The 71336-nt window shown below is 38.1% G+C and overlaps 3 protein-coding genes and 4 long non-coding RNA genes across 7 annotated transcripts; 2 read left to right on the forward strand and 5 right to left on the reverse strand.

The window, feature by feature from the left end:
• Window positions 1-29197: 29197 nt before the first annotated feature.
• On the reverse strand, window positions 29198-29592 carry LOC129755937 (uncharacterized). Its single transcript, XR_008739355.1, has 2 exons — window positions 29483-29592; window positions 29198-29411 (listed from the first exon to the last, which is right to left on the reverse strand). It is a non-coding gene; the product is annotated as an uncharacterized LOC129755937 (long non-coding RNA).
• Window positions 29593-29821: 229 nt separating this feature from the next.
• Window positions 29822-31384, forward strand: LOC129740362 (uncharacterized). The gene is made up of 3 exons (XR_008736212.1): window positions 29822-30799; window positions 30857-30974; window positions 31045-31384. It is a non-coding gene; the product is annotated as an uncharacterized LOC129740362 (long non-coding RNA).
• Window positions 31385-33683: 2299 nt separating this feature from the next.
• On the reverse strand, window positions 33684-34561 carry LOC129740112 (uncharacterized). The gene is made up of 3 exons (XR_008736112.1): window positions 34253-34561; window positions 33865-34107; window positions 33684-33771 (listed from the first exon to the last, which is right to left on the reverse strand). It is a non-coding gene; the product is annotated as an uncharacterized LOC129740112 (long non-coding RNA).
• Window positions 34562-35652: 1091 nt separating this feature from the next.
• LOC129737967 (uncharacterized) lies at window positions 35653-36432 on the reverse strand. Its single transcript, XM_055729140.1, has 3 exons — window positions 36160-36432; window positions 35864-36101; window positions 35653-35801 (listed from the first exon to the last, which is right to left on the reverse strand). The coding sequence occupies exons 2-3, from the start codon at window positions 36042-36044 to the stop codon at window positions 35653-35655; spliced, it is 330 nt and encodes a 109-aa protein (XP_055585115.1). The 5' UTR covers window positions 36045-36101; window positions 36160-36432.
• A 10799-nt stretch (window positions 36433-47231) lies between these two features.
• On the reverse strand, window positions 47232-49769 carry LOC129756756 (hydroxylysine kinase). Its single transcript, XM_055753753.1, has 2 exons — window positions 49136-49769; window positions 47232-48425 (listed from the first exon to the last, which is right to left on the reverse strand). Exons 1-2 carry the CDS (start codon window positions 49375-49377, stop codon window positions 47477-47479), a joined length of 1191 nt encoding a protein of 396 aa, XP_055609728.1. The 5' UTR covers window positions 49378-49769; the 3' UTR covers window positions 47232-47476.
• A 4340-nt stretch (window positions 49770-54109) lies between these two features.
• LOC129756769 (uncharacterized) lies at window positions 54110-55048 on the reverse strand. Its single transcript, XR_008739530.1, has 3 exons — window positions 54854-55048; window positions 54568-54771; window positions 54110-54506 (listed from the first exon to the last, which is right to left on the reverse strand). It is a non-coding gene; the product is annotated as an uncharacterized LOC129756769 (long non-coding RNA).
• Window positions 55049-55084: 36 nt separating this feature from the next.
• On the forward strand, window positions 55085-57293 carry LOC129756768 (uncharacterized). Its single transcript, XM_055753765.1, has 2 exons — window positions 55085-55526; window positions 56163-57293. Exons 1-2 carry the CDS (start codon window positions 55244-55246, stop codon window positions 57248-57250), a joined length of 1371 nt encoding a protein of 456 aa, XP_055609740.1. The 5' UTR covers window positions 55085-55243; the 3' UTR covers window positions 57251-57293.
• The last annotated feature ends 14043 nt before the right edge of the window (window positions 57294-71336 follow it).

Here is a 71336-nt window from a genome sequence, read left to right on the forward strand (position 1 = left end):
GTTCAATCTATCACTAATAATTCGAGAGATTGATACAAATATATGGAAGCTAGCGGTCTTCAATTAGCGGAACAAAAAAATAGCGGAACTTTTTAATTCTCTAGATCAATCAAAGCTTAGCGGAAAAATTAAACCGCTAACAAAAAGTTAGCGGACTAACTAGCGATTATCGGATTAGCGCTTTTGTGCCCAACACTGGGCGGATCATTGGCGGTGGCTCTTTCTCCCTCTTCAGCTAGGAAGTTTGTCCAGGCCCTGTTGTCTCGACTCAAGGACTATAAAAATCGCTCACTCATCGAAACGTACATGAGAATGCTTCGCCGCCGGCTCGCTATTCGTTTGTGCTCAATCAACCCCCTGGCAACTTGACAGTTAAGTCGAGTTTGCTGTGCCGTCTTCAAAATGGTAGATGTCGCACTAGTCGCGTTTGTTTACATGCATCCAGGGTCGTCCCTAGCAGAGGCAACGTTATTTTTCCATAGAAACCACTTGATTTTGTTTCGGCATCCTTGGATGCAATTCAACTGCCGAAATACCATTTTAGAAGGGCACATAATGGAAAGTGATGCAAAAAAGAAAAATAAATAACTTTATAACTAAATTTTTAATTGTTGTAAATGAAATCAGTAATTTTATTTTTCAAACCATTTGTGTTCCATTTTCGTTTCCAACTTAATAAAATTTCTATTTATAGCAAAGATTACAAAATTGCAATCCTTCATCCAATTCCGTTGTGTTTTTGTTACCGGGCGTCACCAGCTAGAGTTAGGTATGAGTTTCTTTCGTTAAACATAACGCGGTTTGAAATAGCTCCGCTATTTCCTTGAGTTTATTACGGTAAAATGTTATCCCGCTGAATGTCATGAAATACGTTAGTTTGACAAATATATTCAGATAGTAAACACTGAGAATGAAAGCGGAAACAAGTTGAGGTGATGGCTTTGCATTTGCACAAGTAACGTACAGATAGAATTTGACAAAAAAAATTACAAATGCCAATTGATTTCCGTTTCCGATTCCATCCCCAATACTGGCAACTGACAATTTCTGGCAACCGAAACGACGGCGAACATAAATAATGCTCATTCAAATTCGAACCGCCTGTGAGAGACAACGTGTTTTATTGAAGTTCCTGTTTTTTCGAATTCTACAAAGTGTTTTTCAGTTAGATTTAGTTTAGTTTAGTTGTGGTTTATTTGGTTTAGTTTAGTGTAGTCATTCTAGCCCGTAGTTATTTAGTTTAAATCAGTTAAGATTAGTTTAGTTCAATTTAGTTTACTTTAGTTTATTAAGATTCCGTTTAGTTTAGTTTAGTTTAGTCCTGTATAGTTTTGTTTGTAGATTTTCGTTAAAAACAGTGTAAAGTGATTCAATCAAAGTGAATTGCAATCAAATTTTAAAATGCGTTGCATCATAGACGGGTGTAAAAAGAGTCTTGCTCTTTCTACAAGATGTGGAGATGTGAGCAGCCATCGGTAAGAAACGTTATGTTTTCAAAACGTTGTTTGATTAAGCAATAATTAATTCTTTCTGTACCCTTAATTTTAATAAAATATATCCAGATTTCCCAGAGCTTATACCATCCGAAAAAAATGGATTAAATCCATACAAATATTTACCGGTCAGTTTATAGATATCACGCAAGCCGAAAAAGTGAGAATTTGCAGCGCTCATTTTTTACAAACTGACTTTTTGATGAACACATATAAAAGTATATTGAAGAAAGACGCAGTACCTACGATTTTTCCCAAATTGGATTCAGATCAAACGTTAGTTTTATTTTATTAAATTTCGTATATAAACTATCACATTTAAAGCGAATAACCATTTTTGATTGCAGCTGTGACTTGGAGGTTTTATATTCTGACGATGAAATATCAGATATATCAAATTCAAAAACGTAATAAATGTTATTTTAAAATAAAATAAAACATTATTTAAAAGATTTGTATTATAACCACAGGCAAAATCTAGAAACTGTTGAGAACAAGCTGAACGTTAATCCTAGAGAAGCAGCTCGTATGTTGCATCGAGTAAACAAACGTGGAGAAAAAAACGCACAAACTATTAAACAGCTAAAACAAAAATGCAAACGTCTTCAAAATCGTATAGCCAACTTAGAAAAGGCACTCCTTGACGCTACAAATAACAACAAATTTTCTCAACTTCCTACTGAAAATTTTAAGGTGAAGCATCTTAGCTAGTAAGTGAACATTTAAAACTTTACTTTAAATTTATTTTTTAGACCTTCTGTGGAAACAATCCTGTTTTAGAAGAGCTTGTCTCAAAACAAGGAAGAGGGCATGAGTACAGTGAAGATTTGAAATCTTTTGCAGTAACCCTCCATTATCATTCTCCACGAGCATATAATTTTGTTAGAGAAGCGTTTAATAAAAAACTGCCACATTTTCGAACCATCATACGTTGGTATCAATCTATTGAAGGGGCACCGGGAATTACAACAGAATCTATGGCTGCATTAAAAATGTTGGCTGATGAGTGCAAGGAGCAAGGTGAACGTTTGCTGGCCTGTCTCATGATGGATGAAGTTGCCATCAGAAAACAAATGGAATGGAATCATCATTCAAAAAAATTTGAAGGCTCTGTTGATTTTGCAGGATTTCTCCCAGATAACTCAGAAGAAATTCCAATGGCAAAAGAAGCTCTCGTTTTTATGGTAACTGGACTGAAGAAAAAATTCAAAATTCCGGTATCATATTTTCTTGTAGATTCTCTCAATACAGAGCAGAAAGCAGGTCTCATCAAAACTGTGTTGGCGACTCTTCATGAAATTGGTGTTACTGTCATCGTTTTTACGTTCGACGGGTTGAACACAAACGTGAGCACTGCCAACGCATTAGGAGCGTCTTTAAAATGTGACGAAAACTTTAAGACGCATTTTGACCATCCCATCACAAAAGAACCAATTTTTATTATTTTGGACATTTGCCACATGCTGAAATTAGTGCGCAACACATTAGCTTCAAAAGAAGAAATAAAATCGAGCACGGGCAAAATTAAGTGGGAATATTTGTCCAAACTTAATGATCTCCAAAATTTAAGCGGATTCAAGGCTTCAAAGTTATCAAACAAACATATAAATTTAAAAAATGAAAAGATGCGAGTAGATTTAGCAGCACAAACTCTGAGCAGAAGAGTTTCTGAGGCCCTTGAAGAGCTCAATTCGACAATGGAGGAATTTGAAGATAGCAAAGAAACATCAGAGTTCATCACATTGTTCAATGAGCTATTCGACGTGTTCAATTCTAAAAACCCAAATTCAAAAGGATTTAAGAGGCCAATTAATGAGAACACTATTACATGTTTCCGTAGACTATTTAACAAAGCCAAGCAGTACATCATGGAGCTTGAAATTCTCCAAGAAAAAAAAGGTAAAGAAAAATTTAAAAAAAAAAATTTTATTTTACGAAATGATTATCTATTCATACTATTTGCCTAGGTACGCAAACATGGGTAAAACTGGTTAACACCATAAATAAGACCGGATTTATAGGATTCCTGGTGGCCATCGAAAGCTTTCAATGTATGTTTGAACGTCATGTAGTCGATCTTCAAGAAATTACGGATATCTACGGATATTGGTGTAGCCAAGATCATTTAGAATCTTTTTTTGCTGCAATACGTTCCAGAGGTGGCAACAACAATAATCCAACAGCTACCCAATTCAGAGCAGCGTACAAAAGACTTATTGTCAATAATGAGGTGGCTTTGTCGGCAGATGCCAATATTCTATATTTCGACGAGTTGAGATTTTTGAAAGTGGACGATAAAGCAAAATTTTACCTCAATAATATCAACAAGGTTAGAATTGAGCCCTTGATGGTTGAGGAGGAAATGGATAAAGTTACCCTAGAAGACGACGAAATAATTAAAAACACCATCGACGATAATTTTCACCAGCATGCCTTACGAAATTCGGCAAGTTTAATTAAAAAAAAATTAGTTCGTAGCATCAAATGTGAAGATTGCAGACATGAACTTTTCAATAGTTCTATTGGCAGGTTAGAAGTTAATGCAGATGTGTTAAAGGTGTGCAAAATAACCGAGTTGGAGGTAAAAATTGTAGTACAAAATCATCAACGTATAAACTTAGCATACTATTATGATATCATAATGAATCGAACTCTGACACGGATTTCAAATGATACACCAGATGTTTTTAGAGGATTAGCCGAACACATTTTGGATCAAGATGCTTTAGTTAACCATCGAAACTTGTTGTTGAAATTAGCCGTTGATTTTTATTTGAAATTTCGGATGGAGTCCTTCGCTAAACAACATAATGATTCTAAAGAATCTCTTCGAAAAAAACTAACAAAGTTAATATTGTTTAGAAATGAATAAAATGTTGTTTTTAAAATTTACTATGCGATAAACCAATTAGAGGGATTTTGGGAAATAAATTTACTTGTGTATTTCATAAATAGAAGCCATTCGAAAAGCTGACTTTATTTGACCATATTATCGTATTTTTCTTAAAACATCAACTCCTTTTCCGCTAATAAGGTGATTTTTAATCATTGTTTTTAAAAACTTTTTTTTTTGCAACAAAAAAATTATTTATGAAACTTGAATTAGTCGAACATTTCATTATCCACCCTTTCGATATGTTAGTTGAGGGAAAATGAGATTTTGACAGAACCAGAGAACCAGAAAAAACTGGCACACGCGATTAGTATGGGAAACGTCAAGTTGCCAGGGGGTTGTGCTCAATACAATCACGAATAGCAACACAAACGATTCTACAATGGCAGTTTCTTTGTTGCACGTTTTACAAAATATTCATGAGCGAGTCTGAGCAACGGGATCACGAGAGGCTCGTATTTGCTTCGTGAAAATTTAGATACCAAGCTTGCTGTCTGTTTAGGGGAGTGAGTAAGTACGTCAGTTCAAAAGAAAAAGAAAAAGGAATCTTTCGGCTCCGTTCCGTACCATCCGAGCACCGATCGTTTGAAGATTGGCCTTCCCTACACAAGTGTACACTGTTGCTGTTGATGTTATGGATGTTCCCTCAAGCTTGTAGCTTCAAGAAGTGACGCACATTCTTCCGTAGGAAGCAATAATAACACCACTAGCACGAAGGAAATGTATTCTTTTGACTCGGCGTATTTGCCTGAAAAGAATAATAACATCACTAACATGGATTGACTCTACCGACCGTATGCACACTGCTCTTCTTTTTTTTCAATTCCTGTTGGCCAACGCTTTTGAAAGCCAACACGGCTTGGCGTCAGTATTGTTGCTGTTAGTGTTTTTTAAGCTCAAGCTTCGCAAAGGGACGAAGATTTTTCCACGGGAAGAAATAATATCATTACTAACACGGCTCATGAGCGGGTTGGTAAAAATTTTCACGAACCAGCTCGCTGCTACGCAATCGTCGGGTTGATGCTCAACTTTGTGTGCGAAGAGGGAAGCAAAATAAAAAGGAATCAGGAACCTTGTTCGTGTTTTTGTTTTGGTCGGGATTGGTTCGTGAGAACAGGAGATTCTCGCTCACACCTCATTCGCGTTCCACGACATTCTTTTGAGCAAAAATCGGAGCGATGCAGGTTCCGTCGATCGTATGAATGAGTTTTTCAATCCTTGTGTCTCGTCTACAAGCTCGTTTAACTGCCTTTTCCAGCTCCGCATATCGTACACGGTCGGCTGCTTTGCCTGAAACTGTACATTAGACTGAGTCGATTTGGGGTCATTTTTGAATTTTTCAAACCCTGGGGTCTTAAAAGCTTCGTTTTGGTCCAAAACTCATCCATGATTTTTTGCAGAATTTTTAAGTAACATTTACATGAGTTAATTTGAACTTTTAGGTTTGTATGGGAAAATTGAATATTTTGTACTGAAAAATCAACACCATTTTTGTTTCTTCTGTGGAACCGAGCCTGCTAATGGTTTTTGTGCCAATTTATAAAATTCCTAAAGGAAATTTTCCGCTGAACAACTTTGGCGAATATCATAACTTCGTATCTTTGTAGACAAAAAAGTTATTAGCTGTTTAACAGGTGTATGTCTTTTTGGATTGATAAACCATGAATTCAATTGACACCACTGCTGGATGCCTAGCGAAGAATTGCAAGACCACTTTTCATGCCATACTTCGTTGGGCACAAGCAGTGGTGTCAATTGAATTCATGGTTTATCAACCCAAAAAGACATACACCTGTTAAACAGCTAATAACTTTTTTGTCTACAAAGATACGAAGTTATGATATTCGCCAAAGTTGTTCAGCGGAAAATTTCCTTTAGGAATTTTATAAATTGGCACAAAAATCATTAGCAGGCTCGGTTCCACAGAAGAAACAAAAATGATGTTGATTTTTCAGTACAAAATATTCAACTTTCCCATACAATGTAAACCTTACTTAAAAATTCTGCAAAAAATCATGGATGAGTTTTGGACCAAAACGAAGCTTTTAAGACCCCAAGGTTTGAGAAATTCAAAAATGACCCCAAATCGACTCAGTCTACTGTACATACCTGTTCAATTCCGACTTTAGCCTTTCTCCTATCATCGACCATCCTCTAAGTTTCATCCGACATCCATTCACATCTTCTTCCACGAACTTTACCGAGAGTACCATGGCTCGTTTTAATAAAGGCAGTCTTGATTCCACCTCACTGTTCTTCGACTGCTCCGTCTGTCGACAATTCTGAGGCTCGGGATTCTAGCTTGAACATGTATGCCCTTTTTACCTCTGAATTCTCCAACCGACGGACGTCGTATCGACACGCGACTTTCTCCTCACGCCGTTGCACATGAGCAACTCTCAGTCGTATCTCACCAAGAGCGAGGTGATGGTCAGATGCAATTGTTGCGTACATCAAGAAGGCTCTTTCTTCTTTTTCAGCTGATGCAGATGTGGTCAATTTGATTTTCTGTTTGGCCATCTCGGGATACCCAAGTGACCTTATGTGCTGGTCGATGGGGGAAGAGCAATCCACCGATCACCATTTTGTTGTTGCCACAGAATTCTACAAACAGCTCTCCGTTTTCGCTCATCTGTCCTAGGCCATGGCGCCCCATGATTCGCTCAAGGTCTTGATTGTCGGAGCCAATCTTTGCGTTGAAGTCGCCCAAATGGATTTGAATGTCACCCTTCGGAATTTTCTCTACCATGCTGTTCAGTTGACTGTAAAACTGCTTTTTCTCCTGCAAGAAAAAAAATGAGAATGATAACATTAAAACTTATTGAAATTATAAAAGCTTTAAAAATAAAATATTTTCAAAAAATCACTTAGTAAACTTTTTTATGCAAAGTAGTGGATAAGTCTTAAAAAGTGAAAGTACCGTCTGCATCAACAAATATTCTCCTAAAAATACCATTTTGTATTCCATTTAATATTGAAAATTTTATCTTAAGGTACCAAAATTTCAAGCCTTCCAAACGTGTTAAACTAAAAATTTATCCAACAGGATTCATTTTTGTAGTAGTAGGGTAACGAACTTATTTTGGACCAGTGGACCAATTTTGGACCACCTTGTCTTGCTCTAGAAGCCGTTAACATTTTCCTGCTGATGTCTGCTGTACCCGTGGCAAAAAATAGAAATGTTGAGACGTTATTGGCGCGGGTTCATGCTGATGGAGTCATCCGATTCTGGTTCTATATCGCACTTCATTAGACCATCACGTAATACAATTTTCTAGGTTTGAGCCTTTTGCTGATAGAATATTTTCACAACGGCTCCCTGTGGGCCCAAATGGAATAATTTATTAACCTTAAATGCTTTGAACTGAAGCGATTTTTAATGCTTTGCAATCTGGTCCTTACATCTATCATTCTTCTATAAATCCACTTAAAGTTGGAAACGTAGCTTGTGTGATTTTGTTCAGCCCACTGCCCAATCAAAGCAATGTTGAGAACAGTTCATGGCTTTATAGCCGCCAGTAGAATTAGTATCAGAAAATTAGCGATCACCGGCTGCTGGTTGGCCATCTCTAGATTATTCCGACGTTTTGGTGAATAATTTTAATGATGGCGATGGTTGTTGGATGGGACTTCCAACATCATTCAAACTATTGAAGAGCATTCGCGCATGCAGAATTTTCAATTAATTTCAAGAGCGGCACGGCCCGTCGGCTGGTTTCGGTAATTGAAATGATTAGATGGCAGTTGGCCGGATGAACCTGGTCCAAACCGTTTTACAACGGCATCAGCAAATTGAAAATTAGCGATTTTGATAAAGACCCTAGAATTAGTTTTGCTGGCATGTTTTTTTTTTTGTAAATCGACCTTATGTAAATTTCTGACGTGATGGAAAATTAGCAGCTTCAAACAATTATAATGAGATAGAGAAAAAATACCACCGTGCAAGATCATAAAAAATCATCTACTAATTCACAACCATTAGATCAAGCAGAAAAAATATCCGATTTTAAAACTCTCAGAATACTTCCCAAAAAATTTAACAGGACGCTCAGCTATGGAGATCCAAAAATGGGACTACAAAATAAAGTATTTTGAACCGAAACCGAGTTATCCCAATGCTTTTTTGCAAATTTAAGAATTCTTTAAAGGTAAGTAATTTTTTCGACCGGGATGATTTCAAGGTTATGTTATGGCATTTCGGTCTTATAGGTAAGTGATAAAAACACTTTTATTTGTGCTTCATCCAACGTTTCAAATACTATGTATTTTTTCTCAAGGAACCAAAATTGAATAAGGAAGCATAAAACATATTTCTAATGACAAATAATTTAATATTAATCACTTACTCGGACATAAGTGTTATCGTCCGAAACAGATCCGCTCCTATAGCGTTCATCGATCGTCGATATTCATTTTAATGATTAATTTTGCAACTACCTACCAACTATACGTTAGAAAAAGCAAATATTTCAGATAGATTTTGATAGAAATATCTATAAAATTAGAACAAATTAATAAATTTATAACTAAAACTGATTTTTTTATTGTTCTAATACATTTTTCTGATTAGTGATTCAGAAATATATCGTTGTTTATAACAATCATTTCTCATTGTAAATTGTCGTCGAAGAATTTCATTTACAAATCTCATTTTCATTCTGAAATAAAATAATGAAACATGATCCAGAACTCTAGAGCTTTGAACTGTTATTCATGGATTTACATACTCTTGAATTTCAAGCTCTCATTCAAGATTTTTAAATATAAAACGAATCATATGAGATTCGAATGCAAATTTGTTTCGAATTTGCAGCAAAGAATGTATGAATAAAGTAGTTTTATTTTTCAATTTAAATTTTGAGGTAAAAACAAATAGGAACAGCCTGTGCCTCAACATAAAAAAAACATTATATTTTGTTTATCACCCTCTAGTTTTAAAGATACGGTGTGTATTTTTTTTAAAATTGATCAGTTTAGGGTAAAATGAATCATCTTTAAAAACTGATGACTAGAAAACATACATGACAACTGAAAGCTGATTTTAAATCAATTTACTATCCTTCATTCAAACAAGGATTCAGATTTGTCGAAATATTTTTGTGTCAGGGATACAACGCTTTAAAAATAATCATAAATTCTGCAGTTTTTTTAAATTTTAATACATAAGGTTACAAGTTTTTCTGACATCATTTAACACTCCAAAGCTGTTTGGGTTAATATGACCCGAAGCGCACATCAAACATCCTTATCATCATTTCAATATACGTATTCTTAACCATTTCAAAAATCAAGGAATGACTTTAATACAGCAAAGATGTCAAAAGTTATAAACATTTCAAAAATAAAATTATTTTTCTAGGACTTTTTTCCTTAACAACTAGTATTTGAAATCTAACGTATTGTAATACATATTGACTTTATTTTGAAATTTTAAGTAATTGTTAAGTTCCCTACCTAAATCTGAATCTAATATCATCAAAATTCCCAAAACGAATATTTTGCGAACAGGTTTGTAAAGTTAAGAAAGGCTTCTAATATTTGATATTGAAGATTTTTAGTTATTCATCAACTTAGTTGAAAACTGCGAAATTATTTGACTTATCGTTTTATAAATACCAGATCTGGAAAAAAATAACGAGAAAAAAATTTCAATAACTTCTTTCTCAGGAGTGAAAATCACTCACGGTCTTCAGAAAAGTTGAGTCAAAAAAAATATTTTCAAAATATTTTTGATATTCTTCAGTTTATCAGAAAAGTGCTAAAATTCATCAAAATTTAATCATTTAATGAACTTATACCTTTGGAGCGCTGATTCCAAATGTTCAATTAATTTCATTATCTCAGCTCTCGTTTCAGAAATTCACGGCTAGCATTTAAAAATAGGTAAAAATTCATTTAATAAAATTGTGCACATTCTTGGAAAACCTACACACTAAGATTGCATATATTCCGTTCGGGACCATAGCCCCCGGGACTACAGGAAAACAGCTCGAATGACACTTGAACTGTCAAAAATCAACAGGTTATCCAGGGAGAGAGCCATCCGAATTTCGTAACACTCCGTCTCTCCTGAAATTCAAACGAAATCTGTGTGTATAAAATGTTAACAATGTAGTGAGTAAAACAAGAATAGTACTAGTATGTATTTTGCATGTAAAAATATGAATGATTGAAAATCACCTAAACTGTCTTCTACAGCTTATTTCAAATTATTTAACGGATAAATCAAGCATAAGTTTACCATTTTTTGATGAAGCAATTGGCGTTAAGTTAGAATAGTACCACTTATGTTTTTCTACAAAAATCAAGATTATTTATTAAATTTTACTATTACTGATTTTAATTATGGACACGTGCCAAATTAGGAACACTTACCCTACTCTTTTTTTTTGTTGAAAGACATCGGAAAAATCTATGTATATGTTCCATTTCATGAGGTTGTATCACATTTTATGCATAAACTACTAAAGGAATAACAGCTAACAACAAATTACTTTAACATCTTGTTTTCATTAACATGCATATTTAGTCGTAATATAGGCGCCTTTGAGTATGCAAACAGTAATCATATGTACACAATTTAGGTAATATGCGCTTAAATGCGCACAAATATCAGATAATGATTGTAAAGGAAATGTACGTGTCAATAAAAAAAAAATGAAAATTGTTTGTTTTATAACGTTTTTTGTGGTTTCTCAGCATCAGCAACATCTCAATACTGCTATCTTTTCGAATAATTTTTGCATAACCTCAACAAATTGACAGAATTTGATTGAATTGAAATATCTCGGATTCCAATTTCAGGAGAACCCCGCTTATTCAAGGTAGTCGGGGGCCCTCAGATAATACGAAATAAGAACATCTTTTTCCTTCTGTTTTGCATAAGGTATACCTTCCGGGCGCAAAGCTTGATAATTAAATGGATCTTGTCATCTTGTATCAAGTTAATGGCTGAGAGCTAAAAAAACGGAGTTATATCGTTTCTCCTGACTTTTTGGGTAATTATATCAATGTACTCTTTTTGGTGTTGTGGAATCTGGTAACCCTACATTGGAGTGATTGCCGAGAAAATATTCGAATTATAACGAGGTAGTTAAAATCATTATTCATAATACAAGTGATACCTGACAAATGGAAGTATATCTTTTGACGTTGAGGGCAGTTCAATCCAACAAAACATTTTAATTAAAGCTCTTTTTCAAGATCTTTGAAAGTTTTCGTTTCAGAAAAAATAAAAACCGAAGAGATTGGAAGGTTATTGTTTCCACTCATTAAAAAAACTGTAGCTGAATGAAAAAAATTTAAAGGATAATTGTTTCTGATTAGTGTAGCTGATTAGTTCGCTGAATAGATGACAGTTTAAATATGTACAAAATGTATCAACAGTACTGGTTAGAATTAAATTACTTTACACACTTTGATCATCATTGACACTAAAGAGTTGAACATGCGATTTCATCTGAGTTAGTGAAAAAACATACCTCACTGCTTCTATTTTGAGCAAACATAAATACTATTTGACATGGTTGTATTTAAATTTTCACTTGACGCGTTGAGTAAACCAAACGGTGTAAATAGGATTGATCAGTTAGAATCAATATTAGCTGGCGCCAGACGCTTTTCTACCATAAATAGGGGAGGGGAAACCTCTATGCGCCTGGTCAGCATAATACTGATGCTATCAAATATTTTAACAGATATGTTTATTTAAACTATTAACACATGAGCTAGAGCTTGAAACTGATAATTTTCATACGACAAAAATTGAATAACAATCTACGTTCTTTATAAAATAGGAAATAAAACAAAAGTTAAGGTTTCCAAATTATGAAATCAGTTCATCCATAACAAAAACCTTATCAAATCTGTATTGAAAATTTCAATTTTTTTATTGATATGTAGATTAGAGCTTACATTCAATGTTTAAATGATAAAAATAAAAAAAATATTATATTTTACCTGTTTTTTTGTTATACGGGCATTTTATAAACTTGATGGGGGCGTAAAACAAACTTTACAGTGACATAATCGTCAAATTTTTCAAATGGTTTTGGATAATTCATAAAATGTTCAAAAGTAGTGTTTTAAAAGGTACATAATTATCTTTTTTTATTGGATTCAGCAAAATATCATGTATGTGTGTATATCCCCAGCTAACATGAAATCGTAATAGAAATGATAATCCAAATCGAATATTAAGACATTTTCAATAATCATCGTAAACAAGTTGGTATTGAATGATTGTTTATCATTCATTTACGACAAGCGTTTCCCAAAAAAAGTTGAATCGGATAGCAGTTTAGTCAATTCGTAAATATGTTTCCAAATAGTTGAGAATATGCTAATTCGACATTTACGATTTGAGTGAACTAATTTACGATAAATGGACGATCCTTCCTTCTTTCTTTCTTTGACCGGTTCGTGAACAGGAAATATTACATATAGAGCTATAGCGCGATTCATATCAACTGATGAGTTGGCATCGTGGTAAGATACCGTACAGCCAACTCGTAGGACGGAGTTTAATACTCCGACGGGGAATTTTTTTTGTTTTACTAAAATTTCTTAAAATCGTATATTTTGCTTTCTGTGGGGAAATCGGATCGTTAAAAACTTGTTATTGTAGATATATCGCCTCCACTTTTGTAGCTATATGCTATTTTGGTAAGTTTAATATAATCTTTTAATCTGGTATATTTGTTTGAATAATTCTGTTGTTCCTGCGATATACGCTCTTAAATGTTTGCTGGGTCCATGTATCGTACACTGCACACACTGGTCGGGACGATTTCGTCCTGTATTTTTAACAGCTGAAATTACAGGACGACATCAGGACAAAAAAAAACAGCTCACGAAAGCAACTGTCAAACGGACCTGTAGGTATGAATTGGTATTCTCCTGATAATTGCAGAGAATTTGGCGTAATTCATGTTAGCTCCACACAGTTTTCTCCTGTGATTTGTAGTGATTCTGGCATTCTTTCTTCCTATTTTTTTTGTATTTTCAAAATAAATTCCAATCTATATAAATAAAAAATTTCAAAAGCTTCAAAAAACTAAAATTTCTTTGGGGACCTAAATGAATTCAAATTTTTGTTTTAATAATGCATCTTTACTTTTCGTGAACGAACCCTGGAAGCCTGGAGAGAAAAACTCCCTTTTCCGACTTAGAGTGTCAATTTGACACTCAAAAAGTAAAATCTATCTTAGTCGTTTGAATAAGTATGAATATCATAAGAAACTTTTATCACTAGAAACCTTGTAATGTCAGTAAAATATGTTTGAAACATTATATACAGCTAAAGCTACTGGTTTTCCCGTTATTCAGTGGGAATAAAAAAAATCCGAAAAAAAACATGTCTTAGAAAAATTATTGCAACTTATGCATTACTTACTCAAAAAATATCTATCTTATCAATATGAAAGCTTAAGTTATGATCTACATAATGACATCAAGAAATATTTTTTAAATTTTTTTTAATGATAGGGTCACAAAAGCTTAAAAAAGGTGGTCTGAAAAACCTACTTACTTTTCATTCGATTGTCAAAGGGTGATACGGTCAAAATTTGGTCAATTTCAACTTGACGTATTTCATTCAATTTTGCATTTAAAAAACCTGAACACCCCTCATTTTGTGTGTGTGTGTGTGTGTGTGTGTGTGTGTGTGTGTGTGTGTGTGTGTGTGTGTGTGTGTGTGTGTGTGTGTGTGTGTGTGTGTGTGTGTGTGTGTGTGTGTGTGTGTGTGTGTCTGTGTGTGTGTGTGTGTGTGTGTGTGTGTGTGTGTGTGTGTGTGTGTGTGTGTGTGTGTGTGTGTGTGTGTGTGTGTGTGTGTGTGTGTGTGTGTGTGTGTGTGTGTGTGTGTGTGTGTGTGTGTATGTGTGTGTGTGTGTGTGTGTGTGTGTGTGTGTGTGTGTGTGTGTGTGTGTGTGTGTGTGTGTGTGTGTGTGTGTGTGTGTGTGTGTGTGTGTGTGTGTGTGTGTGTGTGTGTGTGTGTGTGTGTGTGTGTGTGTGTGTGTGTGTGTGTGTGTGTGTGTGTGTGTGTGTGTGTGTGTGTGTGTGTGTGTGTGTGTGTGTGTGTGTGTGTGTGTGTGTGTGTGTGTGTGTGTGTGTGTGTGTGTGTGTGGAATGTTGCTCCAATTTTGATTTTGGAATTCACTCTTCAGTGTCAAAATGCCGTCTAAGAAAGAAGAGCAGCGTATCAAAATTTTGCTCGCGCTTCGCGAAAATTCGAGCTACTCGCACAAAAAACTGGCAAAATCGCTAAAAGTTGCCAAATCAACCGTTACAAATGTAATTAAAGTGTTTGGGGAAATTTTGTCGACAGCCAAAAAGTCTGGATCGGGGGAAAATCGAAAACCGTAAGCCGTTGAGACGGCAAAGAGAGTTGCCGGTAGTTTCAAGCGAAACCCTAACCTCTCTCTCCGAGATGCCACAAATAAACTGGGTGTATCGTCTACAACCGTGCATCGAGCCAAAAAACGAGCCGGACTATCGACTTACAAGAAGGTAGTGACTCCAAATCGCGATGATAAACAAAAAACGACGGCCACTGGCTTCCGGTACTGTCAACCAAGAAATTTACGTGAAAGAGTGATTGAAAAAACGTCTGCTGTCTTTCCTGAAGAAACACGGTTGTTCCGTACTGTTTTCGCCGGATTTGGCATCTTGCCATTACGGTAAAAATGCCATGGAACCCTCCCAACACGCCAGAGCTCCGCCCAATTGAGAAATACTGGGCTATTGTCAAGCGGAACCTAAAGAAGACCAAAAAAAACTGCTAAGGACGAGCAGCAGTTCAAGGCAAACTGGCTTTCTGCGGCGAAGAAGGTGGACAAGGTGGCTGTACAAAATCTGATGGCAGGGGTTAAGCGTAAGGCCCGGCGATTCGGATTTGGAAAAGCGGAAACCTAACTGAATATTTTTCCTGAATTTTATACTAAATTAACTTGAAAAAGAAATTTAATTTGATTTTTTAAATAAACGATTTCACCGAATTACACGCGTTTTCCCTTGACCAAATTTTGACCATCACCCTTTAGTAAAGACTGTTTGGAGGGTGGTAGAGTTTAAAAAAATAGATGATTACAAAATTTATTCTAATTCTAACATTTTGTTTTATTTACATTTGTGATACAACGAAAAATGAATTTACTACAATTTTTTAAAATTGACTACTTTACGGGATTCTTTTACATATTGAAATTTCATCTCTTTTTTAGTTCAGCGTTAGGTTACACACCCGGATTTTCAGTGCTTTCTCGCCGTTTGAAGCAATCATAACTATATCCGTTGGAAAGGAAATTTAATTTACATTCTAATGAGGTGCAACAATTCACGCTGTGATATTTCACAAAAATATGAAAATTATAAACGTTAAATCATTCCTGAATGTCTAGAACCACAAGCAGAACGCGTCCAGCAGAACGTGTTTATTTGCTCTCCGAGTCCTACGGAGCCAAGCAAAATTCACGAAATAATTATGCGCTTTTGAATTTTTATTAAAAACTCGACGGAATATTCGACCGAATATTCGGCCGGATATTCTTTTCAGAAGACTTGAAAGGTATCCTCTACGCCACGGACTGCGGCTATTCCACTTTCTAATCATTATTCAACCTTCATAAAAGCTTAAATTTGTTGTACTTTTGATGTTCATCTCAACAAGAAACAAATACTACCCTAATTTTTGTTGGGGGCTTCTGTACGTAGATACAGTTTCTTGAAGTCAAAATATTACATTAAAAGGTACCAAACGAAAGTATTTTTAATATTTTTTGTGTTTTTGAATTCATAAAATTCGTTTATGCCTTATGTTGAAATCGTACTATCCTCAAATGCATTGATTAGATATTTTGTTCTGTCAGCCATTTCGTCAAACGGCTGTAGGCGTATTCAACCCGCTTGACGCATTTAGGAACACTTTCCCCTAATTATGTGTATCCGGAATTTGTGAAAGTAGGAACATAAAGTTATTGCCTATTCGGAAAAAAATGCTACCACCAACCGTTCTATAGCTAAATTTAATCCATCTTTAATGTCATACCCTCTACGAATAATATTTGGAATACATTGTCAGTTATGATATATTGTAAGATAAAAAAATGTTATTCATGTTCGGATAGTTTCAACAAACACAGGGTGTGTTTAATCTTTGTACCTACATCGATTCAATGCTTATTTATTTTTACATTGTGGTTCTTCCTATTCCGTTTTCCTAATATTACCACATTCACACCAACGTTACCGACCTGAGAGTTGCTAATTAAAAGTTTATAGCATCAGGATACATTTTTAATTAAGAACTTACCTGAACTCGTTAGCTCTTGGAAATAATCAATTCCTATTACGGTTCGCTCCTTTTCCATCTCTCGTGAAATGTGTTTTTTTTCAGGTATTTACCACTTTGTGGCATTCTTCCCTATAGCTAGTAGAATGATTATATCGAAACATGTTAATTTAAATTCCCGTTTCGTACTGGTAATTTGAAAATTCTATCTCACTTAAGAGGTGTTTTTATCCTAGCTTGTGGATTTAGGTGTACTTGTTTGCGTTGTCACCTTCGTATGAATTTTCATTGTAACGGAGTCGGGTATCTCGAAGAAAGTGCAACCAACTATACAACACCGGAGGATATTTCCCTTTCGGTCATTAGAATAAACCCGCTCGGAGATAGGAATCCATAAAGAGGTAGATTTTCATTATCTATTATTTATATCATCATCTATTACAAGACTTTTTGAAAGTTTCGGTTATGGTATTTATGGGCTTCAGAAACCGAATTTAAAGTAAAACAAAAAAATTCTTAAAAAATTGGTTTTTTATAATTTTGTAAAAAATTGTTTTGTGTTTTGCTGAAGTCGAATTGAAAAACTATTGATTGATTTAATTTAAGCTAGGTTAAGAGCTCCTATTTAAACAATAAAAGTGCTTGGTTTAACAGACCACAGCTGGTAGTTTGAAAAGTTCCTGTAAGTTTTTAAAACTTTTCTTCTATAACTATATTTTCATGAGTATTAAAAGAATTGCTTTTCTGTTCAGTAACATTTATTTCTTATCAAAAGTGATAAATTTATTTTGAAGAGACTGATAAGAAATGAAAAACGATCCCTTGATTAACTCAAGAATATGAAATCTGCATATTTGATTTATTTTATGTCGAACTAAGGCACGGCGTACTTCGGAAATCTTCCATAGTGTGTTTGTCGAGGTTTTGATGTGAAAATTTTTTTTACGTAAATACACATAAGATACATATATACCTACATGTACACATACATACATTAGACCGCTGCAAGCTCTGTATGGAAATTTCAAATTCCTTAATTTTTACACCTCCCATACCTTTTTTTTGTTGTTTTTTCTGCCAGAAATAGCAATAAAAGTTTTGGAAGCGATCCATTCAGTCCTGAATTAGCGCAACGAGTTTTAATTTTGTATGGAAGTTAGGGTGCGAGTAACCTAAGCGGAGATCGGGTACCCAACCCCGGTGGATGCTTTGGTCGCATGCAGACTGAGAAGGTGGCCGCACGCGTCTGTTCCCCAGGTCAGGGGCGGCGTGCAACAACAACCGAGCGTCTGTTCTCCAGGTCAGTGGCGGCTCAAACAGCGTCTGTCTTGCAGCAAGCGGCTGAATTTATGAAATGCGGCTCCCGCCAGCTAAGTCCAAGATGGCAGCCCCATCGCGGGATAGGGACTTTAGGCTAACAACCTACTGCTCCCGATTCATAACTTGTTACGGAATCCGAAAGAAATGACCGATCTGGAACTTTGGCGACGACTTTTAGCATGAAAACACGGACACGAATTGGAACTTGGAATGTTTTAACCCTTGCCCAACAAGGCAAACTGGAACAACTTGCTAGAGAGGCTAGCCGCCTCAAGCTTGAAATTCTGGGACTGAGCGAAGTCCGTTGGCCTAATACTGGAGAACACAAGACACAATCCGGGCAAGTCCTGCTTTACTCTGGCATACGAGGAGAACATGCTACTCGGGAACGAGGAGTTGGTTTCCTGTTAAGCCCGCAGGCCTACGCGGCCCTCATTAGATGGGAACCGATAAACGAAAGAATAATCGTAGCCAGATTTAGAACACGGGTTAGAAACCTTACAATGGTCCAGTGTTATGCGCCAACTGACGTTGCCGATTTGCAGGAGAAAGAGCAATTTTACAGTCAACTGAACAGCGTGGTAGAGAGAATTCCGAAGGGTGACATTCAAATCCATTTGGGCGACTTCAACGCAAAGATTGGCTCCGACAATCAAGACCTTGAGCGCATCATGGGGCGCCATGGCCTAGGACAGATGAGCGAAAACGGAGAGCTGTTTGTAGAATTTTGTGGCAATAACAACATGGTGATTGGTGGATCGCTCTTCCCCCATCGACCAGCACATAAGGTCACTTGGGTATCCCGAGATGGCCGAACAGAAAATCAAATTGACCACATCTGCATCAGCCGAAAATGGAGAAGGAGTCTTCTTGATGTTCGCAACAAGCGAAGCGCAGACATTGCATCTGACCATCACCTCGTCCTTGGCGAGATACGACTGAGAGTTGCGCGTGTCCAACGGCGCGAGGAGAAAGTCGGGTGTCGATACGACGTCCGCCGGTTGGAGAATCCAGAGGTGAAAAGGGCATACGTTGAACAGCTAGAATCCCGGGCCTCGGAGCTGCCGACAGACGGAACAGTCGAAGAACAGTGGTGTGGAATCAAGAATGCCTTTATCACGACGAGCCATGGTACTCTCGGTAAAGTTTGTGGAAGAAGAAGTGAATGGATGTCGGATGAAACTTGGAGGATGGTCGATGATCGGAGAAAGGCGAAAGTCGGAATTGAGCAGGCATGTACCGGGTCAGCCAAAGCAGCCGCCCGCTTACGATATGCGGAGCTGGAAAAGGCAGTTAAACTAGCTTGTAGACGAGACAAGAGAGCCTGGACAAACTCCCTAGCCGAAGAGGGGGAAAGAGCCGCCGCCAATGGAGATATCCGATTACTTTATGACATTTCTCGCCGCCTCAGTGGTGCAAGGACTAATGCAAGAATGCTGCTGAAAGACCGAGCAGGTCAGTTATTGACCGATCGAACAGATCAGCTCAAACGATGGACTGAGCACTTCGAACAACTCTTCCGAGTCACGAATAGCGATGGTCAACAGAACCCGCAGCTTGAAGCGCCAACAGTAAGTCGCATAAATGGCGTCAACTCGGAAGCGCCCTCGCTGGCTGAAATAGAAGCGGCAATCAAAAACATGAAATCCAACAAAGCACCTGGGATCGATTGCATCCCTGCTGAAATGCTGAAAGCCGACCCTGCCCTTTCAGCACAAATGTTGCACCGTCTTTTCGCTGACATCTGGGATACTGCAACATTCCCGGCCGACTGGATGCAGGGTATCCTCGTTAAGGTCCCGAAGAAAGGAGACCTGACAGAGTGCGGTAACTGGCGAGGCATAACGTTGATCTGTACAACCCTCAAAGTACTCTGCAAAGTGATCCTGAACAGGATCCAGGAGAAAATCGACGCTACACTCCGACGGCAACAAGCTGGATTCCGATCCGGACGATCATGTGTGGACCACATCACAACGCTACGAATCATACTGGAACAAATCAACGAATTCCAGGACTCTCTTCTGCTGGTGTTCGTTGATTTCGAAAAAGCATTCGACCGACTTAATCATGAAAACATCTGGGCGGCTCTAAGGCGACGAGGGGTCCCAGAGAAACTAGTCCATCTCATCGAAGCACAATACGAGGCATTTTCGTGCAAGGTCTTGCACGATGGTGTCTTGTCCGAACCAATCCCGGTAACTGCTGGAGTGAGACAAGGATGTATCTTATCACCGCTACTTTTCCTCATCGTAATGGATGAGATTCTGACTGGATCGATCGACTGTGCACCGAACCGAGGATTGCCGTGGAATCCTTTAACAATGGAGCAACTGAACGACCTTGACCTGGCTGACGATATTGTTTTGCTCGCCCAAACACAACCGGACATGCAGAGCAAACTCGACAACCTCACCGAAAGCTCCAAGGCAGCAGGTCTCAAAGTCAATGTCGGAAAGACCAAGTCGATGGAGATCAACACAGGAAATCCCTCCAGTTTCATGGTAGCTGGGCAACAAGTTGAGAAAGTGGAGTGCTTCCAGTATCTTGGTAGCCAGATAACGCCTGATGGTGGTACCAGGAAAGACATCGAAACCCGGATCAGAAAGGCCCGATTTGCGTTTGCGAGTCTCCGAAACATCTGGCGGTCACGCCAGATCTCTCTACGAACGAAAATCCGAATCTTCAACTCAAACGTCAAATCCGTATTGCTGTACGGGTGCGAAACTTGGTGCACATATGCGGTGACGACGCGAAAACTGCAAGTATTTGTAAACCGCTGCCTGCGGAACATCATCCGCGCTTGGTGGCCTGGCAACTGGATCTCGAATGAGGAACTACATCGCCGGTGTCATCAAAGGGCGCTAGAAATCGAGATTCGGGAACGAAAGTGGAGATGGATTGGGCACACGCTGCGAAAAGATGAAAACGAGATTTGCAGAGAGGCGCTTGACTGGAATCCAGAAGGTCATCGAAGAAGAGGCAGGCCCAGAAACTCGTGGCGGCGAAGCCTAGCCGCTGAAATCCGAACTGTCGACGAGAATCTTGACTGGGACCAGGTGAAGACGCTGGCTCCGGATCGTCAACAGTGGAGGTCTTTTACCACGGCCCTATGCACCGGAGGATCGGCGCGGGATCATTAAGTAAGTAAGTAAGTAAGTATGGAAGTTAGTATAAGAAAACAACATTTCTCATTCAAAAATCGCCAGAGATGTACTGAGTGAGAGTACCAACAAATCTAACTATGGATGAAAAATATTCCTTGATTCTTGCAGTACTATTCATGTGAACAAAGCAAAAACCTAACTTATACCCCAGAAAAGCTATTCGATGTTGTAAAAAAAATATTTTTCAAAATATTTTTTTCAATTTTTGCATTTTTTTTCTGCTTATTTGCAAGCTGTGTAACCGTAGGATAGAAACAACAAATCTCAAAAACTGCTTTGCATTGCCAGAGAATTTATTGATCTATATAACCTTTGCAAAAACATTTCATGCTATCATTAACAGCTCTAGCAAGCAAAATCCGCAATTTTTAAATACTTTTCAATGAATTCATTTTTTTTATTTTGAAATGGTTTTAACTTTCTTCATGAAATTCTTAGCTGCTTGTCATGTTAGCAAAAAATGAAGCTTAAGAATAGTCAAAACCAAAAATCAAAGACCGACTTCATTTCAAGCTTCTTTGAACTTTCTGGATGATTTAATGAACAAAAATATCTTCTTCCATACAAATTTCCATACAAAATTAAAACGCAACTTCTATCAAAAACAGCTATGAATTCTATTGAATCCATTATAATCAACACAACAGACAAGACAAAACACAAAAATAAAGTTGTTTGAGACAAATTATTAAAAATTGCAATATTTACAAAATTGACAAAATTCACAAAATTGATAAAAATGACAAAATTTGCAAATTTCACAAAATTGGTTAAAATTGACAATATTGACAAAATTGAGAAAATTTGCAAAATTGACAAAATTTACAGCATTGACAAAATCGACGAGAATTACAAAATTTACTAAATTTATATAAATTACAAAATTTATATAGATAATTAACAAAATTTGCAAAATCGACAATATTGACAACATTGACAAAATTTATAAAATTGACAAAATTGACTAAATAAACAAAACTGACCAAGGGGCTGTTCACTAATTACGTAAGCACATAGGGGGGGTGGGGGGGTTTCACATTTACTGACGATCTCTTACTAGGGGGGTAGGGGGGGTTTCCAAAAATCTTACGTAAGAAATATTACATTAAAAATTTATCAAAGCCACAGCCAAACGAAACCACAAGGAAAATGGCGCGTTGTGACACCACGATTTAAACCCATCATATTTCGAAAATGACTTCATTCAGAAAAAAATCTTTAAAAATCAATATAAGGCGATTTAAATAATGAATTTCTAGACAGTTTTTTCAATGATATACACTACCAACTCTAAATTCACAAAAGATTAACCAATAAAAAATCCTTAAACTTTATCGCTTACCGCTGAATGATTCTGAGCTTTTAGGTTAGTTAACAACGTGATTTTCGTTAAACATTTTTGCCGCAATTTTAGTAGTATAGAATGTTTTTTTTTTAAGATTTTTATGGTTTTCAGGTATTAAACGTAACAATTTTTATGGCCTACCTTGTGCTAACCTGATCTCTCTTTTTGAAATCGGAATTTAGATTTTATATTGATTATTCAGTTGTGGAAATTTATTGAAAATCATTGTTACCCCAAACATGTCTTGAATAATGTTTTTTTCAATCGTTTATGACATTTCATCTGTTGTTTTGTATAGATTGTGCTTTTCAAATACGGTTTTTTAATTTTACTTAAAAAGTGCTTTGCTTTGAAGCATGTATGTCACATTTTTAATATTTTCAAGCAATTTTTGGAAAAAACGTGTCAATTTCTCAAGAATAAAAAACGTAAGTTCTTACTAGGGGGGGAGGGGGGGTTTTCAAAAATCTTACTTTGTCTTACCAGGGGGGGAGGGAGGGTTGAAAATTTCCAAAATCGTACTTATGATTTTTAATTTAATGATTAATGGCATTTCGGTGAATTATACATTCTGATAGGAAGAATTTCAAATGAAAGTAATGAAAATTATAGACGGATAGATTAGATTAGGAAGCATGAAAGGTGTTGAAAATGAGCCAAGAGCGTGATTTGAGAAAACTTCTTGCCGCACAAGACCATTTGTCCCACATCGTATTACTGTCTAGAAGAAGCAAAGTCGATAGGCTGACTTTGCATTGATCTATAAAATGATACATGGATGGATCGAAGCACGTGTTTTTCGTACCCCGATCGGGGTACGAAAAACACGTGCTTCGATCCATCCATGTATCATTGTATAGATCAATGCAAAGTCAGCCTATCGACTTTGCTTCTTCTAGACAGTAATACGATGTGGGACAAATGGTCTTGTGCGGCAAGAAGTTTTCTCAAATCACGCTCTTGGCTCATTTTCAACACCTTTCATGCTTCCTAATCTAATCTATCCGTCTATAATTTTCATTACTTTCATTTGAAATTCTTCCTATCAGAATGTATAATTCACCGAAATGCCATTAATCATTAAATTAAAAATCATAAGTACGATTTTGGAAATTTTCAACCCTCCCTCCCCCCCTGGTAAGACAAAGTAAGATTTTTGAAAACCCCCCCTCCCCCCCTAGTAAGAACTTACGTTTTTTATTCTTGAGAAATTGACACGTTTTTTCCAAAAATTGCTTGAAAATATTAAAAATGTGACATACATGCTTCAAAGCAAAGCACTTTTTAAGTAAAATTAAAAAACCGTATTTGAAAAGCACAATCTATACAAAACAACAGATGAAATGTCATAAACGATTGAAAAAAACATTATTCAAGACATGTTTGGGGTAACAATGATTTTCAATAAATTTCCACAACTGAATAATTAATCATTAAATTAAAAATCATAAACCAGCGGTGATAAACTGTTAACACAAAATCGTACTTACGTAATTAGTGAACGGCCCCCAAGTGGACACTATCGACAAAATTGACAACAATGTTTAATCGTCAAAATAGATAACATTGTTGGAATTGACCAAAGTGAAAAAGTTCACAAAATTAACAAATTGATAAATTGACAAAATTGACTAAATAACAAAATTGACGAAATTGCCAAAATTTATAAAATTGACAAAGTTTACCATATTGACAAAATTGACGAAATTAACAAAATTGATAGAATTGACAAAACTGCCAAATTGACAAAGCAGACAAAAATGGCAAAACGAAAAAAATGAAAATATTGCCATTAACTTTACCGATACTTTGGCCGATTATTGACCGATTGAACCATCGTTGCCGAATTATTTGAAACACATGGTTATGTGGTATCTTGATAGAAATCGTCTTTACGCTCCCACCATACAGACCATACAGACAATATATGAGAGCCCAACTCAACCGACGATGTTTAGCAATCGATAGCACAACTGACATTTGTAGAGTGTAGCAAGCAATCAAGTCAGTTGTGCAGGTGTCTGGATTTAGATCTTAATAAGGTCTAGACCCGGGACTCCACATTGGCGATCCATGCTAGTGTTTTTGGCATTTCCCCTCAGAGAGGAGAGAGGAATGGGGCCAGTGCTTGACAACCCAGCGCTGGGCATACAAAGCCTTTAGGCAAAGAGGGATTCGACCGCCCGTCAGGGCAAAGAGGTATTCGACCGCCCGATAGGGCAGAGAGGTATTTCGATCGCCCGATAGAGCAGAGATATTTGGCCGCCCATAAAGGCATAGAGGGATTTGACCACCCGGAAGGGCAAAAGCCTTAAATTAGCAAGCATTGATTGGGCTTCTAGTGAGTGTTATTATTTGATATTAACATGTAAACTATATTTAAATACTGAAACGATAGTGAGCCGGGTTTCAGCCCATGGCCGTCGAATTGTTATTAGCCTGAATTCAGCCCATGGCAACCGATAGTAAGCCGGGTATTAGCCCATGGCCATCGGTAAAGGATGAATAGCCGGGTTTCAGCTCATGGCAACCGATAGTAAGCCGGTATTAGCCCATGGCCATCGGTAGAAGAATAATAGCTGGGTTTCAGCCTCCTATCTCTAGGAGGGTTCACAACTCCTATCTCTACCTCCCCGCGGTGCCGGCTGGGGTGCGAGTAACCTAAGCGGAGATCGGGTACCCAACCCCGGTGGATGCTTTGGTCGCATGCAGACTGAGAAGGTGGCCGCACGCGTCTGTTCCCCAGGTCAGCCGGCTGAATTTATGAAATGCGGCTCCCGCCAGCTAAGTCCAAGATGGCAGCCCCATCGCGGGATAGGGACTTTAGGCTAACAACCTACTGCTCCCGATTTAAAATTGTTACGGAATCCGAAAGAAATGACCGACCTGGAACTTTGGCGACGACTTTTAGCATGAAAACACGGACACGAATTGGAACTTGGAATGTTTTGACCCTTGCCCAACAAGGCAAACTGGAACAACTTGCTAGAGAGGCTAGCCGCCTCAAGCTTGAAATTCTGGGACTGAGCGAAGTCCGTTGGCCTAATACTGGAGAACACAAGACACAATCCGGGCAAGTCCTGCTTTACTCTGGCATACGAGGAGAACATGCTACTCGGGAACGAGGAGTTGGTTTCCTGTTAAGCCCGCAGGCCTACGCGGCCCTCATTAGATGGGAATCTATAAACGAAAGAATAATCGTAGCCAGATTTAGAACACGGGTTAGAAACCTTACAATGGTCCAGTGTTATGCGCCAACTGACGTTGCCGACTTGCAGGAGAAAGAGCAGTTTTACAGTCAACTGAACAGCGTGGTTGAGAGAATTCCGAAGGGTGACATTCAAATCCATTTGGGCGACTTCAACGCAAAAATTGGCTCCGACAATCAGGACCTTGAGCGCATCATGGGGCGCCATGGCCTAGGACAGATGAGTGAAAACGGAGAGCTGTTTGTAGAATTTTGTGGCAACAACAACATGGTGATCGGTGGATCGCTCTTCCCCCATCGACCAGCACATAAGGTCACTTGGGTATCCCGAGATGGCCGAACAGAAAATCAAATTGACCACATCTGCATCAGCCGAAAATGGAGAAGGAGCCTTCTTGATGTCCGCAACAAGCGAAGCGCAGACATTGCATCTGACCATCACCTCGTCCTTGGCGAGATACGACTGAGAGTTGCACGTGTCCAACGGCGCGAGGAGAAAGTCGGGTGTCGATACGACGTCCGCCAGTTGGAGAATCCAGAGGTGAAAAGGGCATACGTTGAACAGCTAGAATACCGAGCCTCGGAGCTGCCGACAGACGGAACAGTCGAAGAACAGTGGTGTGGAATCAAGAATGCCTTTATCACGACGAGCCATGGTACTCTCGGTAAAGTTTGTGGAAGAAGGAGTGAATGGATGTCGGATGAAACTTGGAGGATGGTCGATGATCGGAGAAAGGCGAAAGTCGGAATTGAGCAGGCATGTACCGGGTCAGCCAAAGCAGCCGCCCGCTTACGATATGCGGAGCTGGAAAAGGCAGTTAAACGAGCTTGTAGACGAGACAAGAGAGCCTGGACAAACTCCCTAGCCGAAGAGGGAGAAAGAGCCGCCGCCAATGGAGATATCCGTTTACTTTATGACATTTCTCGCCGCCTCAGTGGTGTAAGGACTAATGCAAGAATGCCGCTAAAAGACCGAGCAGGTCAGTTATTGACCGATCGAACAGATCAGCTCAAACGATGGACTGAGCACTTCGAACAACTCTTCCGAGTCACGAATAGCGATGGCCAACAGAATCTGCAGCTCGAAGCGCCAACAGTAAGTCGCATAAATGGCGTCAACTCGGAAGCGCCTTCGCTGGCTGAAATAGAAGCGGCAATCAAAAACATGAAATCCAACAAAGCACCTGGGATCGATTGTATCCCTGCTGAAATGCTGAAAGCCGACCCTGCCCTATCAGCACAAATGTTGCACCGTCTTTTCGCTGACATCTGGGATACTGCAACATTCCCGGCCGACTGGATGCAGGGTATCCTCGTAAAGGTCCCGAAGAAAGGAGACCTGACAGAGTGCGGTAACTGGCGAGGCATAACGTTGATCTGTACAACCCTCAAAGTACTCTGCAAAGTGATTCTGAACAGGATCCAGGAGAAAATAGACGCTACACTCCGACGGCAACAAGCTGGATTCCGATCTCGACGATCATGTGTGGACCACATCACAACGCTACGAATCATACTGTAACAAATCAGCGAATTCCAGGACTCTCTTCTGCTGGTGTTCGTTGATTTCGAAAAAGCATTCGACCGACTTAACCATGAAAACATCTGGGCGGCTCTAAGGCGACGAGGGGTCCCAGAGAAACTAGTCCATCTCATCGAAGCACAGTATGAGGCATTTTCGTGCAAGGTCTTGCACGACGGTGTCTTGTCCGAACCAATCCCGGTAACTGCTGGAGTGAGACAAGGATGTATTCTATCACCGCTACTTTTTCTAATCGTAATGGATGAGATTCTGATTGGATCGATTGACTGTGCACCGAACCGAGGATTGCCGTGGAATCCTTCAACAATGGAGCAACTGAACGACCTTGATCTGGCTGACGATATTGTTTTGCTAGCCCAAACACAACCAGATATGCAGAGCAAACTCGACGACCTCACCGAAAGTTCCAAGGCAGCAGGTCTCAAAGTCAATGTCGGAAAGACCAAGTCGATGGAGATCAACACAGGAAATCCCTCCAGTTTCATGGTAGCTGGGCAACAAGTTGAGAAAGTGGAGTGCTTCCAGTATCTTGGTAGCCAGATTACGCCTGATGGTGGTATCAGAAAAGACATCGAAACACGGATCATAAAGGCCCGATTTGCGTTTGCGAGTCTCCGAAACATCTGGCGGTCACGCCAGATCTCTCTACGAACAAAAATCCGAATCTTCAACTCAAACGTCAAATCCGTATTGCTGTACGGGTGCGAAACTTGGTGCATGTGTAACTTCAATTTCCATCAGGAGTCACCCACCAAAAGGATTGCGCCTCCAAACTCATCCTGTGTCCGAGTTGCATGGTTGCCGCGTCTTGACTGATGCCGACCGTTGACTGCTCGAATCAACTCTCGCGGGAATGTGTGCTATGCTTCGTACTTACGCATACATTTATACTATACCGAACTATCAAACCGCTCGAGTCAACTCTCGCGGGAGGATGCGCGCTCACTAGCACAAGTATACTACACACATCTCCCTTCCTCTCGGGAAAAGAAAGAGCAGCGATGCAACATTTACATCTGTACTTTCAACCAGAAAAAAAAATCTATTTCATCTGTACTTCTTTTGGACAGAAATGTGAACCAAAATTTGTTCATACGACACTTAGTACTTTATCTTAGAAATTCTCCAATTTTCAAAAATAAAGTGTTTGGAATTGATTAAGTTTCCAATATTTATACCATTTCGAGTGTCTTTGATCACTCTGATGAATTCTAAATATTCTATCAAGTAAAATCATTTAGATTGTATATGTAAAACTACAGTGATATCTATTACACCAAATGCCAACAAATCTGTACAGGTTTACGAGAATTTTGAAATCGGTTATATGTACCGAAAATGAGCTAAAGCATGTGCACTTTTCCAGATAAATTTTTGTATGTGGCAACCATGGCCATATGTGTACTCCAACGTCTCCAACAATGCTATTCAGGTTTTAAACTGTATGTGTGTTCAATGAAAGTTGGTCGAAATAGGTTGAAATAGGTCGAAACAAGTAGGAATGGATTTTGACAGTTGATAATCTGTCTCTTTCTAATTGACTTCGACCGATTTCAACCAGGTCGTCCGTTGAACATACTTACACCAATACTAATGTGTGTTTTGTGTGTTTTACACACGAATTTCTGGACAAACCGAAACAGATAAGGGGAAAATTTAATTTAGGTTAACAAATTCTTAAATCAAGCCCTTTACACACAAAATTTTCGAGGCCAAAAATTAGCAAAATTTTGCTCAAATTTGATCAGCTAGAATTTTAGCAATCAATTTAGCAATATTTTTTAAATTAAATTTGAGTAAACAAGAAAAAACTTAGCCGCCGCAATTTTTACTAATATTTCTAGCTAAGCCCGGAGGAAAAGATAGCTCCAGATCTGAAATTTCAAAATTTATTGTTTTTTTTTAATGGGGGAATGTTTGATTTATCATTAGAATACACAAATAACTTCATTTTGATTTTATTTTAATTTTTTTTAACATCATTTGAAACACTTTTTTGTTGATAAGTTCCATTCCTGGAAACAAACATTCCGGCAAATGACCTATCCTTATTCACGATCGCACCGGGGTTGTTCCAGTAGCAGCGGGTTCAAATTCCAACTGTTCGTTTCCGGACTGTTGCAAAAAAACCCGTCGTTTTTGCCATCGGTTGCAACCTGGAAAGAAAAAAAAATAATTCATTCGATTAAAACTCGGAAAATCTGTACACTTTTGAATCGGACCTTACCTGTGAACATCCGGTGTTGATTTAGCTACCATTTCGTCATGAAGTTGGCGGCCACCACAAGCACCACCAGCAACGAACATCCAGAACCGCACTTAATCGCCACCGGCCGCCGACTGCATCCAAACATCCAGAGCACTTGGCGAAAACGAAACAAAAACATGCTCTCTGTCTGACACACACGCTGCATGTGTGTTAGTGTGGTAGAAATGAATCCTGCTTTCGAGCTGGATCGGTTTCGACTAGTTTCGATCGATTTCAACTACACAGAAAAAAAATCTGAATCCTTAACAACACTGAAATTGAAAACCTTAAATATTACATGACGTAGAACGCGATTTATTAATGTAAATTTACAATTTATAAAAAGTTGAATCCTTAACAGCACTGAATTCTAATGACACAAATATTACTTGACACGGAACGCAATTATTTGATGTAAATCTACATCACATATGATGTAAATAAAAAGAAGCATAACATATGACGGAATATTCAGTGCGAATTAAATATAAAACGTCTGAAAATTTTACACGTCTTATTTTTTACATCACAATATAGAATGGTGTAATGAAACGTAAAATTAAGTTTAATGTAAATTCAATAAGCGATTGAAAAATACTCTAAATTCAAAATCAATCTTGAAATCATCTGTGATCATCAAAAACATCTATCATGTTTAGTAAAAAAAAATGCTTTAAGCACAGACTTAATAGTCTGTGCTTTAAGTGTTAAAAATGAGTTTTTTCAGTGTTCGTTATACCGTGATTAAAGCATTTATTTCGTGATTTAAGCATCTGATTCATTTACACCGTACAAAGTTACACCGAAGGAGAAAATACGCCGTCAAAAATTCAAACCAACAACAAGTGTAAACAAAGTCGATCGAAATTCCAACCCGTTGGAAATTCGGAAATATCGCGTTCATGAAACCGTCGGCCCGAACACCGCCGCGGAGCCGGAGACATCGACTATTCAGTTTTTGCTAAATATGAAGTAAGTTAGAGTATAATGATTACGATTATGAAATTTAATGCATTGTATTCTTTCAATTCCGTTCCAGGAATCAAAATTTGCGGGTTTTCATGCCATCGACCCACTTTTTCCGGAGGAACCAAGATCATTTGGAAGACACTTCTGTACCGGTTGGAGTTCATGTTATTGATTGAATTTCGGTTCTGCGATGAACATGAAACGTTTGGGTGTGAGCAAATCCGAAAAGCCGCGTGATAAACCGAGGCTTCCTTGAAGGACCAAAGGTGAAAATATAAAAATGTTGCAACAAATTTATTGTCATTCGGGGTGGCAGGTTGTGTTCAGGTGAGTTTGTTTTAGCAAAAAAAATTGACAAATTGTAATGTACGTTTCACATTACAGATTCCAGTAAAGCCCATGCGATGCGATTCGGTTCCTGTCGAGAAAAAAAACCCTGCAATTTGCCAAAGCAACTTGACCTAATCGGAAATCAAAATGTATCTGCGGAGATGTCGTTCAGGTAAGATTCGTAAGATGTTTCATTAATATGTGATACTCGGTAGTTATTTTGTCTCCTTTTTCACTCGCAGTTCTGTCCGGTCTGTGTGGCGCAAGAGTCGCATATGCTATTTTCCCACATCTGTCGAAAACCGAAGTCGGCCCCTGGAATCACCACGCCCGTCAATCACCACAAAGCAACCAAGTGGGCAATGTATGTGCTAGTTTTTCATTTACATCGAACGCACCCAGCAAGAAACCAAAATAAGGAACGTCTACATCCGTTCATCAGTCTTATTCGGCTTGATTCCATTTTAAATTGGAATTTGGAAAATTATTAATTAATTGTTACGCGAGAACATTGCCATAATGAAAAATAAATTATTTTCACTTGAAATAATCTACCTTTTCTTAATACAAACGAGGAAAGAACCTGCAAGTATTACACGTTTTTAAATTTTACACGTCTTTAAAATTTACACGTATTTAAAATTTTACACGTCTTTTATATTTTACACGTCTGTAAAATTACAAGCATGTAATTTTCAACTCGAACGGAAAATTCCGTCTTATATGATGCTTCTTTTTATTTACATCACATGTGATGTAATTCTACAGATTTTTTTCGTAGTGTGTACACACTACGAAAAAAATTTGTAAAATCACATCACATGTGATGTAAATAAAAAGAAGCATCATATATGACGGAATTTTCAGTGCTAGTTGGAAATTACACGCCAGTGAATTTTGCAACGTGTAAAATAAAAATGATGTAAAATTTTGTAACGTGTAAAATAAAAATGATGTAAATTATAATCTCGCTGAATATTGGAAGAGAAACTTTCCAATTGGAATTTATTTTGTTTTATTTTTTGTTTATATGATTCAACAATGGAATTTTCTCATCTCTTCATAAAAATTAAACCTTTTTATAACTAATTTAATTTATTAATACTTAACGACAAACATTTTTTAGCACACATTTTGTTTTATTAGGATTCACTTCACCCTTTTACTTTCTCCCCCGGATCCTAAGTTGATTAACGTGGAGCCGCTTCCGGAACCGCATCCCTGCTTCACGAAGATCTCCGGGAACCTCACTCGCGGGAAAACTGCTTGAACTTTGGTGCACGACTTGACTTGACACTTTGTTTACATTTGTCTATGGCCTATGGTCCTGTTCTTGACAGTTCATAATTTTACATGACATTATCATGTTCAGTGTTTGTAATATTGATTAAACACAAATTCAATGTCGTCATCACATTCCATGACGTGTAATTTTAAGAAATTTCTTATTCAGTGTTGTTAAGAATTGTGTATGACCAAAAATATTTGTAAAATTACATCACATATGATGTAACGAAAAAGAAGCAACACATATGATGGAATTTTCAGAGCGAGTTGAATATTACACGTCTATGAATTTCAACAGAGGTGTAAAATTTGGAAGACATGTAAATATTTAAGACGTGTAATATTTAATTCGCACTGAAAATTCCGTCATTTGTGATGCTTCTTTTTATTTACATCATATGTGATGGAAATTTACCTCAAATAATCGCATTCCGTGTCATGTAATATTCATGTCCTTCGAATTCAGTGCTATTATGGATTTAACTTTTTTCAATCTGTAAAATTACATCAACAAATCGCGTTCGACGTCATGTAATATTAAAGGTTTTTCAATTTCAGTGTTGTTAAGGATTCAGATTTTTTTTCTGTGTAGCTCCGTTGAACAACGACCAGACCTGTTTCGACCAAAACATGAGCCCGTTGAACAACGACCACTTGACAGAAACTAGTCGAAACCAATCGCTACTTACGATTGAACGAAGCTTGTGTGTGAGTGAACAACCTACAGGCAATAGGTCGTTCTGTATTGGTTCTGGTTTGCAATTTTTCATCGTTTAAAATCATTACGAGAGCATAGACCGATGCCTATTCAAATTTGTATTTTATAAATCTTAATATTGGTATATCACAGTAAAGAAGCGAGCTAATACTTCTCGATGTTTTTCTATCACTCCAAATTAAAAGAACAACATTTTTTTAACTTGAGGCGAAAATTTGTTCTCTTCACAGTTATTCGCTCTGTCCAATCAATAGACATATTTCATCGTTTTCCCGGGATTTCCTCCCTTTTTTGGTCTTTCTCATTCCTTTATTGGTTGCGCACTATTTAATACGCCATAATGCATGCACCTATTTGTACACGGCTCGATGTTGCTCGATTCTATCGATCATGTGCTCAGGTGGCTTCCGCATGCGTCTCGCACCTTCTAAGCGTGATGCTGCTGTTGTATGTATGTATTTGAGTTGATGGCCGAGACTTTGGTACTCTACATCACCAATTTAGGATGCTGATGTTGTCGTGAGGAAAGCGCGTCTGCGCCTCTCTCTTTCTCTCCTACGTTTGAGAACTTCTCCACACACAAAATTTCCGAGGCCGAAAATTAGCAAAATTTTGCTCAAATTTGACCAGCTAAATCTTAGCAATCAATTTAGCAATTTATTTTAACTAAAATTTTAGCAAAATAACAAAATGTGTCCTGACTGAATGTTTACTAATTTTCAATCAAACAAAAACCTTTGTTTGCTAAAATTTTAGCAAAATTTATTTTTCTAACGTTTGCTCGAATTTGAGTGAAATCCAAAATTAAATTATTTTTAATGAAGGGTTTTCATTTTCAAAAAATTAAAAAGTGAGATTTGATTTTTTTTTTTTAATCTTCTTTTTTATTATCGTTCGCATCACTCTGCGGGTTTCCAAAAGTGTATTCCATCATCGCGTTCTATTACATCTTCACCACTGAAATCTGAAAAAACAGAAATAATTAAGTTTAGTGCATTTCATATTTAGAAGAATAGAAATAAAACTATAATAGCTAGACAGTCTATTTTTTTGTTACCTGATAGTAAAAACACTGACCACCAAACAGGTCAACAACACACACAACCCGGCGGAACCACTACTGCTGCTTCCGGGTTCGGTTTTGCGCTTCACCATTTCTCCTCCTTTCTCGGTATCGCGTACCGGTATGTGCAGCGTTAGGATTCCGCTATTTTTCCACTAGTTACCGAACCGGTAACCGTTCCGCTTGAGGAAGAATGGCTACTTCTGCAGCATTCCCTCCCACGAGATGCTGTTGATCCTGGAAAAGTTCGGAAACCTGATTAGTCGATGCCGATTTGAGGATCTGCATGAATTGAATAAGGTATCGGAAGCTTTCTAAATTTTCTCTATTTTTCCTTTTAATTGCATCTACCAGTATTGTATGTACTACCAGTACTACTTACCTAATCCAAATTCTAACCAAACGACGAAAAACTGAGGAGCAGAACAAAAATGTTTTACCCGCGCGGTGCAAAATGAAAACAAGAATAATCTAACAGGTTCCCGCCTGTGTCGCCTTTCTAAAATTTGAGCACTTAAAGAACGCGGTTTGGGCACAGGCTAAAAGTTTGAGTCCATGCTACTATAAATGCTAAAATTAGTAGTAAATTGGTTAATTTTACTCAAATTGAGCAAAAGTCACGACAATTTGGGAAAGTGCTAACTCGACAGTAAAAAAAATTTTTTGCTAATGGAAAGTAACAGCTCATTTTTGCTAAGTGGAGCCTCGAAAGTTTTGTGTGCAGGTTAGTTTTTTTTTTGCGTGGTCCACTCACGACGCTTGTACTGTGTAGTGTGTCCTATGCGAATGATCCACCCACACGTTCACCCTTGCTGGGAGCATTCGTAGCAAATAGTAATAGAACGTTATTTTTTTAATGGTAGACCGTCTTACCAAAAACTCGTGAGGAATCGAAATTTTTAAATGGAATATGCTCGCAGGAATCTATTAAAATTGTTCCGAATCACAGGTGACTCGATTTCGATTTATTTACGCTGAACAGACTTTTTTTTTTTTTTGTAAATTATTTATTTCAAACGGCTCATACCTTTAGGCTTTAAGGAGCCAAACTCGTTTTGTTTGATTACAATTGTGTACTTAGATCTAGTTCACTTTTTTTTTGAAGAAAAAGAAAGATAGAAAGGGAAATATGAAAATAAAGAGAATTATAGTCGAAGATCGATAACTTTTAGGAAAAGGTATATCTCGAACATATAGTCCAAGTCCATCATACCTCCCGAATACGAAAATATTGTAACATGACGGTTCCTGTAGTAGTTATAAAACGTTAAGAAATAGTGTAAAAAAACGTTTAGAAAATGATATCTGAAACCATAAAAAACATTAAACTTATCTTGAATTCCAAAACGACGGTCTGTTGAATATGGCGTTAAGTTATGTTACTGTTTAAAACTGTTAAAACCTTTATATGGAGACACTGTTCTAGGAACAGTTAGAGTATGGTTTATAATACGCTTATGAATAACGTTTTCAGGGCATTGAACTGTTTCTGGAATGAACATGTGTAGGAATATTTTAAACGATTTACCAAACCGTCAATCGAACTGTTACAGAAATCGGAATGATCATAGTACGAACCGTTTCATTATAGTTATTTTGAGGAGCTATCATTCCTAAACGTCAACGTTAAAAGTTCCGTAGCGATTTGATTCCAACGCTAAGCAGACCGTTTTAGGAACCGTTAGCTAAAAGACGCACACGCACACTAACGCAAAATTTCGTTCAGTGCTTATGGAATTTTTTCGGATTAGAATAGAAAATCATTTCAATTTCATCACTTTATTAAATCACGTTTATCACAAACTTGCCCGAAATGTACATTTTTCCGGCTGCCTCCTCCTCATTTCGCACAGCATGCACGTCCTGTAGAACTTTCCGAGCCAAACAATCCATAGCACGGAGTAAATCTTTGAGGGTTCCAGCAGCGTAACCTAAAATATAACAAACGGGATCATAGGAAATTGTTTTAAAAATGGTTTTAATTTCCACGTACCTGGTACAAAAAATGTCATCGGTTCTTGCATTCCTTGAATGCTCCGGTGTGCGGATTCCTCCAGCAGGAAGATGACCTTGTCCAGACCGGAGCTAGCCACCTGCTGCCGTGGCGTAGGCCAGTGCCTGAACGTAATCTCGGTGAGTTCGTAGCGTCGACATGCAAAATCCTTTGTGGGCATTCCACACTTTCACCACTGACCATACTTTCACGGTGGTGTCACGACTTGCACTTATTACTGTAGAAGAAAAGAAAGTATTAATTTTTTATTCATTTTTAATGCATAATCAACTCACAATTTCTTCCACCGCAGCACAAACTATATCGTTGACCCAATCGTGGAGGTGTTCCTTGCTCTGGATGTACGGTTCCTGGGAGCTGATCTGGGTGCAGTTCCACACCCGGATGATGGCATCGCGTCCAGCCGAGTACAGCCATCCATTGATCGGATCCAGTTCTCTTCGGCGTCCCGGATCACGAACGAAACCTGCATCTTCTTCCGGGCGGCCTGATTGCGGCGCGCAAGGTTGAGGCAACAATTTCCCGGCGCAGCAAGCAAAACAAACGAATGAAACCGTTTGCGACAGTGGTGCCAGTTTCAATGTTTTATCAAAATTTGTACGGATATTGAGAAATGAAATTTTCAATAAATATATTTCAGATGATTATATAGGATATGACTATGTGTACTAACAAATGAATGTTTTTTTTTTAACAATTTATTTATTTGAAACGGCTCATACCTTTAGGTTTTAAGGACCAAAATCGATGATAGTTGTTTACAACTGTTTGCTTAACTTAACACTTTGTGAGAGAAGAAAGGAAGATAGAAAGGGAAATATTAAAATAAAAAAGAATTATAGACGAAGATCGGTAGCTTTTTGAAAAAGGTAGATTTCAAACATGTAGTCCCGAAATGAAGTTAGGGGCCGTTCACATACCACGTGGACAACATAGAGGGACGGGGGGGGGGGGGGGTATATGGAAATGTCCACGCTTGTCCACGGAGAGGGGGGTAGGGGTTTGGGTCATGTCCACGTGGACATACTTACTGTTTGAATTTTAAAATTACAAAGCTTTCCAGTTTAAGTTTGAACAATTAAAAACCACTTGAAAGCAAGTAATAAATATAATAATTCAGAAGTTTAAAAATTTTAAAATAATTTTATTTTTTTTTTCTAATTAGCCATTTTAATAACAAAATGGTCAAAAAGTAGTGTTTTCTAACTGCCAATTCGTTTTTGAAAAAAAAAACAATTTCAAATCTGTCCACGTGGACATCCGGGGAGGGGATCTGGCAAAGGTGGGGGCGATGGAAGGCGACACGTACCAGCGTGAAATCGTCTTCAACGAATTTTACTTTTTCGTTCGAAGAAACTCCATTACCAACTGGCAGCGCAGATGGGACGAGGATGAGTTGGGTCGGTGGCTCCACTCGATTATCCCAAAGGTTAGCCTTAAAACCTGGTTTAATAGGTTGGACCTGAGTCGGGATTTTATTCGTATATTTTCCCGTCTCATGTCCAATCATTATTCCTTAGACGCGGTACTCTATCGTTTTGATCTTGCTGGCAGCAACTTATGTGGTTGTGGCCAAGGTTTCCACGACATCGAGCATATTGTTTGGTCGTGTGAGGTCCATCTTGTCGCCAGAACGAATTTAGTAGACTCCCTTCGGGCCCGAGATAAACCACCCAACGTTCCAGTGAGAGATGTACTAGCTGTGTTAGATTTGGACTACATGTTCGAAATTTATCTTTTCCTCAAAGCTATTGATCTTCGTCTATAATTCTTCTCAATTTCATGTTTCCCTTTCTATCCTCCTTTTTCTTTAAAAATACAAAATCAAAGTGTTAAGTGTTAAGTGTTAAGTTAAGCAGAACATTGTAAAGACAAAAAAGACTTTGGCTCCTTAATGCCTAAAGGTATGAGCCGTTTCAAATAAAGATATTTAAAAAAAAAAAAAAATCCGGGGAGGGGGGTAGGGGTTTGCCAAATGTCCACGCTTGTCCACGGAGGTATCTGAACGGCCCCTTATGAAGATGTAAATATACTATTTATTAATCCAATTCAGATATTTCGTTCAATTCAAATGAAAGCTTTGAATCGAGAATGTCATAAATATACAATGCAAACGTAAATTCTATGTTTCTATATGTCACATGTTTGCATCTTAGACCCTTTTAAAAATCTATCAAAGAAATTGCTTAAAAAACTTTTTTATTTACCTCATATTTATATTACATTATGTCAATAAAGGCAGGCGGTGTTAAAATATGTAGCTTCAAAGTTTAATTAGTATCATTGAAACTATATTCAGTGCTATATTCTATAAAGTCTTTAGATTCCGTATCCGCATATCAAAGAAATTTCAAAATGTGTACTGATTACCGTGCAAAACCATCTGGCATCTTTGACCAACGTTTTGTTCGTTTTTGACGTGCATATGACAGAAAGAAGGGACGGTATGAGTAAAGGTTTGAGATCATTTTTACGATTAAAGAAAAATTACAGGAAATCGTTGTACCATTCTATCACCTATCCGGATGCCATCACCTTTTCACATGAACGTTAATGTTTTGTTCTTATCGTTGTCGAAGTAAAGTTTAATAGAACATCTGCGTTAACAGAGACAATCACTCTTTCTGAAAGCGTTGATGAATTGTATGGACTGTTTTAGATATAGTTTTTTAGTATGCGGGCTAATACATCCCTCACTGGAACGTCGGGTGGTTTTCCTCGGGCCCGAAGGGAATCTATAAAGTTCGCTCTGGCGAATAGGTGGTCCTCACCTGAACAGACTTGTCATGCGGTTGAGAAGAAAGTATTATCTTTACTCTCATATAACTGCTCTGCAGAGATGAACACTCTGCCTACACACAAAAACAATGAAGAAACAAGGACACTCGCACCATCTGTATATTGTTGTTCCTGCTTTCCTCTTTGATTACTTATTCGTCTCACCATCAACTGTTTGATCATGAATTGTATAAGTATGGGCGAGTACGGTAAACTCTTCAAGTTTCCGTTTTTATTCAATCACTCATAAGCAACGTTAAAATTTGACGATGGCACACACACCACATTGAGAGAGCGTAAATATGAAAACACTCGCCTCTCAGTTCGTTACGCCAGACTTGCCAGTTTTATTTACAAATGCCATAACGTTTTCACTCGAAACCTAATTGTCTGTGTCAAAACATTGCTGCACCCGACCGATCAACTATACAAGGAATCTTTGTTTTTTTTCTAATAGAATAGTCTTACGAGCATCTTTTTCCAATTGTTACCAATTAAATAATTGCGTAAAATTCATACTACAATGTAACAAGTGTAATAATTGGATCTTTAAATATGTATGAGCTGTTTTTTTTTTCCAGTGTTATGTTTCAACTGCTAGAGAATGTTTAATTTTTTTTTTAATTCCACATGTTTGATTTTTTTGGAAATTATAATTTCATTCCTCCCAACAAACACCAAATTTTTCCAATTAATTCGGCTAGAATATTCATTGTGGACTTTTCAGACAAACCTCAGACAATCTTTCTCTTTTTCTGTCTTTTTTTTTTCACACATAACCACAATTTAGACTAAGTAATTTTTTCCTCTTTCTTCCTTTAGTCAATTCTTTTTTTATATCTCTGGTTGAGTTTTTTTTTTCATCGTTATAAATTATCATTTTTTCCTTTAAATGAGATAAATTGTTCTCCGTATTTATTATTATTTACTATTATTTTAATTCAAAGTTTTCTGGATAAGAGAATTTTTCATTACTCAAGTTTTTCCTTTTCTTGTAAACTATTATTTTCAACTCTCACATTTATCTCTTTTCCATGTTCTATAAATTTATTGCAGCTTTCTTCATAATTTTCTTGCGATAATCATTCTTATTTGTTTCCGTTCCACCTGGATACAGTTCTTGGAAGTGAGCCTGCCATCACACTGTTTTTCTTCCAGATGGTATATTTGTTCTTTTCTCTTCTATCAATAAATTAATTACACTTAGCTCACTATTCAGTTTTTTTCAATACTCAGTGGCATTTCTAACACGTCAAAACTTTTAGCTGTCTTCTAGTATTTTTTTTTTGCGGTTTTTAAAACTTGCACTCTCTCTCTCACCTTGTCATAACTGAACAATTTAACATTTACCATAATTTATATGTTCTCTGAAATATTAAACGTATTTTTCAACTCACATTCTTTTCATTTCATTTCTATATTTTTTTCAGCTGTCCTCTCGGCTCGATGTTCACTATTTTTGCGGTCCTCCCAACTCGCATTTTTGCCCAGCTGTCCTCCCGACTCGCTGTTCAATATTTATGCGGTCCTCCCAACTCGCATTTGTTCCAGCTGTCTTCCCGACTCGCTGTTCAATATTTATGCGGTCCTCCCAACTCGCATTTGTTCCAGCTGTCTTCCCGACTCGCTGTTCAATATTTATGCGGTCCTCCCAACTCGCCTATTTCCCAGCTGTCTTCCCGACTCGCTGTTCAATATTTATGCGGTCCTCCCAACTCGCATTTGTTCCAGCTGTCCTCCCGACTCGCTGTTTGATTTCTATGCGGTCCTCCCAACACGCATGCTTAGCCAGCTGTCCTCCTGACATGCTGTTACACAATACTTACTAATAATTATTTTCGATCACTTTTTCAAAGTTCATCACTTCTTAAACACTTATACTTTCGGCAACACTGTTCACACCTTCACTACACAAAATGGAATCCCAATCTTTTTTTTTTCGTTCCTCTGGTGGGTGACTTCCGTTACAGGTTCTTCGATATGTTTATTTCGATCAAAACTGAGGAAAAAAAATGTTAATCCCAGTCCTGTCGGTCGCCAAATGTGTAACTTCAATTTCCATCAGGAGTCACCCACCAAAAGGATTGCGCCTCCAAACTCATCCTGTGTCCGAGTTGCATGGTTGCCGCGTCTTGACTGATGCCGACCGTTGACTGCTCGAATCAACTCTCGCGGGAATGTGTGCTATGCTTCGTACTTACGCATACATTTATACTATACCGAACTATCAAACCGCTCGAGTCAACTCTCGCGGGAGGATGCGCGCTCACTAGCACAAGTATACTACACACAGTGCACATAGGCGGTAACGACGCGAAAACTGCAAGTATTTGTAAACCGCTGCCTGCGGAATATCATCCGCGCTTGGTGGCCTGGCAACTGGATCTCGAATGAGGAACTATATCGCCGGTGTCATCAAAAGGAGCTAGAAATCGAGATTCGGGAACGTAAGTGGAGATGGATTGGGCACACGCTGCGAAGAAATGAAAACGAGATTTGCAGAGAGGCGCTAGATTGGAATCCAGAAGGTCATCGAAGAAGAGGCAGACCCAGAAATTCGTGGCGGCGAAGCCTAGCCGCTGAAATCCGAACTGTCGACGAGAATCTTGACTGGGACCAGGTGAAGACGCTGGCTCCGGATCGTCAACAGTGGAGGTCTTTTACCACGGCCCTATGCACCGGAGGATCGGCGCGGGATCATTAAGTAAGTAAGTAAGTTCAGCCCATGGCAACCGATAGTTAGCCGGGTATTAGCCCATGGCCGTCGGTATAATGTTAAGAGCCGGGTTCAGCCCATGGCAATATAAAAATAATATGATGATAATAATAATGAAGCAATTATTGAGAACGGGGGAATGTGGTATCTTGATATAAATCGTCTTTGCGCTCCCACCATACAGACCATACAGACAATATAAGAGAGCCCAACTCAACCGCAGATGTTTAGCAATCGATAGCAGAACTGACATTTGTAGAGTTTAGCAAGAAATCAAGTCAGTTCTGCGGGTGTCTGGATTTGGATCTTAATAAGGTCTAAACCCGGGATTGTTAGAATATGTGCTACTGTGTACCCCTTGTCGCTAAAATAATGTTAGCGTGTTCGTCTCGTTTGGCTACACTGTCGTGCGCCAACAGACGGTTTAGTTCTTAGATAGCTTTTCTCCCGATTAAACGTATATTTACACCAGTCGCGTGCGTTTTATTTCCCCGGGATAAAACCAGTTTTTCCATCAACTCACTTTCCGTACGACCATCGCCGATTCCGCTGCGAACCTGTCCACCTCGGAATCTATCAGGTTATGGGCCCAGTGGAGGTTTTCCGGAAGTGATTTGTGCTGATCGGAACAGTCGCGAAAAGTGAATTGCGTGTGTTGCGCACTCAGAAAAATCCTATTATGTATGCCATAAGATTCTCTTATAAAGTGGCGCCATAAGAAAAAATAATGAAATTCATAAGATTGTCTTATGATCGAATGAACTCGAGGGATGAACACTGGTGCCAATGAGGGGTTGTTGCGTTTCATAAGATATTATTATGGGAAAAGGATGTGTCGCATAAAATTAAAATAAATCAAGTTTTTTTTCATTTAAATTTATTTTCTGCCTTGTTCGTATGAAATAACATCATCGTGATAATCAGCTGCCTTTCAACATCTGGTTCTATCAAAAGTTTTATTGCGCCTCGGACCTTTGACTTCGCCTTTTGCCATACTAACCAATCTGAAAAGTAAATAAACATGAAATGTACCTATTAAGACAAATATTTTCAACAAAAAATAAATTTCAACTAAAACTTACCATTTTGGAAGATCAAAATCACATTGGAGTGTTGAAGGAAAGTAGTAAATTTTAAACTGATGAGTGCTTCTGACGACGATAAAGTATGACTGTGTTGAATGTGTTCATTATTTTTTTCACAATGCGGTTTCTTCTATTTTTCATAACAACTTCGTATGAAATTTAAAAGAATTTCATAAGACTCTTATGAAACATAATTTTACACTCTAAAAAGCGGTTCATAAGAAGCATCTTATGAAAATAATAATAGAAATTTGCCTGAGTGCGGTGGTCCGCCATTTTGCGAAATTTGAAATTTCGGTGCGGGAGAAGAAATTTGCTCTAGTGCGTTTTTTGCTTGCGGTGTGCGGTTGGATTTTTCCGTGGCAGCAAAAATGGAAGCAATCTGCAAATTTGTGAAGCTGGATAATCAGAACTGGTCATCCTGGAAGTTCCGGATGGAAATGCTCCTGACCAGGGAAGGATTATTTTATGTGGTGGAGGAGCGGAAGCCGGAACCGATGACGGCAAAGTGGTCAGCGGATGACAAAAAGGCTCGAGCGACAATGGGGCTCTGCATTGAAGAGAATCAGTACGGTTTGGTAAAAGCATCCCAGTCGGCTCGTGATTTTTGGGAGTGTTTGCGGAGGTATCACGAAAAGTGCACCGTGACTTCCAGAGTGTCAGTGCTGAAAAAGTTGTGCAACTTGAATCTGCGGGAAGGTGGCGATTTGGCATCGCACCTTTGTGAAATCGAAGAGCTGTTTGATCGGTTGCAAAGTGCGGGGCAGGAAATGGAAGATTCGCTGAAAATCGCGATGATTTTGCGAAGTTTGCCCGAATCGTATGGTGGCTTAGTGACAGCGCTGGAGGGACGACCGGACGACGATTTGACAATTCAGTTGGTGAAATCCAAACTCTTGGATGAATGGGAGCGCCGAAAGGAACGTTCGGGTGATTCATCCGGGGAAGCAAGAGTGCTGAAGAGCGAATCGGGTTCGCGAAGAGCTTTTGGGGGAAAATCGGAAGTGCGATGTTTCCAGTGCCGGGAAAAGGGCCATTACAAGCGTGATTGCCCAGATTTGGAGGGCAACAAAAGAAAAAGTGAGCCGCAGAGAGCCAAGCAAGCAATAGAGCGAAATGCTGTTTTATTTATGGCTGGGAAGAAAACGCCAAAGTGTTGTGTGATCGACAGTGGGGCCAGCAGCCATATGTGGAACGAGAAAGGTGCATTTACGTCGTTCAAAGAAAAGTGTGCTCGGGATGTTGTTCTCGCGGATGGCTCAGTAGTGAAGTCGGCCGGATGTGGTACGGTTGTGGTGACTGGTGTTGATGGCTGCGGTGAAACAGTGACAATTACGCTGACGGATGTTTTATATGTGCCTTCATTGAATACAAGTCTGTTGTCTGTGCCAAAGTTGACAGCAAAGAACTTCGAAGTGCTTTTCAGGAAGAACGATTGTGACATTCGTGACCAATCAGGGAAAGTGGTGGTGAAGGGCATACGGTCAGGTGATTTGTACCACCTGAAGATGGTGGAGACTGTGGGGAAGTGTGAGATCAAGCAGCAAATTAAATCCTCTCAACACCAGTGGCACCAGAAGAATGGACGCCGTAAGCTAGAGTTTGCTTACAGAGCGGGAAAAGTGAGTGTTCCGAAGGAAAGCTATCAGCTAGAAAATTTGGGAGGAGCTCAAAGTGAGGAGGAGCAGTTAACTCCTGGAATGTCAGCAGGAAATCCTTTGTGCGTGAAGGAGGGGTCCGATGGGTTCGGCTCGGAGGTTTCTGGTTTGGTCGCTCAAATAGTAGTGGAACCAGTGTCGTTTGCCGAAGCAAAGAATTTTCCGGAACGTAACGCTCGGGTGATCGAGTCTGGTGAGGCGACAAGGTACAAGGCGCGTCTCCTGGCTAAAGGCGATAAGCAGCGTTGCGGGATGAATTCCGACGGAGTGGTAGCTCCGCTGATTTGCCATAGGACCGGTGGTTTGAGGCTGAAACTCGATGGTGTCAAGGACCGGAATATCGAGGAGTTCGTCGATGCTGAATGGGCCAGTGACCTAGGTTCTCGCAGGATAACCGCAGCAGTTGTGGTTTGCTTTGTCGGAGGAGCTGCTGCTGGTGGGCGAGCCGGCGTAAATCTTGCGTCAGCATCTCGTCCAGAGAAGCAGTGTATGGGGCAGTAGCAGGAACGTGCCAGGAAGGTTACGGAGCTGATCGGTCTTGAGAGTAGCCAAGGGGCACAAGTAGAGGAGGAGTGTTAGAATATGTGCTACTGTGTACCCCTTGTCGCTAAAATAATGTTAGCGTGTTCGTCTCGTTTGGCTACACTGTCGTGCGCCAACAGACGGTTTAGTTCTTAGATAGCTTTTCTCCCGATTAAACGTATATTTACACCAGTCGCGTGCGTTTTATTTCCCCGGGATAAAACCAGTTTTTCCATCAACTCACTTTCCGTACGGCCATCGCCGATTCCGCTGCGAACCTGTCCACCTCGGAATCTATCAGGGATTCCACAGGTTAGGCATCCTTTTAAAATTATATTCTTAATTTTTATGCTTCTTCCCTTTTAAAGTAATGTGACTCCAAAAAAAGAAAGAAATTATAATGTCATAGAAACGAGATCATTCCAGATATTCCAGAATCCAGTAATTCAAAAATCTCCAATTAGTTGCCATTTATGTTATTTCTATGATAAATATGATCATTTTAAAATACTTTTATCCTATAAACAATTTTGAATCTTATTTTCTTGAATTTATTTTGGCTTTACTGCATTCGAAATTCTTTAATCATAATTCAAAATTTATAAATCTATCATTTGTTTTTTATTATGTGTCATATGTATACAAATATGATTTACAGGCTGTAAGAAAGGCTGCAATCCACTGTTAAGTATATTAAATTGGGTTTTAATTCAGTCTTCCTGTCCCATGCACAGGGGTGCCAGGTGGTTTCGTCAAAAATCAGGACAACGCGAAGTTTAAAATCAGGATTTTTCAGGACACCTCTTGATTCATGAAAATAATAAGGTTTTCTGCATAGATTGCATAAATAAAGGCGCAATACAGGTGATGTAAACGCCTTGATTCATGCAACAACAGTACGCATCTTGGTGGCTGGCCGGTAGTTCATAAAGAAAAACACCATTTGAATATCATCTGAACCGAAGATTACCATCTGTTAAATGGGTTTAACTATTTTATAACCTATTTATTCGATTTTCTCATAGTTTAACTACAAATTTGATCATATTTAAGAGGTTTTATGAAAATCAGGACATTTCAGAGACAAATTTTCAAAAATCAGGACAACTCGAGAGTTTTTGAAAAATCAGGACGGTCTTTCGAAAATCAGGACAAATCCTGATAAATCAGGACACCTGGCACCTCTGCCCATGCAGGACAACAGGATATAAACTGTTGTAAACCTGGTGGAAATCGATTGAACTATTGAAAATTGCAAGAAAATAAATTGTGAACGGATGTTTTCAAAATCAACCCCGTTTAAAATGGTATAACAGTTATAATAGTAAAGGCACAAACCAGAGAGATCTATTCTCATCCAGTACATACACCACTGGAATATGGTTGGAGGGTCGAACATGTTTAAAACCTTGCATGCAAGCTGGGTTGCCAGGTGTCTGATTTGTCAGTAAATCACAGACTTTTTACCCTGCGACCGATATTGCCCATCAAACACAGATTTTATAGATTTTTGAATGTAGAAATCAATATAAATGAAGCGAATATGAAAGGAAAGCTTGTAACGTGACTCAAATAAAAAGACATACACCGTCTTAGCCGATTCTCAGACAATATTCAGCTGCAATCATTTGTATTGAGTTATTCAAAGTCTAAATCTGAAAAAAAACATGCTTGAGGAAAAAGTCTGTCAGATAGTTATTAAGCGCTGGAAAAAAATTCACTTGGTGCTTGAAAAAGCTGAAGATAGGAGCTATATGTTCCACTATGGAATTTTTTTTCTTCTGATCGTGGCCACAAATAAATGTAAAACAGTGGGGTAAATGAAAAATATATTTTCATATATTTGGGGTTCAAAGATCGTTCAGCCCACGCACCAAATTAATTTTGACTATCAAAAACCCCCGAATTTATGCAAACATTTTTTCTTTCGAAGAGCCCATAAGGGGCCGTTCATATACCACGTGGACAGAAAAATGAGATTTTTGACCCCCTCATCCCCATCCGTGGACAAGCGTGGACATTTGGCAAACCCCTACCCCCCTCCCCGGATATCCACGTGGATAAAGCTGAAAAAGTTTTTATTTAAAATACCTATAATTTGATAGTTAGAAAACACCACTTTTTGCCTTTTTGTAACAGAAATGGCTGATTTTGTAAAACAGAATAAAAATTTCCTGATATAAAAAAAATTAAAAATTAAAAATTTCTTAATTATTATATTTATCACTTGCTTTCAAGTAGCTACTTATTGTTTAAACTTAAACTGGAAAGATATGTCATTTTTAGATTTTGATTTAAACATCTTAATATTTATTCACCTTTAGAAAATATTCTAAAGTAAGTATGTCCACGTGGACATGACCCAAACCCCTACCCCCCTTTCCGTGGACAAGCGTGGACATTTCCATACCCCCCTAAGTTGTCCACGTGGTATGCGAACGGCCGCTAAGCGGATCCGTGATGTGAAATTTTCAAAAGGAAATTCAGTTTCTGCTGTCCACAAAACAAGTTCTTGCCTATGTCCTCAGTTATGAAAAATTTCGATTGAACAATTTCAAATTTCTTTGAGATCGAATAAAGAAATACCGTTTAAACGTATCATTTTTATTGATAAATGAATACTACATTACAACAAATAAATGTAAAACAAATATCAATAAGGCATTTATTCATACAGCTGCCAAAATATGGCTTCTAAATTGACCTACAGTCTATCACTAGATTTTGATGCATCGATTTTAAAACCACACTACTGTTATAAATTGCTTTCTATTTAAAGGCATATTGGTTTAATTATGTGATATGGAAATCTGTGCTTGTTCAATAAAGTCTCTTACTTATCACTTTTAGTAAGATACTTTTCGGCAATCTTCTGCCAACGTTCCAGAATATCTTTGTCTTTTTCAGCCCACAATGCTTCCAGAAGGTTCCATCCGCGAATTTGTGAAGTTAGAATGTATTGATTATCAGTGTCAAGCGATGAAGTGTACAGGCCCATGACTAAACTCTGGCATAATCGAGCAGATATGGCGATTCTTAAAATTTGCTTCTCGTGATCGGGAATCATACGCAGCATTTCATAGCCCGCCATTACCAAACCCCCCGTATCCAAATCACCCGATTCTAACATCATATAAGTCATCGCAATCGCAAGCTCGAAAACAAACCGCGAGTAACAAACATCACCAAAATCAATAATGCCATTAATTTCGTACTCCTTGGAGTTATCTTCCTTTCGACTGACAATAATGTTGTGTTCGTTGAAATCTCCGTAAATCAATCCTTTTTCAAATTGATCCAAATTCGGTAAAACTCGTTTCTCATATGCCTGCATAACTTGCTCAATAATGTCCTTATGTTGTTCGTCTTTTATCACGTATACGAAATTTTTCAGCTGCATAAAGTTGTCCAACATCCAGATAGACTGCCGGTTGCGAACATGTTCACAAGTTATACTTTTCAGCGCTGCATCTATCCTGGCAATGTACATCCCGGCTTCGTAGAACAATCGATCAGGATGTGGCACTCCGTGAAACACCTTCCCTGGAACGAACTCCAGCAGGCGTACGATGTGCTTGCCTTCCCCAAGCGTTTCAAGCGAATGATATTTGGCAAAAATGTTCTGTTTCGGCACAGGGCACCGTATTTTTCGACTGTTCAGGTGTAGCATAATCTGCGTCTGGCCATCGAAAAAGCTTTCATCCTGGGAATCTAGCGAATTGGCGATCTTCAGCACGTATCCATTTGGGCTGATGGTTTTGAGGATGGGATTTTTGATGAGACTGCAAACAAAAGAGATCATACTTAACCAGTAGATATAACTTTTCAATGAATTTATATGCATGTATGTGAAAAAAGAACGATTTAGATCTTCTTCTATATTCGTGGTTCTTCGTGGTAGTTGTTGAAAAAAGCATATTCATTGTGAAGGACTATAGCACAATTGTTGAACTCTATTTATTTTTCGCATGTTAGAATGTACCTTTAAAATATAAGTACATTTATTTGGGATTATTGAAAGTATGGAATCAAAGGGTAATTAGCCAAGCCACTCAATATATTCCCGTGATTTTTATTCAGACGACTGATAACCCGCTATACAATCCCCAATCTAAAGATATGCACTGTTGCTTAAACATATGTGACACATATTAGCAGCACGGCTTCAGGCGCTAAATAAGACTTGCGCGAAACAATCTCGCTCTTATGTGCCTCCAATTTACGTTCAAAAGCAGAGACTTGAGCCCGGTGCGGGGAACGTTCCATATACAAAGCGCATCACGTGGTTTCTACACGGTGACACTTTTTATCTCCGACTGCGTGATATCAACAGAGGCTATTGCAAAATAGCGTTTTCATCATTGCAATTTTCTCGCCTATCAATCACGTTGAAAGCCTTTGATATTTATTTTGTTTTTTAATTCGTCTAGAGGCCAAATATAGAAAAGCTCATTGCTCTAAACATGCAACTGGAATCACTTGAACAACTCACCTGTCTGCTTGAATTAGATAATTTTTATCATCGTAAGAGTCCAGTTCACACATTTCCAGCACTATTATTCCGTAAAGCCGTTCCACCAGTTTCCGAACATCCTCTTCGCTTACTATTGGACGGATTTTGGAACCAGGCTTCAAAAACTGGGGCGACTCTACTTGATGCCCATTCTGATCTTCTTTGTCTAAAGAAATCTCAGGCTCAGAGGGACGCTTTTTCAAGATCGTTTTCATCTCCATGATAAAGTTTAGTTGGCTCCTCAACTCTCGAAAGACTTAGCTAATTGTTACGATATCTAGACTGGGCTGGTTGGATTAATCACAACTAAACCTTGCCACATCAAGCGGTACGTTCCGCTTTAACGAAGAGCTGAGAGCTCACTGATGTACTTAGATAGGTACTTGCTACGCAGACTACTGCTATGCTACAATCCACACTACATCTTATTCAGAGAACTTTTCAATTGAATCGTATTAAAACATGTAACAACACAGATAGGTGATACCACTGGACTTAAGCCAGTAGAAAAAATAATCAAAGAAGACTCTAAACTGATAAAATGGGACCGATAAACGAACCAAGGCGAACTGACGTTCCTCAATATTGTTACTGCATTGTGTGGCTGTGTGTTGCTGATGGAACGAGCGTAAATTTAAAAAGTAAATAAACAGGCCACAAGAGCAACGAGATGTGGGATGTGGTGATGTGCAGAGTTTGAGCCATCATTATCAAACAAGAGAGAGAGAATGCCCTGTACATCACGAATGTGTTGCGTTGCGGGAGTGCTGAAATATTGATTGAGCCTGGCGCTTTCCGATCTCTATAAAAAATACACCTTAGGGATAATAAAAAATAATACATTCTTCTGACGATGTCAGTATTGAATTCCTTACCGGTATGCCCATTTTTTCTCAAGTGAGTGATCTCGATGTGCATTCAATAAGAAATATTCGATACTAGAACCTAATTAAAAAGTTTGGTTTGGTATAAAATCAAATTGTTAATTTTCTAAAAAAAAGGTTGAATTTGAAATTTATTTATTTTCTACATATTTTTTAAATATCTTGGGGAGGGCCTTATAGTTTTGCTTACTCTGAAATAAAATTATCAAGAAAAACGTTTGTTAAATATTATTTTTAATTTTGTTTTGTTTGTGAAAATATTTTACTTTATGATTGTTAAATTCTGGAATCACCAATAAAAAAATTTTAGTTGAAGATAGATTTTTTAAGGGTTTAGCTAGCATAGGATCATATACTCCTAAAACGGTGTAACCAGTAAAGTATAAAATCAAAAATAAAAATGATTGTACATAAAACTGAATAAAGAAACTAAACTAACTTTAAAACCTAGAATTAAGTTTCTAAAACTGTTTTTATTCCAATTTCCCCGCCATAATGAAAGTTCACGGTGAACCCCGTGGGAAACGAAATAAAAACAGTTCTAGAAGATTTTAAACAACAAAACAATTGTTTTTTCATCTTTCAACTATTCCTCGTCGATTCCACCATGGGTTACACACTAGTTGTGTAGCATTTTTGAGTTATTGACACCAACCACCAGGCTTGGGTTGATGACATAGTGACCAAAGTAGCACCGATTGTTTTGTAAGACTCTTAAAGCCTCTTATGAAACCTAAAATAGGGCTAGAAGCCTGCTATAATACTTTAAATGTTACTTGGGGAGAGCAATGTGATGGGAATTGACGAACGCGGCCAATGCAAATTCGAACGACGGAACAAATTGACATCTGCTTCGCCGCATCAAATGTTGTTCACCGCATTGAATCGCATTCGCCGCATCGCATCGTATTCACGTGTCATAGGCCTAAGCGTTTAAGCGATTGACACACATTTTCATGAAATGTGGTTGCCGCATTCAAACGCATTCGCCGGTTCGCATCGCATCGCACTCACTATTATTGGTACGTATTATAGTATTATAAACACTATTATAATTATAAATTCTTAACTTTATCGAAACCTTACCAACAATATTTGATCGTGTTTGAAGTTCTGAATATGGAATTGGAACGATTCTATCATCCTATACATATTATAGGTAAGTATATGTAATATTCAAAGAAAAATTAATAACTTTTTTAATTGCGTTTAAAAAGCTCAAGGAGCTGAGGCTTGAAGAAAAAATGGGTGATAGTGGTGATAGTTTAGAAAAGGAATTTACAGTTTAGAGTAGTCAGCGGAGAATAGTAAGCGTTCATGAGACCATTTATTAGATTAGACCATCGTATTAGATTCACTTTGACTTAATATGCAGTAGAGGGTAGAGGGTTAAGGTTTTTTTTCAAATTCTAGCCTTAAACAACATTATAAAATTTGGCATCAATTTTTATTGTTTTGCTTATGAATATTAATTGACTCATTCGATCCGACTGCATGATTCACTAAACTTAACAAAACGGAAATGCAACATGTCTATTTATAGATGCGTGTACAATTCTCTGTATACATAGAATTGTACACGCCTAAAAAAACTGGCTAATCACATCTCAAAATCTTGTTCCTGATCCGTAGGATTTCCTCCATCTGTCTCCGTTCGATCGAACTGGGACAGATCCGTTTCGTTTATCCGTTGCAAGAACGAATTCAGCAGAAACTTGTTGATTTTGTCGTTCTGGGTAAATTCGCGAACGGCTGGCAAATCCATGGCGTTGCTGTCCTCTACATGTTCGATTCTGTCGGCTGGCGTCAGTTGTCGGTCTGGATCCCGATCGGGAAGTGACGGGTCAAAAATATCCGCTTGTTGATCTACCGAGAAAGTTGGTGGTGTCCCGTTCGACTTACCATTGTTCGGCGGGTTGTTTTGCTGAAGGCTTTGGTCCTGTTGGTTAGAAAATACGTCTTGCGTGCTTCCCACCGAACCGCTGGCAGATTCCACGGATGGCATCTCAAAGGCTACGATAAACTGGTCACTTTTGTTATAATGGCGTCTATTAATACTCTGTTATTTGCAAAAGCAAAGTAATTGGAATCTTTAAAAACTTATAGGGAGAGTTCCCTGTTTTTCCATAACTTTACCTATCTATCGACTCTCTTTCTACGCCTCACCCCTTGAAACATTTTTCTGCTTTATGCGCATGAGTAAAGAGTCGAATCAAGGGGTACATGAAAGAAAAAAAAACTCAATGATTGAGTTTAAAGCCTAGTCCACACCAAGGTTATTAGATCACAAGGTTCTCTGACTCTGTCAGTAAGTAGGCGGTGAGGTTCAGTGAGTTTGTTTGTAAACATCGGAAAATTTGTTCGAGCTGAGGGCTTTGTTGGTAAACAAACTCCACGTACTCCATAGTAGCCAAATCAAAATGGCTAAGTCGGGAGTTTCTCATACCGTTACACCTCGTATGTATACACACTTTGGTCCACACTACCTTCGATTTTGACAGTCTGTGCACTGAGCAGAGATTAATGGCGTGTTTTTTTTTTGATTCCGGATTTGGCTCTGGAACCGTCAGAATAAAAAAATGATTTTCGGGTTTCGAGTTATTCCATACGTAGGTGTGCGTGAGAACGAGCGCAATGTTTACATGCTGCTGTCATTTTGTTCTCCCTTCTAGATTTCTTCATTCGGGTCTTCACATCCGGATTGCCTTTTTTCGTGTCCGGATTGCACTGGACAGCAGATAGTACGATTTTGCTTGGCTGGGAGGTTCAAAATCGCGGCAATCATCATTTTCCCGTTCATTATTTCAACTATTTTGCTTTCAGCCAAAAACAGCTGTTTAATGTTTTGACAACAACGTTGAGAGTATTGGTGGACTTCTCGCAAAACTGACTTTCTTCTCGGGGCGACTCCGTCCCTTTTTCGAGCGAACCTAGGTTGCCTCTCGAGCAATAAATGAGCACGATGACAGCAGTTAGAGCGAACCTAGGTTGCCTCTAGTTTGCCTCCAGATAAAAAAAAATACGGTATAAGGCAAAATCTGCACGCTCTTTTTTTTTAACTCAAAATTAAGTACGACCGTGGTTCAAAACATAGTTCGATTCTATGAACTTAAAGTTAAATACCATTTTTCCCCTTTGCGATGGATCAAAACGGAGTTCGAACTGCGAACTCAAAATTGATCCCTTTTTTTCCTTCGGCGAGGGAGCAAAGCTGAGTTCAACCATATGAACTAAAAATTGAATTCTCTTTGTTGGACTGAAAACACTTAGCGAGTTCAGTTCGAACCGGAACATCAACCAACGAACACGTCACAAAATTTTGTCGTTCCGGAACAATTACCGGAAGACTATGAAGGAATGCATGTTCACCGTGTCAGCGTAAACTTCTGTCCGTCATTGTCATCATACGGTGAGCGGCTTAGAATGTCCGGAAACTTCCGGATGTTGTTTACTTCCAGTAGGATGTAACATCCGGAAGTTTTCTTCGACCGGGAGCGTCAAAACTTTCCACCGCTCTGTGATTGCAATGCATTGTACCGGAACAGCTACATCCGGGTACAACAAATTTTAATCATCCTTTAATTCCCTGAAAATAAGCTACCCTTGAAAAAAAGGATAAATTCGAGTTCGGCAGCCGAACTTAGTATTGAGTATGCCTATTAGAACTTAGTTTTGCTATTGCCCAGACAAACTCAAAGTTGAGGGAAGCCACTGAAGTGCTGTTTTGAACCAAAACTACTTAATTTTGAGTTTAAAAAAAAGAGCGTGTGTGTCTGAACAGCTACACTCTTGGCCGTCATAACCCAAAACCAAGTTGAAATGCCGCAAAATCGGATGAAACTGGCTCCCGACGAAAATGAGTTTGCGGGGGTTTTCTCAAACTTGAGAATAAACGTCATTCTCGCAACTTAATTTTGGGGCATTGGGATTTTTTTGGGATATTTTTATTTAATGACCCACTTATCAAAAGGGATTAAAAATATTTGAAAAAATGACAATTTGTTATTCATTTAAAAAAATCTATTTTAATGAAAATCCTTATTGATTATAGAATTAAAATATTCTTTACAAAAACAAGTTGCCAGACCATAATGATGCTCTAATTGTGGTGATCACCACACCAACCAGGAATGAAAAATGTCTTGAAATGTTTTATGTTATCTTGCCTCCCGGAGATTGGCACTCCTTTAAGAACCATTTGGACCATCCAGCGTAGTGTTAACCGCAGTTCCCGTCTTCAGTGAGTTGTAATACTAAATCCGGGTTTTTCCAGATCGCCATTCGCTTCTTCCGGTTTCGACAATTTTGGTGCCATCGCAACAGGCCAAACAGGCAGTTGGCAGGCAGCGTGCTGTGCTTTGTTTGTTTTGCATGAATATAGTGCATTGTATTCAACGGGTTTTGCCAGCTTCCGATGGCAAACATAATCCTTATAGAGGATTATTTGTTTCCGGCAAAACTAGTACCTGCGGTTGAGTTTGAGAGTGAAAAAATAAGACTGATTATGATAGGCAGAATCGGACTTACCGTAGGATTATCAGATGTGCTCTGGCAAATTGATCCATCGGATCCCTTTTTCTGCGGAACGGACGAAGACATTCGTTACAGCTGATTTCCGTTCTGGAGCTGTTAGCTTAACATTCCTCTTTGCGCTGCCGTTTGTATTTTTTCGTTTCTATGAATCGCTTATGGCAATGCTCGCTTTCGAATTGTGGCTTATCTCTGTGTGATCTACATTCGATAAAACGTATGAAAAATTATAAATTTGATAAAATAACGCGCGAGAATCGTGAGAATTTTCAAATCTTCTTACCAATCATCAACCAACCGATATATCGTATACGACTGACTTGTTGGGGAACAAAAACAACCTTTCAGAAAACAGGGAATTTTTTTTGGGGTGGTCAGTTCGAGGTACGAACTTTGATTTTGGTGCATAGACAACACCCCAAAATTAAGAAAGCAAGCCGAACTTGATTTTACTGCCCTGGCAAAGTCGGTTTTGGGTTGTTTTGATTCTGAGTGTATCACAGACAAATCAAGGCACCTGGCAACCCTGTACGCGGTAAACAATTTTTTGCTATTCAGTAAATTTTATAAAATCAATTAATAACAATTTCGTTAGCTGCATTAAGAAGGCGTTTGTAACAATTTTTAAATTAACTACAACGGAACACTACAAGCTGTGTTGAGGACGTTGAGGATGACCAAATCCAGCGTGCTAAGAGTAATGCGGACAAAGCCAAGTTATTTTGAACGTCCACAATTGCCAATCCGGTGTTGTGTGCCAAACTGCACAACCGTAGCTCGTTCGGTTAGGCAATATTTTACGTTCGTTCCGAAGGATCCTCCTTTCAGGCGGAACACTACGAAAAGTCAAAAGGAGCTCTACCAAAAACGATTCTACTATTGGTTACGCGTTCTAGGCTTGGAAGAAAAGGACTACTCAAAGAAGCTTAAAATTTGCTCAAGTCACTTTGTAAAAGGTAAGCGAACAGTACTCCTGGTCATTATTAAAAAAAAATGAAAATTTGTTCATACTCGTTGCCACGGTACTTACCAAAATAACTGCCTTAGCGTTTTCGTTTTTTCCACTGGCACGGGGGCAAACTTTTTCAAAATCGTCACCCGAAACGATGCAAATATATGGTTGCTTTGTTACATTCACCCTCATACTCACCTGATGCTCACCCCCACCCAACACTGACAACTTTTACGGGTCGCAATCGCCTCCTTGAGGTTCACAATTTGATCAAAACTTGTAGACTTCTGAATGGATAATAAGCGAGCGAAACTCGTGGAGAACTAGGTTGCCTCTGCCAATAAACAATAACGCTATGAAAAAATTGAGCATTTAAAATTTAGATTTAAGTCCTGCGATAGTGCTTTTGCAATCGTTTGTAGGTATGTGCCTACCTTATATAGCTAGGTATCTTAATTTTGAATAAAAAATTTCTAAAGAAGTCAACAATCTTTTTTCAGCACATCCTTGTACGATTAGCCGTTCATAAAATCATCCTTAAATAGCTCTAAATCTTAACACTAAATCACAAATTTATTTGTAATTGTAATCATAACTACACTACAAAACAATTATTGACTTGAATATCTTGCTTTTTTAGGGCGCCCGAGCGGGGTCTACGAATGCGGCCATGAAGACTGGATTCCTTCAAAAAATTTGCCGAATAATATTCGCTGCAGGATAGTAACGTTGTTGTGTGTCGACACAAAACTTGAACCAATCAGTCCTGGAGACACTGACAGCGAACGACCCGAAGCAGCTCAAGTTATGACGCTAGAAAACTCGTTTTGCAGCCTATGCCTCAAAGAGGATGACCGCATACGGCCATTGTTTCCTTGTGATATCGATTGTGCCTTTCGCATCCAGCTGATAAATTCGCTGACAGGAGTAGCTTTGGATTGTGAATCAAATTTTAACTGTTTTATTTGCGTCAGCTGTGATGAAAATTTGAAATTGTTCCAAAATTGGCGGGATAATGTGCAGCAAAACAATCGCTTCCTGAAAGAGCAAGATCAGGGACGTCCAGTTCCGTTAGTTTCAATCCCTTTGGAACAATGCATGGAAATTTCTGCCATGGGCATTACTGCTCCAACAGGTACTTCCGATGATTTTCTTTCAGTTGCAAAGATCGAACCAGAAGAAGATGAAAGCAATCAGATATCTCAAACAACTAGTAGCGGAATTCCAGAGATGGTTATTGAAAATATACAAGTCAAAGCTGAATCCACAACCAGCGTGGTCAGTGGTATTGGTTCGGACGACTTGAGTTCAGCGCACGAACGAACAAAATCCATCTCATATATAGCAAATGACGGCGAAACTATTTTGATAGATCAAACCGATACCACAATAACAGAACCGCAAATGCATGAATCTTGTTGCAAAGGCGAACTGAATATAATTGAAGAACCTACAATTGAAGTTTCTACTGCGTGGAACGAATCTAACGCAATACATTCAAATTGTGTTATTATGTGTTCCGAGCAGGTGACAACCATCATCAAGGACACTGATGATGAGGATAGAGTCAAGCAGGAAATGATTGATGCGATAATGTTGCGCATGAGAGAAGAGATGTGCGCATCCAAAAAATCTAGAAAAAGATCGAAAAAGCTATATCGCAACTGTGAACCAGCAAAGCAGAAAAAGAAGTCAAAATTAAGATGTCATATTGCTAATGAAGACTGATGGCTTGATTTTAGTTAATTGTTTAACTTCGTTGTTATTTTTTTTGAATAAAAAAAATAAACTTGTTTTATATACGTTTCATTGTCAATCGATCTTTTATATAAAATTATCGTGTAACGCTGTAAAGCTGCTCCGAAATGCCTTAACGGATTCACAAAATTGTGTTTAGAATATTCTGTATAGGCACGATAATTGGTTTTACTAAATTTAGAAACCCACAGTTATAAATTAGTAATTATTCGAACTAAATTCGGTTAGAATAGGCAATGGAAGCGCTGCAGAGTTCGGGGGAAATGGTTTTGTGGAAGTGGGGTGCAACTGAAACGATCGGCCAACCTTAATTCAGTTTTTCAGTTTTAAATTCTTCTTGTTCAATCCAAAATTTCTTCTAAGTTTGAAGATTTTATTTAAAGAAATGATTTCTTCCGTTGAAAGTTTTTTCTTTGGTTAAAAGAAAATTTACTTTGTTTTAATAGAAATATGCAATAAAACAATTTTTTTTTTAATCAAAGAATTTGTTTAAAATCAAAGTCCAAAACTATTCAGTTCAAAGAATTAATTCTTTCTTTCTAAAATTATCAATTTGATTCAAACCCATAATTCATTAATTAAAAGAAAACAGTAGTTTGATTCCAAAAAATGTATGTTTCGAATCAAAGTCAGTTTTGTTTTGTTTCAAAATCCAAGTTTTCTCTGCTTGTAGTAAAAAATGTTGATAAAAAGTACATTTGCCTAAGTTTCCGACTTTGAAACACAACCGTTGACCGTTATAAACTGATTCTTATTGAATAAAATAGTGGAAAAACTCATAAAAAAGCATTATTAGGGTTTTGCAAAAAGTTTTCAATCAAAATATCATTTAATCGCGTAGTTTTTAAAAGTAAAATATTAACTTGGGTGGAACCATCTTTGATCTTGAGCGGAATTACTAGCTTCCAAAATAAACCGCTAGATGCGCTGCCTTATGCCTCATATCTCACACACAGTTTTTACCCCTGAATGTATGTAGCTCTTTTGAATTTTTCTTATTATATAAAGCTTTAGGGCATACGGACAGAAAATATGTAAAATTAAGTTCGAATAGAACCAAAAACTATTTTAATTGGTGTCACAACATACCAAACCAGGCACAAAAAAAGTTAATTTTTTGGGGTACCTACAAGAAATGTTTTTCGATTCCTTCTTTCAGATGGATGACGTGAAGGCAAGGAGGAGGAAGGCTTCCATACATATTTTTAGGCAAAATTCGAAAACTAATGAAGCCAATAAAGTGAAGTCATTATTACAGAATAAGAATCAATCTTCATTGCCATTACTATTCGATTTTTGAAAAACAGCTTTCATTTGAGAAGATTTTTTTTATGTTGAAATTGAAACTGAAAACTTCTAATTATTTTTAACACAAATTCCTTAAGTGCTACAAAGTGTAGCAAAGCACGCCGGGTTAGCAATTTTAAAATACTTTAAGATTAAATTTGTATTGAAAACCTATACGATTCCCTACTGTTTGATTGAGCTCGAATTCATGGAAATCGGTTTGGGAAATAATTGTTTTATCAATTGAGCTAAATACTTAACGTCTCCACAATTTTTAATAAACATAAATTTATCGTGATTCATAAGGTTGCCGAAATCACAGAAAAATCTGCAATTTCACAGAATTTTGAGCAAATTTTTATTATAGAATCTGTGTCTCAGACAGAACATTCACATTGCATTCACATTAGCTCACATTCACATTCACATAGCTTTCACTGAATTTTTGAGTTTTGAAAATATTTCCAACATTATATGTTATTTGGTCAATATAAAAATTTAGGTTTCTTACTTGGAATTAGCAAGTTTGATAAGATTTTCAATGTAAACTTATTTTTTCCAACTAAAATATAAAAAAACCCTTTTTTATCATGACTTTAGGCTAAACGGCGTAGGACCTTCTCAAAAACCACCTTTATTGAGAGCAATGTACTGCCCCTACTTTCATAACAGTCCCATATACAAAAACAAGCAAGCGAGAAAATCAGCTTTTTCTGTTTTGGAATATATTTTTAAACTATAACCATTACATTCAGCATAAACGAAAATCGTTTGATGGAATGTGTTCTAGATTTTCATAATAAATCGTACGACCTTTTTTTTTTTTTTTTATAAATTTCTTTATTTGAAACGGCTCATACCTTTAGGCTTTAAGGAGCCAAACTCGTTTTGTATTTTTACAATTTTTATGCTTAGTTTAACACTTGATTAGAAGAAAAAGGAGGATAGAAAGGGAAATATGAAAATAAAAAGGATTATAGTCGAAGATCAATAGCTTTTAGAAAAAGATAAATTTCGAACATGTAGTCCAAATCTAGCACAGCTAGCACATCCCTCACTGGAACATTGGGTGGTTTTCCTCGGGCCCGAAGGGAGTCTATTAAATTCGTTCTGGTGACAAGATGGACCTCACACGACCAAACAATATGCTCGATGTCATGGTAACCTTGGCCGCAACTACACAAATTGCTGCCAGCAATGTCAAAACGGTAGAGTACCGCGTCTAAGGAATAATGATTGGACATAAGACGGGAAAATATGCGAATAAAATCCCGACTCAGGTCCAACCTATTAAACCAGGGTTTGAGGCTTACCTTTGGGATAATCGAGTGGAGCCACCGACCCAACTCATCCTCGTCCCATTTGCGCTGCCAGTTGACAAGAGAATTTCTCCTAACCAAGAAATAAAACTCGATGAAGACTATCTCACGCTGATACGTGTCACCCTCCGTCGCCCCCGCCTTTGCCAGAGAGTCTGCCTTCTCATTGCCCACTATGGAGCAATGCGAGGGAACCCAAACAAAGGTGAAAGAAAAGCGACGTCTTGTTAAAGCACTCAAAATATCCCGTATCTTCTCAAGGAAGTACGGTGAGTGCTTTCCCGGTCTTATTGAGCGGATTGCTTCAACAGAGCTGAGACTATCTGTTACGATATAGTAGTGTCCCACAGGCCGTGAAGCGATGGTGTCCAAAGCCCAGTGAATAGCAGCTAACTCCGCTATGTATACAGAACATGGTGACTGGAGATTATAAGAGGCCCTAGTTATTTCATTGAACACTCCAAATCCTGTTGATTCCTCGATTAGGGACCCATCGGTAAAGTACATTTTATCAGCATCGACGTGTCTATATTTAGCATCAAAAACTCTTGGAATCAATAGTGGACGATGTTGGACCGGGATTCCACGAATTTCCTGCTGCATAGACAAATCAAACTGGACAGAAGAATGGTCGTAGTCTGGGTTACAAACACGAGTTGGAGAGTACGAAGAAGGATTTACCTGCATCGACATGAAGACATGGTATATAGACATATATCTAGATTGAAGATTTAGCTCAAGAAGCCTTTCAAAATTTACAATCACCAGTGGGTTCATGACCTCACACCTGATGAGGAACCGAAGTGATAGTAAATTGAATCGATCTTTAAGAGGGAGAATGCCTGCCAAAACTTCAAGACTCATGTTATGCGTTGAGGGCATACAGCCCAGAGCGATGCGGAGACAACGATATTGGATACGCTCGAGTTTTATGAGATGAGTTTTGGCAGCTGACTGGAAACAGAAACTACCATATTCCATAACTGAGAGAATCGTAGTTCGATACAATTTTAAAAGATCTTCTGGATGGGCTCCCCACCAGGTGCCAGTGATTGATCGGAGAAAATTGATTCTTTGTTGGCATTTTCCTTTCAGATACTCAATATGGGATCTCCAGGTGCACTTGGAATCAAACCAAACCCCAAGATACTTAAAACACCTCGATTGAGTGATCGTTCTGCCTAGGAGTTGAAGCTTAGGTTGAGCAGGTCTACGTTTCTTAGAGAAAACAACCATCTCCGTTTTCTGTGGAGAAAACTCAATCCCAAGCCCCAAAGCCCAAGTTGACAATCTGTCTAAGGTATCTTGTAAAGGTCTGTGCAAATGATACTCAGTAGATCCTGTGACAGACACTACACCGTCATCTGCAAGTTGTCTTAGAGTGCAGCCTTCAGAAAGACAACTGTCGATGTCACTTACGTAAAAGTTGTACAAAAGTGGACTCAAACATGAACCTTGCGGGAGACCCATGTAAGAGGTCCTTCTAATTGAAATGTCTCCGTGAGCAAAGTTCAGATGTTTCTCACAAAGCAAGCTGTATAAGATGTTGTTCAAAAGAGGAGGCAAACCCCGGGAGTGCAACTTGTCTGACAACACTTCTATTGAGACTGCATCAAAAGCTCCCTTTATGTCTAGAAACACTGAAGCCATTTGCTCACGTTTTGCGTACGCCATTTGTATCTCTGAAGACAGCAAAGCAAGACAATCGTTTGTCCCTTTGCCCCTGCGAAACCCAAATTGAGTAGCTGAAAGGAGACCATTTGTTTCCACCCATTTATCCAATCGGAACAAAATCATTTTCTCCATCAATTTTCGTATGCAAGACAACATCGCTATTGGACGGTACGAATTAAAATCGGACGCAGGTTTCCCAGGCTTTTGGATAGCAATAACTCTCACTTGTCTCCAATCTTCGGGAACGATGTTGTGTTCTAAGAATAGATTAAATAAATTCAACAAGCGAAATTTGGCGGCATCAGGAAGGTTTTTCAACAGGTTGAATTTTATTTTATCAACTCCCGGAGCTGAATTGTTACAAGATAGGAGAGCAAGTGAGAATTCCATCATTGAAAAGCTGGAATCTAGATCGCATCTGTTAGGAGACACTCTTCGAATGATTTTTTGCACAGGTGACGAATCTGGACAGATTTTCCGTGCGAAATTGAAAATCCATTTATGCGAATGTTCTTCATTTTCGTTCGTGGAAGAACGATTACGCATGCTTCGTGCCACATTCCACAAAGTGCTTAAGGATGTTTCCCGCGATAAACCTCCCACAAAATTACGCCAATGCGCACGTTTTTTCCCCTTTATCAGATTTTTAAATTGCTGCTCAAGAGCAAAATACGCGTTGAAGTTATCCAGGGTTCCGTGTTTCCGAAAAACTTTAAAAGCATTCGATTTGTCCACGTAAAGTTTAGTACACTGACTGTCCCACCATGGATTGGGAGGCCTTCGACGAACGGATGTATCTGGGATGGGTTTCGTTTGAGATTGAACTGCACTATCATGAATTAAGCGGGCAAGAAAGGTATATTCCTCCAACGGAGGTAAGACATCCACAGAATTGATGGTTGAAATAACTGCGTCCGAATACTTTTTCCAGTCGATGTGTCTTGTGAGGTCATATGCCGTCGTATTTGTTGAATTTGAAGTGTTGACCCCATTGGTGATTGTTATTTTGATTGGCAGATGATCACTACCATTGGGATCAGGGATTACCTTCCACTGGCAATCCAATGATAGTGAATTTGAGCAGAGTGAGAGGTCAATTGCGCTTTGTCTTGCAGGAGGTTTAGGTACTCGTGTTTTGTCACCCGTGTTCAAAATTGTTAAATTGAAACTGTCACAAATGTCATAGATAAGAGTAGAACGACTATCGTCAAATTGTTCTCCCCAGACAGTTCCATGTGAATTGAAATCACCCAGGATCAACCTTGGCTCAGGCAAAACTGAACACAGGTCCTCTAGGTGACTTCGATTCACTGCAACTCTCTGAGGCCAGTACAAACTGACAACACATATGTCCTTACCTCTTATAGTAGTATGACATGCAACAGCTTCAATTCCGCCTGATAAAGGAACGTGAATTCTATAAAAGGGGTGGCGCTTATTGATCCCTAAAAGCACCCCTCCATAAGAATCATCACGATCCAGACGGATAACATTGAAATCGTGGAATGAGACGTTAGATTGTGAAGAAAGCCATGTTTCAGACAACGCAAAAATATCGCAATTAATTTGATGAAGAAGAAATTTGAACGGGTCCAGTTTAGGGATTAAACTACGACAATTCCACTGTAACACAGTGATATCTCCGACCTCTGGGCTTAAATTAGCCATCGAGAGAGATAAACACTGAAAGAAGGGGCCAAGTTTGCATCAGTTGCTTTAAAAATGTCTTTATAACAGGTAGCATCGAGGTTACAATGCTCCTGATTGATTCCGTTGCGTTAAAAAACGTGAAAACACCATTCAAAATGTCAGACAACTTGAACAGTCCCGATTGAGCAGTTGGTTCTGACAAAGCGATTTTAGATTTTGGGGTGTTAGAAGTCTCCGGTACTTCTGGTTTATTCTGGGGTGCAAAACTCATGGTGAATCCAGGAGGGACAGGTTTTTCTTTACCAGAAGATGATGGTTTTTGTCCTACTCTAATTGGGGAGCTAGCTGTTGGGATTTTTCGTGGAACTCTGGGGGACTTAGGGGCAGGTTTTAAACGTTTCCGGGAATTTGCGACGAAAATAACCGGATGATCTTGATCGCTGGAATCCGTATCTTCACTGTCAACTGGCAGCACAGAAAAAATATTACTAGAATGCGACTGGACCGAAGGCGCCGCGCTCTTCAAAATGGCGGCATAAGACCGCTTCGACCGTTCTTTCAAAGAGCGCTTTTGACTATCCCAGCGACTCTTGAATGCCTCGCACGAGGAAATTTCATGGGGTGAGCCCCCGCAATAGACACATTTCTGCTCTATTGCTGAGCACGCTCCTTCCCCATGAACCTCCCCGCACTTGGGGCAACGCTTCTTGTTGCAACAATGGGAAGCTGTATGCCCCAACTTAATGCAATTTTTGCATTCCATTGGACGAGGCACAAAGAGCCGCACAGGAAGCCTCAAAACTCCGTCAATCAAGACGTAGTGAGGGAGGGCGGTACCTGCAAAGGTAACACGAAATGAGGCTGAAGGAGAGTACTTTTTATCTCCATTAACGACGGTGGTAGTTCTGAGTTGGCGACAATCCAAGATTTCAACCGAAGTTGAATCAAGGCTCTTGAACTTACCAACGCCGTTCGATTTAATGTACTCCTCCTTGAGACTCATTTCTGTGATCACGCCCTCGATCTCTACGTCTCGAGACGGGATGTAAACTTGATACTCTAAATTTATGAAATTGCTGGTAGCAATTTCATTTGCAGCCTTCAGGTTGCCCACAACAACGCGCAGTTTGTTTGTACGCACCTTGGTCACACTAGTTACGGAGGGCCACCTCGCCAGATCTTTTAGGATCTGAACCACATTCAAACTTTTACCGTTCTTTTTGGGCCGGATAAAAACCACCCACGGGCCAGAGAAAGTTGAGCTCTCTGCATATCTTCGGAGCCGGGTTGTTCTACTCTCAACCGCGGAAGATGAAGAATCGTTCTCCATCTGAGAACAATTAGACCCGCAAAAACCGAATCCTCCAAATACTCCTCATCCTCATAGGAGATATTCTCGTCATCCTCAGTTAAGGGGTTTAACCCCCCGCCTTCGCTCATATTTATTCACACGAACACGAATGTCCAGTGTTAAAAATATGAACGAAGCAATGATCAAAAAAATTTAGGGAAAAAAAGTAAGAAGAAAAAGTGAAAAAAGAATAAAAAAGACTTACAATTTTTTAATGCACTTCGTTCTAAGCAAATTTTTGTTCAGTGTTGGTTTTGTTGCCACCAACCACGTGGTGCTTTGTTGATAGCAGCTGGCCTTGACGATGAGACGACAACAAACGCTTTTCGTCTTTAAACCTCGTTGATTGAAGATGGCCCTGACTTGGATCTGTCACGTCAACGAGCAGCGGGAATGACCAATGTATCCGTTACCGGACACGGCAATCCAAACCGGATCCGTCCGATAACCGCCACGGAATTAAAACCCCAATCTGGGGGACACAATTCGCTCTCCTCTGCTGATGATCTGCCTGGTGCTGATGGTGAATGCAGGCACAAATCAGCTCCTGATGCTCCTGTGCAGGTGTCGGAACCACACACTAGCCGCTGGCGGGGCTAAAGAGACTCCGCTACTGGCTGAATCCGGCAATTGGCGACCGAATCAGCAGAATCCAGATCACAACTCGTGAAAACTTTTCACTTTAAAGCGGTACAAGCACTCGATACGGTTGAAAAATAAAACGCATCCACACTTGCTGAGCGATGGGGATGGAATGAATCGTACGACCTGAAATTTTAGAAATTGGGCCATCGGTAACGTCGGGAGCACCATTTTATTCGTTATGGGACTGTTATGCGAGCATATTTGAGACCTTTTTCAAATCTACTCGCATAACAGTCCCATCCAGAATATGTTTTGCTAACCAAGCTACTTTCTTAAACTTAAATTGATCATTTTTGAACTTCTAAATGCAGTTATCAGAAAAAGAAACACACTGTTGGAAAAATATCGTGAATTCTTCATTGTAAGTTGAATCTTTTTACGATTTTGATTGCATCGGTTAGTTTTTTGCTCAGGAAGACATTCCTTCCTTCTTACTGACCTGCCTTCGAGAACTAGTGTGCATAATTCGACATCAAGTGAGTTTAAATCTTTTTTAAATGATTCGAAGCAATAAATCAAAGACTATTTCGCCGAAAGAAGCATTGAAAAGTAACCAAATCCGTGATATTTCACATATGGGACTGTTATGCGGGTATATTTCATATGGGACAGCCACAAGTTGATATTTTTTTCAAAATTTCTAGAACAAAATCTCTTTTTTTATTGTTTTATATTGAAGCCTTATGTTCAAAATGACGAACTGTCAGGTTAGATGAAAAATGACGAAAATTCATATGGGACTGTTATGCGAGTAGGGGCAGTGTAGTTTTTGAAAAATCTGTAATTTAAGGCATCTTCTTTTGTACTACTGTTTTTGTCGTTACCTTCAAAAGTTGTTCGAGGCAATATACCCCTAAACGCGCACATTCAAATAATCAATCAAATGTACTAACGAATTTATTTCTTGACTTAAAATAAAATGAAATTTGAGTTTACAGAATCGATTCTTTCAAAATAAGATACAGTGAATCAAAGTGAAAATTGGATTTTTTTTTGGTTCCGCTCAAGATCATATTTTAGTTTCAGTTCAGTTCAGTAAAACAGCTCTAGAGTTATTAGGATTTACTCTAAAATATTAAACTAAACGTCATTAGAAAGCAGAAACCAAAATCTACCCGCTGAACTAAAAAAAAATCGTTCGGATATAACCCCTTATTGATACCGATTGAACAACTGTTCCGAGCTGCGTCGAAATGAGCCATTTAGCTCTGCCCAAGATCATTTATCCTATTCAAAATCTGGTAAAAGCTGTCCCTCCATATGATTGACCGCTATATCTTTTATAGAGGATTTGAATCTATCAGAGTGTAAGGTTATTGAGTTAAAGGCTGTGGAGTGACGAAGAGCAAGCACTGAATTTCTATTGAGTGATGAACGGATCTGCACAAAGTTCTGCTAAATAAAACATTGAATTTTCCGTAAAACCAAAAAATCGGGGAAAAACGAGCCTTATCATGTTATCAGGATGGGCCTTCAAAAACCAGGCAAATCCTGAAAAATCACACATTGGCATCTCTGACTACGAGCATCGTTAAAAACAGGCGTAGCTGGTCGTTATTCACGTTTGTTCTACCACATCAAGCACAACACATCAAGCATTGAGCAGTAATTCTCGGAGACACGTGGCTTTCTCCGCGAGGCATCAGCCTTGAAGTGAGAATCCTGCGATCAAAAGAGAATGCATAGCAGCGGACACAAAATACGTGCCTACCAATTCAATTCCATTTAAACTAATTTTTTAAAGATTTTATTTAAATGCGGTAACTTAGAAGTCCACTTCTATTTGAAACATAGTGGAGAATAAATATTAGAAACAAACAGCGAAAACGATTACAAGTAAATTGAATACCTATTGGTTGAAATTTGTATGAGATATTTAAAATAATGTGGAACCCGATTACTTCTTTGCATGAGAATCCTATTTGTTTCGTGCATATACGGTATTTTATTTCCTTTTGCTCTCACTCCCAAGTTGGGAGTCCCAACTCAATATTCCATATTTTTATACACGTGGATGAGCTGTTGTTGAAATTGAAAACGTATAGAAACGAAATGCGTAGTAGAAAAACTGTGCTCAGCGGCGTGAGCCGAGAGAACGAGAATCGATGTAATTACTTTGAGACAGGGTGGCCAGAGAACTGAGAAAACCGAGAAAAAACCGGGAATTGAAAATGGAACCCGGAAAAACCAGGAATCTCGAATCGAAACCGAGAAAATTTTGTATGAATCATTTTTCTTATATATAAATCTATTGAATCCAAAAGCTCATTCATTCCAACACAAATAATTTTTACCAGAAATTTTACATTTCAGAGTACACTGTACATTCCGTTAGAAAAATATGGAGGAAAATCGAGATTTTTTTTTTCAAAAATCGGAATTTCTTTGCTCAGCAGCGCTAACATTTTTAGTGTTTCAGTCCATTTTATACGTATTTTAAAATAACGAAACGTAGCAGAATAATTTTTCGTGAACAAATTAACTCTTAGCTTACGGATATCGTGTGTCAATAGTAAAAATTGTGTTTTAAATAAATTTAAAAAAAACCTTTAGATATTAAATGTAAAGCTTACATTATTTATTTTTTTTAAAAGCTTTATTTGCGTTAATGGGAAACATTAAGCAAACACTATAGCGACGCCATATCTTGCAAAGAAAAGTTTAGATTAGTTAAAAAGCTTTCGGAGAGCTTTTGAAAACGGCCATACATTTGTCCTAAAACTACATAACGTCAAACATTTACCTGGCATTGCGGATTCATGTAAGAATTATATATTGTATGCCAAACTGAACTTTCTTTACGAATCATAAGAGAAAAAAAACCTGATAGTCTGGATGAAGAAATAAGTTGAAGAAATCAAAAATTTTGATAACATTGCATTTATATGTTGATAGTTTTTTTTCCTGAATTCTTATTTCGAAACTTGAGATTGATGCCTAACACCTTCTTACTACTGGCCTAGAATTTATTATGTTAAAAACTTTATCAGAGACACGCTCTGCTTAATCAAAACTCAAAATAAGCAGAAATGTTAAGAAAACATTTCAAATGTACGGGAAACAATTTAGTCCAAGAGCCCAACCAAAAAATCGAATGAATATGTTGAACAAATGATGATGAAATGAAATTGACTTGTTTTCGGCTATTTTAAATTGGGAATACGAAAGTGCCCGTACACGTTTTTATCTTAATCATACTTCGATTTTTCATTGCATTGATTATATAGGGGAGAGTGAGGTATTGTGGGCCACTTTTTTCCATGCTCCACAACTTCTTTATTATATAAGTTAAAATGAAAACGATAGATGGTATCGGTTCTTAGAGTCCTAACGTATCATTTGGTAATAAAATTCATTTTCTTTGTACCAATTCATCATTACATTTATATTACATTATTACATTAAATTAGGTGTTCAGTTCAATGATGAACTGTCCAGAGCCCTATAGTTTATTAATCACTATAATTTATTTATTTGAATTAATTTTGCTGAGTGCAATCATGTATTTTTATGTAGGAGAACATCCTGTAATGTCAAAAAATATTTTAAACTTACTACTAAAAACTAAAACTATCCTAAATTAAAACTAATTATAGAGAGAACGAATCTCTGCGATGGAAGACTGCATCGATTTGCCTCTGAAGTTGGAGATGATTTTGTTGGCCATCTCTTCGATCGATTCAATGCCCGCAATCCGATGAAGATCTTCGGTGCTGTGCCAAGGTGGAAGCCGCAAAGTCATTTTCAGAACCTTGTTCTGAATCCTCTGGATGGCTTTCTTCCTCGTCGCGCAGCAGCTAGACCAAATCGGAACTGCATACATTATCGCTGGTCGGAATACCTGTTTGTAGATTAACATCTTATTTCGCAGACACAACCTGGATTTCCTGTTGATGAGAGAATAAAGAGATTTAGTATATTTATTACACTTAGATTGAATATCTTCAATGTGATTTTTAAAAGTAAGATTCCGATCAAGTGTAAGTCCCAGGTACTTCACGTGATCAGACCATTCTAAAGAAACCCCATTAAAAGTTATGGAATGATTTTCATTAGGTTTTAAAAAATTTGCTCTTGGCTTATGGGGAAATAAAATAAGTTGAGTTTTGGAAGCGTTAGGAGAAATTTTCCACATTTTCAAGTAATTCAAAAAGGAATTTAAATTTTGTTGCAATCTACTGCGTACCACCCGTAAATTTCGACCTTTGGCTGAAAGCAAAGTATCGTCAGCAAATAATCTTCTACCTTTTCCTTCTGGGACATCAGGAAGATCAGAAGTAAAAATATTGTATAAAATAGGCCCAAGTATACTACCCTGAGGGACACCAGCTCTAATGGGTATCCTTGCAGAGCATGAATTTTGATAGCTTACTTGCAAAGTTCGGCTAGTCAAATAATTTTGAATAATTTTGGTGAGATATACAGGAAAATCAAATCGAGCTAATTTAGCTACTAAACCTTTGTGCCAAACACTGTCAAAAGCTTTTTCAATATCAAGAAGAGCAACACCAGTTGAATAACCCTCAGATTTGCTAGCGTTAATCATATTAGTTACACTCAAAAGTTGATGTGTAGTAGAATGCCCATGACGAAAACCAAATTGTTCATCAGGGAAAATAGAATTCTGATTAATGTGAATCATCATTCTATTCAAAATAACTCTCTCAAATAGTTTACTTAAAGAAGGAAGCAAACTAATTGGTCGATAACTTGAAGGCTCTGAAGCACTTTCCAGGTTTCAAAATTGGAGTTACTTTGGCATTTTTCCATTTATTGGGAAAATAAGCCAAGTGAAAACATTTATTGAAGATTTTAACTAAAAAATTTAAAGTGCTTTCAGGCAACTTTTTAATAAGAATATAGAAAATCCCATCTTCCCCCGGGGCTTTCATATTTTTAAATTTTTTGAAAATCAATTTAAGTTCATCAATATTTGTCTCACAAGAACTTTCAAACACAATTTGCTTAGAAAGAATATCATCAAATTCTAGGGAAATTTGAGCATCAATTGGACTAACAACGTTTAAATTAAAATCATGAGCAGACTCAAATTGTTGGGCTAATTTTTGAGCTTTTTCTGAATTAGTTAAAAGAAGTTTATCCCCATCTTTCAAAGTAGGAATTGGCTTCTGGGGCTTTTTTAGAATTTTAGTTAATTTCCAAAATGGCTTTGAGTAGGGTTTTATGTCCTCTACTGCTTTAGCAAAATTTTCATTACGAATGAAATTTAAACGACGTTTGATCTCTTTTTGAAGGTCGCAATAAATTAATTTCAAATAAGGATCCCTAGTTCGTTGAAATTGGCGTCGAAGAATGTTTTTCAGTCGAATCAAAAACTGAAGATCATCATCAATTAAAGGTTGATTAAATTTATGTTTAACTTTAGGTATTGAAGCGGCTCTAGCATTGACTATTGAAGTTTTCAAATTTTCTACAGCCAAATCAATATCTTCTATTGAATTCAATGGAACGTTTACATCTAAATTACGTTCAATAAAATTCATATATCGCTCCCAGTTAGCCTTTTGAAAATTAAAAGTTGATTTTAAAGGGTTTTCAATGGGACTTTGGGATAAAGAAAATATTACTGGAAGGTGGTCTGAATCGAGGTCCGCATGAGTAACTAATTGACTACAATGCTCGCCTAAATCCGTTAGAACCAAATCAATTGTGGAGGGATTTCTAATTGAAGAAAAACAAGTATGCCCATTAGGATATTCAACAGTATAATAACCTGCAGAGCAGTCATTAAACAAAATATTCCCATTTGAATTTGATGAAATATTATTCCAAGATCGGTGTTTTGCATTAAAGTCACCAATAATAAAAAATTTAGATTTATTTCTGGTGAGTTTTTGTAAATCTCCCTTCAAAAAATTTTTCTGTTCACCGCTACATTGAAAAGGCAAATATGCGGCAACAATTATAATTTTCCCCATAGAAGTTTCTAATTCAATTCCAATTGTTTCTAAGACTTTTGTATTGAAAGAAGGAAGAAGTCTAAATTTGAGACGACTATTGATGACAATAGCTACACCCCCACCTTGTCGATCAAGTCGATCATTTCGTAAAATTTTAAAGAAAGCATTGCTTTTCAAGTTATTGTCTGGCTTTAAAAAAGTTTCAGTGA

Source organism: Uranotaenia lowii, chromosome 1 (genome assembly GCF_029784155.1).
Source record: "Uranotaenia lowii strain MFRU-FL chromosome 1, ASM2978415v1, whole genome shotgun sequence".
In the NCBI taxonomy this organism is placed as follows: Eukaryota; Metazoa; Arthropoda; class Insecta; order Diptera; family Culicidae; genus Uranotaenia; species Uranotaenia lowii.

What these genes read in the sequence shown, in the direction of transcription:
- LOC129756768 (XM_055753765.1), top strand. Translation starts at nt 55,244, where the DNA reads ATGACCAAATCCAGCGTGCTAAGAGTAATGCGGACAAAGCCAAGTTAT. An exon ending in CTCAAGTCACTTTGTAAAAG is followed by an intron (nt 55,527 to 56,162) that starts GTAAGCGAACAG and finishes TTGCTTTTTTAG; the next exon opens with GGCGCCCGAGCGGGGTCTAC.
- LOC129756756 (XM_055753753.1), bottom strand. Translation starts at nt 49,377, where the DNA reads ATGGAGATGAAAACGATCTTGAAAAAGCGTCCCTCTGAGCCTGAGATT. An exon ending in TATCTAATTCAAGCAGACAG is followed by an intron (nt 48,426 to 49,135) that starts GTGAGTTGTTCA and finishes TTTTGTTTGCAG; the next exon opens with TCTCATCAAAAATCCCATCC.
- LOC129737967 (XM_055729140.1), bottom strand. Translation starts at nt 36,044, where the DNA reads ATGCCCACAAAGGATTTTGCATGTCGACGCTACGAACTCACCGAGATT. An exon ending in GATGACATTTTTTGTACCAG is followed by an intron (nt 35,802 to 35,863) that starts GTACGTGGAAAT and finishes GTTATATTTTAG; the next exon opens with GTTACGCTGCTGGAACCCTC.